The sequence below is a fragment of the Cucurbita pepo genome, chromosome 10 (assembly GCF_057944985.1).
Source record: "Cucurbita pepo subsp. pepo isolate OVF chromosome 10, ASM5794498v1, whole genome shotgun sequence".
NCBI lineage: Eukaryota > Viridiplantae > Streptophyta > Magnoliopsida > Cucurbitales > Cucurbitaceae > Cucurbita > Cucurbita pepo.
This window is the reverse complement of record NC_141807.1, coordinates 11,861,997-11,934,085: the sequence shown is the minus strand read 5'-3', so window position 1 is coordinate 11,934,085 and position 72,089 is coordinate 11,861,997. Positions and strand designations below refer to the sequence as shown.

General features: G+C 36.7%; 1 non-coding gene across 1 annotated transcript; it reads left to right on the top strand.

Annotated features, from left to right (window-relative positions):
- The first annotated feature begins 60,587 nt into the window (after nucleotides 1-60,587).
- Nucleotides 60,588-60,659, top strand: TRNAQ-UUG (transfer RNA glutamine (anticodon UUG)). The gene has a single exon. It is a non-coding gene; the product is annotated as a tRNA-Gln (tRNA).
- The last annotated feature ends 11,430 nt before the right edge of the window (nucleotides 60,660-72,089 follow it).

The following is a 72,089-nucleotide window of genomic DNA, read 5'->3' as shown; positions in this document are numbered from 1 at the left end:
AGATTTTAAGCCTTCTAAAGCTCCTTTCGCAGTGAGCATCTTCATTCCTTTGACGCTCATATGTCCAAGTCTATTGTGCCATAGACTTGAATTGGAAGCACTCTCAGCAGCAGCAGTCATGTTTATACACTCTGCAGTAGTGTATAAGGTTCCAGATTTTGTGCCACGCGCAACAACCATGGCGCCCTTCACAATCTTCCAGGAACTCTTTCCAAACTCTGCTGCATAGCCTGTGCTATCCAACTGACCAATAGAGATCAGGTTCTTCTTGAGACCAGGAATGTATCTGACATCTTGTAATGTCCATTGATTTCCTGCTGGAGCTTGTATGGAGACATCTCCCTTTCCTTCAATCTCCAAGGTTTTATTGTCAGCAAGATACACCTTCCCGAAATTTCCTGATTTGAAATTTCGAAACAATTCCTTACTTGGAGACGAATGGAACGATGCACCTGAATCCAAAATCCAGGATTCAGCTGGGCTATCCACACTAAGGATTAAAACGTCCTCAGCATCTTCTGTTGTGTATATAGAATCATCATCATCTTCAGATTTATGATTCTGCTTCTTCTTTAGCTTTGTACAATCTGTCCGAAAGTGTCCTTTTCCCCCACAGCTCCAACACGTTACGTTGGGTTTGTTTGGAGATTTTCCCCGGTTCTTTGATTTTGAACGCCCATGTTTGTTTGAGCTCTTTGATTTGCTTCTTCCCCTTCGATCAACACTGAGAGCATTGCCTGATGAATCTCCAGTTTCCCGTTTGCAAATACTTTCGCTGAGAACTACATCTCGAATTTCATCAAACTTCAGTTTATCAGATCCTCGGGAACTGCTGATTGCGGCAACAACAGTATCCCATGACTCGGGTAAGGATGACATCAAAATCAACGCTTTAATTTCATCTTCGAAATTAATTTCCACCGAACCCAGTTGACTTATGATCATATTGAATTCATTTATATGATCCGCAACACGTCCACCTTCAGACATCTGTAGATTGAACAATCTACGCATCAAATACACCTTGTTCATAGCCGACGGTTTTTCATACATATTTGACAGCGCCTTCATCAGATCTGACGTTGTCTTCTCCTTGATGATGTTAAACGCCACGTTTCTGGATAGCGTCAACCGGATCATCCCTAAGGCTTGTCGATCCTTGAGCTTCCACTGTTCCGTGGTCATGGTATCCGGCTTCACCCCCAACAGAGGTTCGTGAAGATCTTTCTGGTACAGATAATCTTCAATCTGCATCTTCCAGAAACCGAAATCGGATCCATCGAACTTCTCAATTCCAATCTTTGAACTTTCCATCTTCACAGATCGTGGTGAATTTTGCCTTGCTCTGATACCAGTTGTTAGGATCGATACCAGTTGTTAGGATCGCACAACAACGCACACGCTCGATCTAGATGAACACAAAGAGAAGGATAGAGAGAAGTTGCAAGGAGAACTCTGGCTAAAAGGATTTTTATTGATGACTTCAGGCATGTACAACAAGAGAGTACAGAGAATAGAAAAGTACATTTAAGAGCTTTACTGGACGGGATATATATATGGTTCAGTCTACTAAATATAGCTTTACCAGATTTAACCATCTACTATATATAGCTATGTACCATATATAGCTTTACCGGATATAGCCATTGACCAAGCTATAAATACAGGGAGCAGACTCCATAACTCAACATGACCTACATAGCCATTCTTGCAGATCCGGGCGTTGCTGTGGTTGTTTTGCAAGATCTCCCTTTCATTTCGTAGAGTGGATCAAAGATGTGTTCAGCTTGATTCGTTGGTTCACTTCGTCATCTTATGATTTGAAACTCGATTCCGTTTACACAAACAACTACGTTCTAGCTTGGTGAGTCCCTTCGCTTTGTGTGCTCCTTCGGTTTTCTAGTAGCAAGATCTGGCTGGTGAAGATTGATTGAATCAGTGGGCAGCCTGTGCTTGAACGACAGCATTCCAAGAAGCAACTTCCTATGGTATGGGATGGGCCCCTATTGATGAATCAAATCACTCGAAAGAAAGTAATTGAACCGTTAAAAGAAAAATTATTTGATTTAACTAACAAAGAAGGGCGGGGGGAATGGTTTAGCTCGGTTAACAATTGAGCAATCAGGGTCAGGCACCACCATAGCATCAACTCACTCTTTCGGATAGAATTGGTGGGATGCCGTAGCTTCAAGCAAACAAGAAATATGAAAAAGAAAGTCGTTAGCTTTTGCTCTGTCGTATTGCCTGCTGCTTCACTCAAATCCCTAAGTGTTACGCAGAGAGATTAAAGGGAAAAGAAAAGAAAAGAGAGCGGAGAGGAAGCAGGTGATCCTTCGAAAGAGTAAGTACAACGAGGATAATCCAAACAAATTGCAATTCGGAGAGAGGAAGATCCACTAGCCAATTAAAGTGGAGGACCTCCTTGAGATGGGGATCTCCTTTGACCACTTATATATAGGTATAGGAATCTTATTTCAATAGCGCACCAAATGCGTGCAATAAAGTCAAGCTGTGACCTAGGAAAGAAAGAAAGAGGAGCATGTTGGGTTTTATGTCCTAAAACTCATAGTTTGTAAACAAAGATATATTCTATTTTCAATAAAGTTATTATTGTTGTTTATTCAGAAAAAATTGTTATTGAATAAAGTGAACTTTACGATCATTAATCTAAATCCAATAAACTAAGAACACTCTGGCTATAGTATGACTACTTGAACTATATGTAGAGACATAAGAGTGGATCAAGTTCAAGTATATAGTCAAAATGATCTATAGTATAAGGATAAGGCTGAGTACCTTATTCTGGGGACACTATGGATGCGGCCCACTTTTGTATATGATATAAACAATGCGATCACTAAATTGTGCATGTGGAGACATGTGAGTGGGGGCGTCCTATGCAATGAGTATTGCATAAGATCGGACCATGAAGAAAACCACTCTCACTTTATAAAGTCGTTTACTGTTGAGACTGATTTTCTTTTCATTCGATAACCTAGGTAACTCGGTTTTAATCCTGAGCTAACCATGAACTCCTGTTTATTCGGAATTATCCTTAGATTTGCATGGGTGAGAGTGGCTCTAGTTCGCCGACTCAACAGGCCTCCCATTTCAGGGGTAAGACTGGGTGAATGGCTGGGGACGTGGGGTGCAAGACGGAATTCACTCCTACCCACTTTTAGGGATAGAAGAAAGGTAGTTCCCTTAAGCACTGACTCCAGGTCTTGAACAAGGGGCCCCACCCTCTCATTGGCCTGAGAGGGATTCGGTTTACTGGTTGGACCACAAACCAATTGTTTATTAGAGGATCAGTGAGACATAAGGAACAAGAAGTAACTCCAGGGGTAAAACGGTAAATTGACCCAGCTCTAGTTACGAACAACCTGTGAAGGATCGACTTACTAATCATGGTTATATCAGATGGACAGAAATATATCTATAGTGAGGGGAGTGCAACTACTAGGCTATAGTGGAGTGTCCTAGTAGTTAACGAATGTTGGTTAACCAGGTTAATGAGTTTAATCGGTTAATCTTGAATCGTTGGAGCCCATGATCTATAGGTCCATTAGGTCCCTCTGCTAGCTCATATCGGACTAAACCATAGAACAGTGTGACGAGTGAGTTCGAAGTGTTCGAATTCAAATTAGGGAATATGCGTTACATATATATGATATATTTAACCGCAATTTTATTTTATTTACGAAATAAACGAAAAGAGAGAATCTGAGATATTTAAATAAGATTTAAATATCTTAATCAATTATGTGTCGGAATTGACTGGGATTGGCATTTGAATTAATATTAAATATTAATTAAATAGTTTAATTAATTATTTAATGTTACTTTAATTTGAAATTCATTATTCAAATTAATTGTTGAATTAAAATGAAGAAAGTCAAAATGTTGACTTTCATCTAATTAAAATGAAGAAAGTCAAAATGTTGACTTTCATCTAATGGAAAAATCATGTTAGTGGAATTTTGAGGTCTCAAAATTTGGTTTAACCAAACTTGCATGTTTGCCAAATAAACCCCACAAGTTTGAGTGGAATTTTGAGTGTCAAAATTTGGTTAACTCAAACATGCATGCTTGCCACATAATCTCAAACATTTGAGTGGAATTTTAAGTGTCAAGATTTGGTGATCTCAAGTTTGCATGAACATGCAAACTTGACTCTTTAAATAGAGTGATCATGATACTTGGAAGGTTTTCTTCATCTTGATGAAAAACCTCTCACAAGCACTCTCTTTCACGTATACAAAATCCCTCCCAAGTTTAGTCACTCACCGGATTCCACAATCCCGTTCTAAGGCCGGAGAATAGTGGAGAAGACACTAGTGGTGGTTCGAAATCGGTTCGTGAGGCAAAAGGAGTTTGAACTACAAAAGGTTAGTATTTAAACTCATTAAGTTTTAATACTTATGAACATGCTAGTCATTTACAATAATTGATGTTCTAAAAGTGCCTAAGATCCAAATTGCTTCCGCATGTGTTATATTAACACCATCAATTGGTATCAGAGCAAGTTTTAGGCACTTTATTTACATTAATTTGATCATGGTGGGTACCATTTCATGCATGAAATTGTGGTTGCTAAAGTGGATGGTTTTGGTTTTGGCATTTTTTTTTATGCTTCCATTTGATACAATTATTGTAATAAGCCTAAGGTGTATGGGCTTTAATAAATGAAGAAAGGTCTGTAATTTTTATAAAGTCATTAGAGTCCACTTTAGGTTGTAATTGATCGAAAATGGAAGAGATAAGCAAGCTGAACCGAAGAGGATGGAAGAGGCGGTTCGGGTGTTTTTTCTGTCGTTGGGGACCGATTGAACGTTTTTAAGAGTTGGTTGGTCCAGTTCGTGATCGTCGGGAGCGGCTCAAGTTATTTTTAGTTATTAATGTAATAATTTAGTTAATTGCTTGCTTTAAAATGCCAAAACCAACCCACTTTAGTGTGTTTAATTAATTATGCATTATGAATGTATGTTTTAATTAAATAGAAAATGTATATGCATAAAGTATGTCATATAGATTTAAAATCCCACCATAGGCTAAGCATGTTCCATGCATTCCAAGTATGTTATAAGTGTTATAATGTATAGTATGCATGTCTTAGGGTTCCATGAGTGATAGATATAAATTGTTATATTATTGCATGGAATGGATGATTATATAAATTGTTATATAAAGCATGTTATAGGTTATTTTCAACGTCATAAAATGAGGTAGACGTTAAAATCTATAATAAAGATAAGTGCATGCTCACTAAGGGTTAAGAACCGAGCACGATCAATTTTAACAGTTAAAAGGGGTCGATGTCTTATAAAATTGCGGTTACGAGAAAGCTCACCTGGCACGATCTTGTCTAAGGCTGAAGGTACTTAAGTTGACGGTTTACGGAACACCTACTACCTGGAGATCGGACCAGTACTTGAGCTTAGTTAGCCGAGTTTTATGAGCATGCTTAAGTGATTTAAGATTTAGAAAAATCACCTAGACTTAAGTTATATTTAATTAGCCAGAATATACTTAAGTAATGAGTATACCCAACCATATAAAATACTTAGTGGGAGGAAAAAGGTGTATAAGATACATCGTTTTCTCTTCACGCTCTCTGTAAAATTCACACAGTGAGATTCATGCTCGGCCTCGTGTCGCCCTGGGAGCGTCCTCCATTCGGAAGGTATTTGCATGAGTCAATAACAAGGGGAATTGAGAAAGTATTTATAGTAAGTGGGAGAAGGAAGTCAACACGTCCTATGGTCTCCACCACTAGGTTGCACCGTGAGATTCCCATGTTCCGCCTGCATGTTGCCCTAGAGCAACTACCCATTCGGAGGGTCGTAACATGGGAGTCGGAACAACGCAAACTCCAGAAATGGATAGGATTTCTTAGGTCCATTCCCAACTTTGGCCTTTTCATTCGATAGCGTTGTTGGGGCCGATTTCTGAGGTCTGAAATTGGTGGGTCACACTTGCGAAGAATTACTAAGAGTTAGTATATTCTTGACCAAAATAGCGATAACTAAAACACTATAGGAACAAGAGTTATTCTGGGATTAGTGTTTAAGTCAAGAATGTCTTGGTTTAGTGAATGAGTGATTGACTGCCCCTCGGTAGCAGTTGCTCTAACTCACTAAAGTATCGTTGCAAATTAATAATGATTTGGGTACATTATTACATTTGCTAAAACTGATTGGATTAAACAGGATTAAGTCAAAATCACTAATAGAATTTTCTTTATATCACAGCATGACAAACTCAATAGTACAATTACTCGCTTCTGAGAAATTAAACGGCGACAACTACACAACTTGGAAATCAAACCTAAACACAATACTGGTCATTGATGATTTAAAGTTTGTTTTAACTGAGGAGTGTCCTCCAAACCCAAACTCAAATGCAAACCGAACAGCTCGGGATGCATATGACAGATGGATAAAGGCAAATGACAAAACCCGAGTGTACATTCTAGCCAGCATATCTGATGTCTTGGCTAAGAAACACGATGTTATGGGTACTGCTAAAGAGATTATGGAATCTCTAAAAGGGATGTTTGGACAACCGTCCTTCTCCCTTAGACATGAAGCCATAAAATACATTTACAACTGCCGTATGAAAGAAGGGACCTCAGTTAGAGAACATGTCCTGGACATGATGGTCCATTTCAATGTGGTAGAAGAAAATGAAGCTGTCATTGATGAGAAGAGTCAAGTCAGTTTTATCATGATGTCTCTTCCGAAGAGCTTCTTCCAGTTCCGCACCAATGTGGTTATGAACAAAATAGAATATAACTTGACTGCTCTTTTCAATGAGCTACAGACTTATCAGTCCCTCTTAACAAACAAGGGACAAACAGGAGAAGCAAATGTTGCTATCTCCAAGAAATTACTACGAGGATCGTCCTCCAAAAATAAGTCTGGACCTTCAACTTCTAAAAGTGTTTTGATGAAGAAGAAGGGAAAAGGGAAAAATAAGATTCCTACTAACCGCAAGAACAAGGTTCAAAAAGTAGATAAAGGAAAATGTTTCCACTGCAACGAAAACGGGCACTGGAAGAGAAACTGCCCAAAATACCTTGCAGAGAAGAAAGCCGAAAAGACACAACAAGGTAAATATGATTTACTCGTTGTAGAAATGTGTTTAGTAGAGTATGACAACTCAACTTGGATACTAGATTCAGGGACGACTAATCATATTTGTTCTTTTTACCAGGAAACTAGCTCCTGGAGAATGCTTGCGGATGGCGAGATAACACTCAGGGTTGGAACAGGAGAGGTTGTCTCAGCAAGATCAGTAGGAAATTTAAAGTTGTTTTTTGGAGATAGATTCATTATATTAGATAATGTACTTTTTGTTCCTGGAATGAAAAGAAATCTAATATCCATCTCTTGTTTATTAGAACAGTTGTATAAAGTATCTTTTGAAATCAATGAAGTGTTCATTTGCAAAAGAGGTATTCATATTTGTTCTGCAAAACTAGAAAACAACTTATATATGTTAAAACCGAGCAAAACAAAAGCTATTTTAAATATTGAGATGTTTAAAACAGCTGAAACTCAAAATAAGCGACAAAAGATTTCTCCTAATACCTATCTTTGGCACTTAAGACTAGGCCACATTAATCTCAATAGGATTGAGAGATTGGTTAAAAGAGGACTTCTAAATAAGTTAGAAGACAATTCTTTACCTCCATGTGAGTCTTGTCTTGAGGGTAAAATGACTAAACGATCATTTTGCGAAAAAGGCAATAGAGCCAAAGAAACCTTAGAACTCGTGCATACAGATCTCTGTGGTCCAATGAATGTCAAAGCACGAGGAGGGTATGAATATTTCATCAGTTTTATTGATGATTATTCAAGGTATGGCTATCTTTACCTAATGCATCACAAGTCGGAAGCTCTTGAAAAATTCAGAGAGTATAAGACTGAGGTTGAGAATCTATTAGGTAAAACTATTAAAACACTTCGATCAGATCGAGGAGGAGAGTACATGGATTTAAGATTTCAGGACTATATGATAGAACATGGAATAAGGTCTCAACTCTCAGCCCCTGGTGTGCCTCAACAAAATGGTGTATCAGAAAGGAGAAATAGAACTCTATTGGACATGGTTCGGTCCATGATGAGTTTCGCTCAATTACCCGATCCGTTTTGGGGATATGCAGTGGAGACTGCTACATACATTTTGAACATGGTTCCTACTAAGAGTGTTTCAGAAACACCTTATGAGTTATGGAAAGGGCGTAAAGGTAGTTTACGTCACTTCAGAATTTGGGGATGTCCAGCACATGTGTTGTTGCAAAATCCCAAGAAATTAGAACGTCGTTCAAAATTATGTCTATTCGTAGGATACCCCAAAGAGACGAAAGGTGGTTTGTTTTATGATCCTCAAGAAAATAGAGTGTTTGTATCAACGAACGCTACATTCTTAGAGGAAGATCACGTAAGAAATCATCAACCTCGTAGCAAACTAGTATTAAGTGAGATTTCTAAAGAAGTTACTGATAAAACAACAAGAGTTGTTGATCAAGCTGGTCGTTCAACCAGAGTTGTTGATGGAGCTGACACTTCTGGTCAATCACATCCTTCTCAAAAGTTGAGAATGCCTCGACGTAGTGGGAGGGTTATAACTCAACCCGATCGTTACTTGGGTTTGATAGAAACTCAAGTCATCATACCTGATGATGGCGTTGAGGATCCATTGTCCTATAAACAGGCAATGAATGATGTTGATAGAGATCAGTGGATTAAAGCCATGAATCTTGAAATGGAGTCAATGTACTTCAATTCAGTCTGGGAACTTGTAGATCAACCAGATGGGGTAAAACCTATTGGTTGCAAATGGATCTATAAGAGAAAACGAGACCAAACCGGTAAGGTACAGACCTTTAAAGCAAGACTAGTAGCAAAGGGTTATACCCAAAGAGAGGGGGTGGACTATGAAGAAACCTTCTCACCTGTTGCTATGCTTAAATCAATTAGAATACTCTTGTCTATTGCCACATTTTATGATTATGAAATTTGGCAAATGGATGTTAAGACAGCTTTTCTAAACGGCGATCTTGAAGAGAGTATCTATATGGCTCAACCAGAGGGGTTCATTGAACAGGATCACGAGCAAAGGGTTTGCAAGCTTAAAAGATCCATTTATGGGTTGAAGCAAGCATCTCGATCCTGGAACATAAAGTTTGATACTGCGATCAAATCTTATGGCTTTAAACAGAATGTTGACGAACCTTGTGTTTATAAAAGGATAGTCAACTCTACAGTAGCTTTCCTGGTGTTGTACGTTGACGATATCCTACTAATTGGAAATGATGTGGGAATTCTGACTGACATTAAGCATTGGCTGGCGACACAATTCCAAATGAAAGATTTGGGTGAGGCTCAGTTTGTTCTTGGAATCCAAATTGTTCGAAATCGCAAGAACAAAACACTAGCTTTGTCTCAAGCATCGTACATCGACAAAATGTTGATTCGATATAAGATGCAGGACTCCAAGAAAGGATTATTACCTTTCAGGCATGGAGTTCATTTGTCGAAGGAACAAAGTCCTAAGACACCTCAAGAAGTTGAGGATATGAAACACATTCCCTATGCATCAGCGGTCGGTAGTCTGATGTATGCTATGCTATGTACCCGACCCGACATATGCTATGCTGTGGGAATTGTCAGCAGATATCAGTCCAATCCGGGACGTACTCATTGGACTGCCGTTAAGAATATCCTCAAGTATCTTAGGAGAACGAGGGACTATATGCTAATGTACGGTGCTAAGGATCTGATCCTTACAGGGTACACTGACTCAGATTTTCAGACCGATGTAGATACAAGGAAATCGACATCAGGATCTGTCTTCACTCTGAACGGAGGAGCAGTAATATGGAGAAGCATAAAGCAAGGTTGCATTGCTGATTCCACCATGGAGGCTGAGTATGTTGCTGCTTGTGAAGCAGCGAAAGAAGCTGTATGGCTTAGGAAGTTCTTAACTGATTTGGAAGTCGTTCCAAATATGCATCTTCCCGTCACTCTTTATTGTGATAACAGTGGAGCAGTTGCAAATTCAAAAGAACCAAGAAGCCATAAGCGAGGAAAACATATTGAGCGCAAATATCATCTCATAAGGGAGATTGTGCAACGAGGAGATGTGATCGTCACACAGATAGCTTCAGAACACAACATTGCTGATCCATTTACAAAGCCCCTCACGGCTAAAGTGTTTGAAGGGCACCTAGTGAGTCTAGGACTACGAGTTATGTAATCTAGGGCAAATGAGGGAGAAAAGGCATGAGTATGTGATGCCCTAGTTTATTGTATTTCTCTCTACTCAACGTTATAAAACCCCACTAGAGTTTTAGTCCAAGTGGGAGTTTGTTGGGTTTTATGTCCTAAAACTCATAGTTTGTAAACAAAGATATATTCTATTTTCAATAAAGTTATTATTGTTGTTTATTCAGAAAAAATTGTTATTGAATAAAGTGAACTTTACGATCATTAATCTAAATCCAATAAACTAAGAACACTCTGGCTATAGTATGACTACTTGAACTATATGTAGAGACATAAGAGTGGATCAAGTTCAAGTATATAGTCAAAATGATCTATAATATAAGGATAAGGCTGAGTACCTTATTCTGGGGACACTATGGATGCGGCCCACTTTTGTATATGATATAAACAATGCGATCACTAAATTGTGCATGTGGAGACATGTGAGTGGGGGCGTCCTATGCAATGAGTATTGCATAAGATCGGACCATGAAGAAAACCACTCTCACTTTATAAAGTCGTTTACTGTTGAGACTGATTTTCTTTTCATTCGATAACCTAGGTAACTCGGTTTTAATCCTGAGCTAACCATGAACTCCTGTTTATTCGGAATTATCCTTAGATTTGCATGGGTGAGAGTGGCTCTAGTTCGCCGACTCAACAGGCCTCCCATTTCAGGGGTAAGACTGGGTGAATGGCTGGGGACGTGGGGTGCAAGACGGAATTCACTCCTACCCACTTTTAGGGATAGAAGAAAGGTAGTTCCCTTAAGCACTGACTCCAGGTCTTGAACAAGGGGCCCCACCCTCTCATTGGCCTGAGAGGGATTCGGTTTACTGGTTGGACCACAAACCAATTGTTTATTAGAGGATCAGTGAGACATAAGGAACAAGAAGTAACTCCAGGGGTAAAACGGTAAATTGACCCAGCTCTAGTTACGAACAACCTGTGAAGGATCGACTTACTAATCATGGTTATATCAGATGGACAGAAATATATCTATAGTGAGGGGAGTGCAACTACTAGGCTATAGTGGAGTGTCCTAGTAGTTAACGAATGTTGGTTAACCAGGTTAATGAGTTTAATCGGTTAATCTTGAATCGTTGGAGCCCATGATCTATAGGTCCATTAGGTCCCTCTGCTAGCTCATATCGGACTAAACCATAGAACAGTGTGACGAGTGAGTTCGAAGTGTTCGAATTCAAATTAGGGAATATGCGTTACATATATATGATATATTTAACCGCAATTTTATTTTATTTACGAAATAAACGAAAAGAGAGAATCTGAGATATTTAAATAAGATTTAAATATCTTAATCAATTATGTGTCGGAATTGACTGGGATTGGCATTTGAATTAATATTAAATATTAATTAAATAGTTTAATTAATTATTTAATGTTACTTTAATTTGAAATTCATTATTCAAATTAATTGTTGAATTAAAATGAAGAAAGTCAAAATGTTGACTTTCATCTAATTAAAATGAAGAAAGTCAAAATGTTGACTTTCATCTAATGGAAAAATCATGTTAGTGGAATTTTGAGGTCTCAAAATTTGGTTTAACCAAACTTGCATGTTTGCCAAATAAACCCCACAAGTTTGAGTGGAATTTTGAGTGTCAAAATTTGGTTAACTCAAACATGCATGCTTGCCACATAATCTCAAACATTTGAGTGGAATTTTAAGTGTCAAGATTTGGTGATCTCAAGTTTGCATGAACATGCAAACTTGACTCTTTAAATAGAGTGATCATGATACTTGGAAGGTTTTCTTCATCTTGATGAAAAACCTCTCACAAGCACTCTCTTTCACGTATACAAAATCCCTCCCAAGTTTAGTCACTCACCGGATTCCACAATCCCGTTCTAAGGCCGGAGAATAGTGGAGAAGACACTAGTGGTGGTTCGAAATCGGTTCGTGAGGCAAAAGGAGTTTGAACTACAAAAGGTTAGTATTTAAACTCATTAAGTTTTAATACTTATGAACATGCTAGTCATTTACAATAATTGATGTTCTAAAAGTGCCTAAGATCCAAATTGCTTCCGCATGTGTTATATTAACACCATCAGAGCAGAGGGGGTTGATTCCCAATTAAAAAGCGGAAAAACAAAGAAAGAAAAAGAAAGAGGGTCTTGTCTGAAAAGGGGACCAGGTCAGTCATAGCTTCTCTGATCATGCCGGAATGAGGAAGAAAAGAAGATCGTTAGCGAGAAGAAAAAACGAGAGCGGAGGCTCTCTCCACAATATCCTTAAGAACCTCTCTCGTCAGGTGGCTATCGGCCCTATCTATCAACAAATGATATAGGATTGTAATCAATAAACTCTTCCTTCTGAAGATTGTAATAAGATTCAAATAGGAAGAGGGGAGAAGGCTAAGTAAGCTCTGCCCCCTTTGATATGGAAATCAACCCAAGGGAAAGTATGGAACGGATTACCTTGATGATCAAGATCAAGAGTAAAGAAAACTCGTTTCTAAACTCGTGATTCGAATCACTCCACAAGAGGTTTGATCAATACCACTTGAATGACTCTACATGCAAGTTCTAAACACAAGAATTTGCAAAGAAAGTTTAGCTCTCAACAAAGCTAAAATAGAAATTTTATTCTCAATTCCAAAATCTGATGTCTAATCAAAGAAAAGAAGGCTTTATATAGCCTTTACAAACCGTAACCTATGTGATACATAACTCCAAAATTAAATGGGCTAGTAAATGAGAAATACCCATGACCTCCATATTAAAATGGCTGGTTAATGGTGGAATATAGTAACCTATGTGGGTTACAATATAACCTTAACTCCTATATTTAAAACTAGCTTAAATATAAAAACAAATAGTTAAACTATAATTAAATAATGCAAATAATAAAATGGGCTTATTAGTCATCCTTGGACTATTGATAAATTCAGCGGAGTTCATTAAATGCAACTTAAAGTGCATTTAATTCATCTCTGTCTTGAAGCTCAACTTTGCATAACATATAAGGGAGGTCACCAACGTCTTCTAGAATTTCCTTTGATGAGCTCACCATAGCTTGAATATAACTGTATAAGGTTTGTTGTAGCTTCTTGGCTCTCGTCCTTGTAATTGGACCTTGAGGTATGGAAATTCCTTGGTCGTTGTTCATATCATTCTCCCCCTCTTGAGAAGGATTCGTCCTCGAATCCAAGCCATCACCTACATCAAAAGGACTCAAATCAGCAACATTAAAAGTTGCACTAACACCGTACTTACGTGGTAAATCAATTTTATAAGCATTGTCATTGATGCGCTCAAGAACTTGAAAAGGTTCATCTCCTCGTGGTAAAAGCTTAGATTTTCTTTGAGTAGGAAATCTTTCTTTTCGAAAATGCACCCAAACCCAATCTCCTGGCTTGAAGATGACAATCTTACGTCCTTTATTAATTCGGGTGGCAACCTTGGAATTTTGTTTCTCAATTTGTTCTTTTACTTGCTTGTGCAATTTATGAACAAACTCAACCTTGGTATTTGCATCAAAATTCACAAATTCTTTTGACGGTATAGGTAACAAGTCAATGGGGGTTAAAGGATTAAAGCCATAAACAATTTCAAAAGGTGTGCATTTAGTAGTGCTATGAACAACCCTATTATATGCAAATTCTATAAATGGCAAACAATCCTCCCAAGTCTTAAGATTCTTATCAATAATAGCCCTAAGCATAGTAGTCATGGTTCTGTTAATAACTTCAGTTTGTCCATCCGTTTGAGGATGACAAGTAGTTGAATATACGAGCTTAATTCCTAACTTACCCCATAAAACACGCCAAAAGTGGCTTAAAAATTTGACATCACGATCACTAACGATGCTTTTAGGAATGCCATGCAATCGTACAACTTCCCTAAAGAACAGGTCTGCAATATGTTTTGCATCATCAGTTTTGTGACAAGGAATAAAATGAGCCATTTTACTAAATCGATCAACCACAACAAAGATGCTATCATAACCTTTCCTAGTCCTAGGTAAACCTAAAACAAAATCCATTGATATATCAATCCAAGGACCATTAGAAACTGGTAATGGGGAGTATAAACCATGTGGTTGAAGCCTAGACTTAGCTTGTTTACATGCTATGCAACGAGCACAAACTTTATGAACATCATGTCTCATTTTAGGCCAAAAAAAATTGTTCAGACAGCATATCATAAGTTTTAGAAACTCCATGGTGTGCCATTAAACCACCTCCATGAGCTTCCCTCACAAGTAGCTCACGTATGGAACAAGATGGTATGCAAAGTTTGCCTTTTCGGAACAAAAATCCATCTAACAACAAGTAAGAGTCCTTTTTCACAAGATTCAACAAAAGGAGCAAAGAACATGTCATGTTGATACAAATCCTTTATGTGTTCAAAACCCAACAACCTAGCATTCAAAGTATTGAGGAGGACATACCTTCGTGATAAAGCATCGGCAACAATGTTCTCCTTACCTTGTTTATATCTTATGACATAAGGGAATGTTTCAATAAATTCTAACCACTTAGCATGTCGTCTGTTGAGTTTATTTTGTACTCTCAAATGCTTTAAACTTTCATGATCCGTATGAATAATGAACTCCTTAGGCCAAAGATAATGTTGCCAGGTTTGCAATGCACGAACCAAAGCATAAAGCTCTTTGTCATAAGTTGGATACCTCAAAGATGCACCAGTCAACTTCTCACTAAAGAACATTAAAGGTCTTTGATTTTGCATTAATACAACACCTATCCCTACTCCACTTGCATCACATTCAATTTCAAAAGTAGACTCAAAATTAGGTAATGCAAGCAAAGGAGCAGAACTCAATTTTTCTTTCAAAGTATTAAAAGCAAGTTCTTGATCTTTTTCCCATATAAAGGATACATTTTTCTTAACAAGTTCATTCAAGGGTGAAGCAATTGTACTAAAATTCTTAATGAACCTACGGTAGAAACTTGCAAGACCATGAAAACTTCTTACCTCACTTACATTTTTAGGTGTAGGCCACTCTTTTATAGCCTTCACTTTCTCCTCATCAACCTCAACACCATTAGATGAAACTACAAACCCAAGAAAGTTAACTTTTTCCATGCAAAAGCTACATTTCTTTAAATTTACATACAAACATTCATTTCTTAAAGTAGTCAAAACATTGCGTACATGGGTAATATGATCATCTAAAGATTTAGAGTAAACAAGGATGTCATCAAAATAAACAACCACAAACTTACCTAAGTATTCTCGTAAGACATGGTTCATTAGTCTCATGAATGTACTAGGTGCATTAGTTAATCCAAAAGGCATAACCAACCATTCATAAAGACCATACTTGGTTTTAAAAGCTGTTTTCCACTCATCCCCAATATGCATGCGAATTTGATGATAACCCGATTTTAAATCAATCTTAGTAAAAAGACTACATCCATGCAATTCATCAAGCATATCATCTAATCTAGGAATTGGATGCCTATACTTTATAGTTATCTTGTTTATAGCCCTACAATCAACACACATACGCCAAGAACCATCTTTCTTAGGTACAAGAATAACTGGAACAGAACAAGGACTCAAACTTTCACGTACATACCCTTTAGCAAGGAGTTCACTTACTTGCCTTTGTATCTCTTCAGCCTCCTTTGGATTAGTCCTATATGCTGGTCGGTTTGGAATGGGCGCGCCAGGAATGAAGTCAATCTTGTGTTCAATCCCTCTAAGTGGTGGCAAACTACTAGGCATCTCCTCAGAAAATAAATCTTCAAACTCTTGCAAAAGCACAACAAAATCACTAGGCAAAGAAGGGTTAAGCATGTTAGTAAAGTAACAAGACCCCTTGCACATAAGTACAAGAATAGTCTGGTTAGAGAGCAAAACATTCCTAGCCTCACTTGATCTAACATACAAGCTTACTGATTTGGCTTTTCTCTTTTTTTTTTTTCTCTAGGCTGAGTGTTACTCTTTTGCTTTTCACTCAAGCTCATTTTTTCACTTGATTCTTTTTCAATCTCTGCTTTTGCATCAGCCTCTTGTCTTTTCTTTTCAAGTTTGCAATGATCAATAAATACATCTTTTGGAGACAATGGAACAAGAGTAGTTTTTCTACCATTGTGAGTAAAAGAGTATCGATTTGCATACCCATCATACATTACCCGACGATCAAATTGCCATGGCCTCCCCAGTAGTAAATCTCCAACATGCATGGATACAACATCACATAAAACATCATCAACATATTTTCCAATAGTAAATGAAACAAGAGTTTGTTGAGTTACCCATACTTCCCCACAATCATTCAACCATTGAAGCTTGTAGGGTCTTGGATGTGGTTGTGTCTTCAAATTAAGTCTTTTGACCAGAATGGAACTCACAACATTGGTGCAACTACCGCTATCAATGACAACACTACAAGGTACAGATTGAACAAGACAACGAGTTTGAAACAAGTTCTCTCTTTGGTCTAGGCCGTCCTCCTTAATGTGGGTGTTTAGAGCTCGTCGAGTAACCAAAGATATATGTGTAGGGTCCTCTTCGCTAAACTCCTCACTCTCATCAGTTTCCTCATTTATGTCGTCATGTGCCTCGTCATCCGTAACAATTTCTCCCTCCTTGATGGTCATAATTCTTGCATTTGGGCAATCTCTACTATAGTGTCCTACCCCTTGACATCTCCAACACTTTAAATCCCTATTTCGAACATTAGACTTTTCTACTTTTTCTTTCCCTGTTCTAGAACTCTCCCCTTTCTCAAATTTAGCTTGAGGCTTCTCATTAATCTCTGGATTTATATGCATATAATCAATGTTCTTACTATCCTTTTTCCATGTAGAAGTAGAATTGGGAAAAGTTTTAGAAGAATACCGTTGAGATCTTCTTTGGATTTGCCTCTCGATCTTAATTGCAATGTGCAACAACTCTTCAATATTAGAATAAGGCTGTAAATCAGTCTTGTCTGCAATCTCTGTGTTTAACCCATTAAGAAACCGCGCCATGAGAGCCTCCATGTCCTCATCGAGATCAAGTCGATCCATCAATGTATCCATCTCCTTGTAATAATCTTCCACAGACTTGCGTCCTTGTTTCAATGCTTGAAGCTTTTGCGCCATGTCCCGTTGAAAATATTGTGGAATAAAACGCTTCCTCATGGACTCTTTGAACTCGTACCGTGAATCAATTGGTGCTTCAAGGTTTCTTCTCCTACTTGACATCAATTTATCCCACCAAATTTGAGCATATTGTTTGAATTGAGCAATGCATAACAGTACCTTCTTTTTATCACTAAAATTATGACAGTTGAACACCGACTCCACCGTTTTCTCCCATTGAAGGTACTCCTCTGGATCGGTTTTGCCATAAAACTTGGGAAGTTTTAATTTGATGCTCCCCACGTTACGATCAATTCTATCATCATAAGGAACTCGTTGTTGTAAATTATGATACCTTCTTCCATGGTCTCGCCCTCGCATCAAGCCATGACCAACCGCATGTGGATTATCCTCGTGGTGATCAGAATTGTCGCCCTCATATGTATCAGTTGAGGGCGTAGGTTGTGGAATCCTCTGTCGTGCTTGATTTTGAATCTCCAATCTTCCTATTCGATCAGTCAACTCTTCTATTCCTCGAATTAGTCTTTCCATGGTTCGTTGTTGTGCTTCTCTCAATCGTGCATCAATAATGTTAGTATTGTCGTCTGGATTTTCCATGCTACAAAAGAAAGGTAAAAGAAAAAAAAAGGACCTCACAAGCGCTCCCTCACGTGTATTCACTCGTAAATGTAGTTCACTCGTGTTTAGCACTCAACACTCGAATCAATGTGTCACTCCCTTACAAACTCACCCTCACAATTGAGCACACACAAATCACACTCCAAAAAACAAATTGGGATATGAGACAAGCTATGTTGTAGAGCTAAGTGCAATTCAATGCGAATAGACAGCACACTCAATACATAAACAAGGGTATTGAAGGAGCAATCCGAATAACGACAAAGAAACGAATTACAGAAAGAAAATGATTAAGGACTAATTTAGACGTAGGAACATATGAGAGTTACATATAATAATCAAGAGGAAAAAAGAAAGACATTTAACATCAATATGCTTTCTTTCTTTCAATGGTTTTTTTTTTTCCTTCTTATTCGCAAAATCTAATCAATTTACCAACAAGAAAATTGATTTAGAAGATCTTAAAGAAGAATATAGTGTTGATAAGATCGAGATCTAACACTTTAAAGAACAGAAAAAAAAATGTATTTTTTTTTTTTGTTATATATTTTTGTGATAGAATATGAACATTCTACACAAACTGAGAAAAAAAAAAATAATAAGAGAATTAAAAGAGATAAGCGCAATGAAACATATATCCGATCTTGAGCCTAAAGCTCTGATACCAAAATGATATGGAAATCAACCCAAGGGAAAGTATGGAACGGATTACCTTGATGATCAAGATCAAGAGTAAAGAAAACTCGTTTCTAAACTCGTGATTCGAATCACTCCACAAGAGGTTTGATCAATATCACTTGAATGACTCTACATGCAAGTTCTAAACACAAGAATTTGCAAAGAAAGTTTAGCTCTCAACAAAGCTAAAATAGAAATTCTATTCTCAATTCCAAAATCTGATGTCTAATCAAAGAAAAGAAGGCTTTATATAGCCTTTACAAACCGTAACCTATGCGATACATAACTCCAAAATTAAATGGGCTAGTAAATGAGAAATACCCATAACCTCCATATTAAAATGGCTGGTTAATGGTGGAATATAGTAACCTATGTGGGTTACAATATAACCTTAACTCCTATATTTAAAACTAGCTTAAATATGAAAACAAATAGTTAAACTATAATTAAATAATGCAAATAATAAAATGGGCTTATTAGTCATCCTTGGACTATTGATAAATTCAGCGGAGTTCATTAAATGCAACTTAAAGTGCATTTAATTCATCTCTGTCTTGAAGCTCAACTTTGCATAACATATAAGGGAGGTCACCAACGTCTTCTAGAATTTCCTTTGATGAGCTCACCATAGCTTGAATATAACTGTATAAGGTTTGTTGTAGCTTCTTGGCTCTCGTCCTTGTAATTGGACCTTGAGGTATGGAAATTCCTTGGTCGTTGTTCATATCACCCTTACTCTTTACTCTCTCTCTATAAAAAAGCCTGCAAGCGAGGGAGAAAGGAATGCTTCTCGCTCCAGAGATACGAGGGTTGAACCTGCGGACGATGCCATTCTTCTGGGCGAAGTCTCCTCCAACCAAAAAAGCCAGATGCTGAAAGGTAATCCTTGATCATTTTAGCTGCAGGGGAGGCTAATATGAAAGAAAGAAAGAATCGGGTATGGTATTCTTTGTTCAATATGATTTTCCCGACGAAAGGGTTCAGTCAGTTAGCTCATCATAAATGGATTAACTGACGAGTGATCTAGGCAGAAAATTCTCCACGGAAGGAAGACATAGCAAATAAGATCCTAGCCTTAGAGCGGCCCCTTTCGAACCAGAGTGCCCTCACTGGGTGGGGGAATTTGTTTGCTTCTTCTATTCGGTATTTGGTTAGTCAAGCTTTGCTTACCTTGAAGAGCCCTCCAGTGAGAAGCCCTTCTTTCTTTCTTTCTTTCTTGGGAAAGGTTTCCGATCAGCGAGCACCCCGCACACAGGATCGTAGGCAGTAGTGGCCGACCAGTAGGTCTTTTCTTTTGGGCATTCGGATTCGGAAGTTATAGGTTCTTTGCCTGTGACTGGCTTATTGCTCTTATGGTAGGGCAGTAGCAATCAGCCTCCATAGGTGAATGCGGCTCCTATGACTACTCAATCGATTAGCATAAACTAAGGGAAGAGGATTTCTCCCGGTAACGTAGTTCGCTTTGTCGCATTCGGAAGGAGAAAGGTGTGTTCTTTAAATGTGATGAGTTATTCTTGCTTGAAACCGTCGTTATTACAGAGCGGTGGTTCTGGATGGAACATTTTACAAGGATAAGATAACAGTCTGAGTACTGCTTTAAGTGGTAGTATCCTATGCAACTCTCCCCATGCTTAATCTCTTCAATAATGACGGACACCCTATCCTGCTTGACTTTAGGTTTCAGTTTCATTAGAAGCTCTTGGCTTTTTCCTTGTTTTTTCCATCCGCTTCTGCTCAAAACCATTTGGTTGTTTGTCAAACCCATTAGATTCGGGCTGTTATTTCTCTTGGGAAGTAGATTTAGGTAGGTATGGGAATTGATCTAAGTTAGGGTCTTGATGTAAAGCTCATCCCTCCTAATTAAGACTTAGTCATTTTGCTACGCTACGAGACCTCTGTTCTGTAAAAGGTGATACCATCTGAGCCTGACTCCTTTCGGATCCTTGCCTATCGGTGAATATGTATACTTTATAAGGTTGAGATGATCTCTTGTATACAATTAGGGATGGAGAGTACAAAATGCCAGCTTGAATGAGCTGCTGATACCCTGACTCCACTTTGGTTTATGCCCCAGCTCTATAGAAATTGGTAACTCACTTCGTTCAGTCTTACTGTTGCTGTGATTCTGCGAGTTCGGAAAGTCTCTTCCCTGTTCGCCTATGGTCCCTTGACTTGATTTGCCGCTGGAATGGGATGGGGATGTTTCAAAGAAAGAAAGGAAGAAAAGAAGAAGAAACTGAAAACAACCTTTACAGGAAAGAAAAGAATAAGTCAGAGAGTCAGTCATCATGTATTTGTCTCGAGCTTCTTGAACAAGGTAAAGCATGAATTGACTCTCCCTGAACAGTAAAGACTATCGATGAATGAGAGTGAACTGGAAGGAAAGAAGAAAGATGCATTCCCCGGAACTGTCAGTCAATCCTCAACTCCTTATTCATGAGAGTGAACTGTCAGTAAATTCGAAAGAGAAAACCGTCACCTTTATTCCCTTCCCTTATTGAAGGAGGTAAACTCGGCGAGCAGCTTCGCACCTTTCCGATTCATTATCCTGTAAAGACCAACAAGAAATTCATTCTATCTCTCCCTGATTTTTTTGATTCAAAAGTGTATCTTTACCCTATTTTGAGGGATAAAAGTCTTCTGTCTATTTTTAGGGAGAAAAATGTATCTTTACCCTATTTCAACAATAAAGACTATTTATGACTGAGAGTGAACTGGAAGGAAAGACGAAAGCGAAAACAAGATGAATTGGACTCGAGAGTCAGTCAAGACGAAACGAAAGAAGAATTTAATTAGACTTTACAGTGAAAGAAAGAAGGGAAAGAGAAGGGAGACGACACTACCGATGAATGAGAGTGAACTGGAAGGAAAGACTCAACAGTCAGTCAAGACGAAGGACTCAAGATTCGTCATCGTTCACTGTCAGGAAAGACTATCGAAGAATCAATGAGAGAGAACTGTCAGTAAATCCTCAAGAGTCATTCTTTAATTGATCTTGATCCTGAACCTTAGCTGCTTTTCAAGACTCAACTCAAGATTAATTCTTTCTCTTCCCCTTCACCTCTCCAACTCGGTTTCACAATTCCATTTCCTTCGCCTGTCGGCCGCTGCTGCAGCTAATTCATTTACTGAGACTCTCCACTCCAGATGAATTGGAACCCCTGGCCCTGTACTATGACTGATGAACCTGAACCTTACTGTAAACAAAGACGAAGACAGAGTTGTAAGTTAAAGAAGGGAGAGGAAAGAGACGGAACAGGAAGAGAAGCGACTGAACCGGAAGTCAATCCTCAACTCCTTAATACGATAGATATTGCCTTTACAGTCTTTGAATCAATGAAGACGCTTACTTTCCCGTCGAGTAAATTCAATCGAAAACAAGTACAACTCCGGAACAACCATTGACGATATTCCCCGAACTTGATAGGATAGTAAAGAAAAGCTAATTGATTGAAGAATCCAATGAAAGATTCATTCTCCGGAACAGTAAGGAAAGAAGAAACATCAATTATCCTGAACCCTTACTGGTGGTAAAAGAAAAGAGAATTGAAAGACTCGACCTCAAGCTAGCTACTGAACCTGAACCTTCAAAGACAAGGTCAAGTCGAAAGGATGGAAGAGAATGCGGCTTCTTCCTTTTCCTATTTATGAATGAACTGTAAACACTATCGATGAATTCTCCTTCACTCCTCCGCTTTATTTTGTCTCACTGTTTCACTCCTCTCCCTCTCGGTCGAGCTGTTTCACTCCTCTTCTCGTCTTCGTTGCTTCGCTCCTACACCTGAACCGGAACCTTAGACGATATTACCTGATTGTGATTGAATAGGGTAAAGAGGACGACTATTTATTCTTCTTTTCCGATATTCCCTGACCTTCACTTTCCAGTCTCGTAAATTCATTCAATCCTGAACCTTCACCAACAATTCTGTTTCGATCGAACCCCATTTCACTAATAAGTAGGAGGTCTTTGTAAACATGTTAAAGGGCTAATCTTATCCCCGCAAGTGAGATGAGGGTACTCTACTCATTTGAACTCTACATGTGAGGCCTTCTCTCTTTCTTCTGACCGTCAGTCTTTTCTTCTTTGTCAGGAAGAGATTGCACCAAGATCAAATATGAAGGAATGCAGCTAAACCTCCCAATCCAAGAGCCATCTCTACCTACTGCCTTTTTTCTTCTTTCATGAGGATCAAAGGGAAAGGGCATTGATGCTTTCATCCTCGGAATAGCACAAAAAAGAGCCCCCTTCTTTCTTGGTATCCATAGGAATCACCGAGAGAAGAAACCCAAAGGTCTGGAATTGCCACCAATCAACAATGTGAACTGTTGAGCCCTGTCCGTTAGAGGCAGAGAAACCAACACGCATTCAATCTTTTAATTACTTGGAGAGGTAAATTGGGGAAGAAGAGGACTTGGAGGCCTAATCGGCGAGTACCCGATTCACACCCGGATCATTTTCATTGCATCTCTGTACTCAATCCAAACCGTTATCCGTCTACCACTGGTAAAATGAATCCCCCTTTCAACAAAGAACATTAACGGAAGCCAAAGATACTCGCTTATATACCTAGATCCCATTGATGTCAACAAGCGAAGGGTCAAACTGTTATCAAATTCCACAGCGATGAATGAATCGCATCTAAGGACAGTTTTGGTAGACCCATATACATACCCGGGAAAGAATCCGCATTAGAGGTGATCATCAAGGCAATCCCATCTAAGGAAGGACACAGTCAGTGGGGAAGATAGTTTTGAGAAGGAGAAAGGGCATGAGAAAGATGCGGTGGAGTTCGTCAAGAAACCGAATAGGGTAGACATAAAAAGCTCTGCCCACGCCTGAAGCAGAGGAAGAAGAAGAAGAGAGGGACTGATTGAGTGAGACTAATGGCTTTCTGAAGTAAGCATCACCAGGGTGACATTCTTTGCAGGCAAGAAAGGTGTACAAAGCGTGGGAATACTGAAGATGACAAAGAAAAGGAAATGGCTCCAGAGAAGAGTCAAACAGCAGGAGAATGCATTATAGAGTCACAAATGGGAAAGATCACTGGGTGGAGACTACGAATTAGACAAAGAGAGCTCCTTCGACTGAGAAATTTGTAGAAGATCAAGAGTCAAGAGATTTGATCTTTGATTGGGTCAATCTTCTTTCTCTTGGAAGTTTTACAGCTTGTTTCCATATGGCCTCCTCGTTTTGAGACATTATCACTTTGGAGTGGTTTATCCGTGGACACCCCTAGGCTCTACTCTCGCTTGCTTTCATGTACACGTCTTACCTCTTCCCTACAACCCATGACATACATACCCGGCTTTCTATGCCATGCTTCCTCCAATACTGGAACAGGGCCTTTCCTTGACTTTAAGCTTAGGCTGACCTGCTTCTGTAGCTATCCTTCCTTTCCTCATTGCCACTGGACTCGTGCACAAACCTAGATTTTCGAACCTTTTTTTCCTACCCCATTCAATGGAGGGTTGTAACTGAAGCAAGCACTTGGCTTTAGAGCCCTATCACGTCAGGGAGAAGAAAGACTGAATGTGTGAGTGGGTCAGAACTGTTGAGTTATGGAGTCTGCTCCCTGTATTTATAGCTTGGTCAATGGCTATATCCGGTAAAGCTATATATGGTACATAGCTATATATAGTAGATGGTTAAATCTGGTAAAGCTATATTTAGTAGACTGAACCATATATATATCCCGTCCAGTAAAGCTCTTAAATGTACTTTTCTATTCTCTGTACTCTCTTGTTGTACATGCCTGAAGTCATCAATAAAAAATCCTTTTAGCCAGAGTTCTCCTTGCAACTTCTCTCTATCCTTCTCTTTGTGTTCATCTAGATCGAGCGTGTGCGTTGTTGTGCGATCCTAACAACTGGTATCGATCCTAACAACTGGTATCAGAGCCAGGCAAAATTCACCACGATCTGTGAAGATGGAAAGTTCAAAGATTGGAATTGAGAAGTTCGATGGATCCGATTTCGGTTTCTGGAAGATGCAGATTGAAGATTATCTGTACCAGAAAGATCTTCACGAACCTCTGTTGGGGGTGAAGCCGGATACCATGACCACGGAACAGTGGAAGCTCAAGGATCGACAAGCCTTAGGGATGATCCGGTTGACGCTATCCAGAAACGTGGCGTTTAACATCATCAAGGAGAAGACAACGTCAGATCTGATGAAGGCGCTGTCAAATATGTATGAAAAACCGTCGGCTATGAACAAGGTGTATTTGATGCGTAGATTGTTCAATCTACAGATGTCTGAAGGTGGACGTGTTGCGGATCATATAAATGAATTCAATATGATCATAAGTCAACTGGGTTCGGTGGAAATTAATTTCGAAGATGAAATTAAAGCGTTGATTTTGATGTCATCCTTACCCGAGTCATGGGATACTGTTGTTGCCGCAATCAGCAGTTCCCGAGGATCTGATAAACTGAAGTTTGATGAAATTCGAGATGTAGTTCTCAGCGAAAGTATTCGCAAACGGGAAACTGGAGATTCATCAGGCAATGCTCTCAGTGTTGATCGAAGGGGAAGAAGCAAATCAAAGAGCTCAAACAAACATGGGCGTTCAAAATCAAAGAACCGGGGAAAATCTCCAAACAAACCCAACGTAACGTGTTGGAGCTGTGGGGGAAAAGGACACTTTCGGACAGATTGTACAAAGCTAAAGAAGAAGCAGAATCATAAATCTGAAGATGATGATGATTCTATATACACAACAGAAGATGCTGAGGACGTTTTAATCCTTAGTGTGGATAGCCCAGCTGAATCCTGGATTTTGGATTCAGGTGCATCGTTCCATTCGTCTCCAAGTAAGGAATTGTTTCGAAATTTCAAATCAGGAAATTTCGGGAAGGTGTATCTTGCCGACAATAAAACCTTGGAGATTGAAGGAAAGGGAGATGTCTCCATACAAACTCCAGCAGGAAATCAATGGACATTACAAGATGTCAGATACATTCCTGGTCTCAAGAAGAACCTGATCTCTATTGGTCAGTTGGATAGCACAGGCTATGCAGCAGAGTTTGGAAAGAGTTCCTGGAAGATTGTGAAGGGCGCCATGGTTGTTGCGCGTGGCACAAAATCTGGAACCTTATACACTACTGCAGAGTGTATAAACATGACTGCTGCTGCTGAGAGTGCTTCCAATTCAAGTCTATGGCACAATAGACTTGGACATATGAGCGTCAAAGGAATGAAGATGCTCACTGCGAAAGGAGCTTTAGAAGGCTTAAAATCTGTTGATATGGGTCTTTGTGAGAGCTGCGTTATGGGCAAACAGAAACGAGTTAGTTTCACAAAGGCTGCCAGAGAACCGAAGAAAGTGCGGTTGGAAATGGTCCATACAGACGTCTGGGGACCATCTCCAGTTTCATCACTTGGTGGATCAAGGTACTACGTCACCTTCATCGATGACTTCAGCAGGAAGGTATGGGTTTACTTTCTGAAACATAAGTCAGATGTGTTTACCACCTTCAAGAAGTGGAAAGCTGAAGTTGAAAATCAGACCGGCTTGAAGATCAAATGCCTGAGGTCTGACAATGGAGGAGAGTACAACAAATCAGAGTTTATAACATTTTGTGCAGCTGAGGGAATTAGATTAATAAGAACAATTCCCGGTAAGGCAAGACAAAATGGTATTGCAGAAAGGATGAACAGAACCTTGAATGAGCGAGCAAGAAGCATGAGGATTCATTCTGGATTGCCAAAGGCATTCTGGGCTGATGCTGTGAACACAGCAGCATATTTGATTAATAGAGGGCCGTCAGTACCCTTGAAGTTCAAATTGCCCGAAGAAGTATGGACAGGAAAAGAACTCAAGTACTCTCACTTGAGAACCTTTGGCTGTACTGCATATGTTCATGTTGATCCAGAGAAGAGAGATAAGCTTGATGCTAAGGCTGTGAAATGCTACTTCATAGGCTATGGCTCTGACATGTTCGGGTATAGGTTTTGGGATGAGAAAAATATGAAGATCCTAAGACACTGTGATGTGACCTTTGATGAAAATGTCATGTACAAGGACAGAGAGAAGATAAACTCTGAGACTACGAAGCAAGTGGGAGTTGAATTTGAGTGGCAAGAAAATTCACACAGTGATGGTACAACAGAAGCTCAAGAAACTCCTGATCCTATTGCTGAAGAACCAGACGTGGCTGATCCTATTGCTGAAGAACCAGACGTGGAGCAAGTTGCACCTGAACAGGTGTTGAGAAGATCATCCAGAACTACCAGAGCACCAGACAGATATTCAACCTCATTACACTATCTGTTGCTGACTGACGAAGGAGAACCAGAGTCCTTTGATGAGGCCCTACAAGTGGAAGATTCAACTAAGTGGGAGCAAGCCATGGATGATGAGATGAGCTCACTTGAAAGGAATAATATGTGGGTGCTGACTGAGTTGCCTACAGGAAAGAGAGCTCTGTTGAACAAATGGGTGTTCAAAATCAAGGTTGAACCAGATGGCAGAAGGAGGTTTAAGGCTCGGTTAGTAGTTAAAGGATATTCACAAAGAAAAGGCATTGATTATGCTGAGATCTTTTCTCCAGTTGTGAAATTAACTACTATCCGAATTCTACTGAGTATTGTTGCATCGGAGAATTTGCACCTTGAGCAAATGGATGTAAAAACGGCATTTTTACATGGAGATCTAGACGAGGAGATCTATATGCAACAACCCGAAGGATTTGCAGCTCCAAGCAAGGAGCACATGGTGTGTAAGCTCAATAAGAGCTTGTATGGACTGAAACAAGCACCGAGACAATGGTACAAGAAGTTTGACTCCTTCATGAGCAAGAGTGGTTTCCACAGAAGTGAAAAGGATCAGTGTTGCTACCTCAAGAAATACACTGATTCTTATGTGTTTCTACTCCTGTATGTGGATGATATACTAATTGCTGGATCAAGTATGAGGGAGATAAACCACCTGAAGGCAAGCTTGTCTTCAGTATTTGAGATGAAAGATTTAGGTGCAGCGAAGCAGATCCTTGGGATGAGGATTTCTCGAGATAGATCTGCTGGCACATTAAATCTATCCCAAGAGCAGTACATTGAGAAGGTGTTGTCCAAATTCAAGATGAATAACGCTAAACCCAGGACTACCCCCTTGGCAAATCATATTAAATTGTCAAAGGGGCAATCTCCCAAGACAGTTGAGGAACGTGAGCACATGGCATCAGTTCCGTACGCTTCTGCAGTTGGGAGTTTGATGTATGCTATGGTCTGCACTAGACCTGACATAACACATGCAGTGGGAGTTGTTAGCAAGTACATGGCAAATCCAGGGAAGGAACATTGGGAAGCTGTGAAGTGGCTTCTAAGATATCTGAGAGGTACATCCAATACTACACTTTGTTATGGCAATGGCAAAGTAGTATGCAAGGTTTTGTGGATGCTGATCTGAGTGGAGATGTAGACTCCAGCAAGAGCACATCTGGGTATATCTACACTATAGATGGAACAGCAGTGAGTTGGATGTCTAAGCTTCAGAAATGCGTTGCTCTTTCATCTACTGAAGCTGAGTACGTGGCCATAGCTGAAGCTGGAAAGGAGATGATATGGATGACAGACTATCTAGAAGAATTAGGCCGGAAGCAGTGCAAGAAGATCCTTTATACAGATAGTCAGAGTGCCATACAGTTGGTGAAAAACCCAGTCTATCATTCAAGAACAAAACACATTAGAAGACGGTACCATTTCACTCGCAGGTTAGTGGAAGAAGGCGATATGTGTTTGGAGAAGATAGAGGGTGCAAAGAATCCAGCAGACATGTTGACAAAATGTGTTGATGTTGGAAAATTAAAGCTATGCAAAGCCCTAATTGGTATGGTGTAGGATCAGTCTCCAAGTGGGAGAATTGTTGAGTTATGGAGTCTGCTCCCTGTATTTATAGCTTGGTCAATGGCTATATCCGGTAAAGCTATATATGGTACATAGCTATATATAGTAGATGGTTAAATCTGGTAAAGCTATATTTAGTAGACTGAACCATATATATATCCCGTCCAGTAAAGCTCTTAAATGTACTTTTCTATTCTCTGTACTCTCTTGTTGTACATGCCTGAAGTCATCAATAAAAAATCCTTTTAGCCAGAGTTCTCCTTGCAACTTCTCTCTATCCTTCTCTTTGTGTTCATCTAGATCGAGCGTGTGCGTTGTTGTGCGATCCTAACAACTGGTATCGATCCTAACAAGAACTCCCTGTCTGTCATCTGCGATCAATGCACTCAATTTATCTTGATTTGGGCAGTCACGGGCTCTTCTCTTTGAGGTCCTCCACAAATGAAACAACCGCAACCCCCTCCCTCTTCTTTGTTAGGTTTACCAGGCTTGTTCCCAGCTCTTTGGTATGGTAGCATGTTCTTCCCCTTTCTTTTCTTTTGCTCTCTACTCCCCCCGTCTTGTTGCCTCGAAGAGGTTTCCCCTTTGTTTGTGCGAGTAGGTTTTTCCATGTCATCTACCATTCTTTCTGCAGCAATGATCGCTTCAGCCAAATCCGGTCCATTTTGCCAACGAAGTTCTTGTCTAGCCCAAAAGGATGAAGACCGTTCGGTAAGAAAGCCTTCCTTCCCCCTGATTTAAGGCTTTAAGGCTGCAAACACTGAACTCTCTTTTCCTTCTTCTTCAGGCACTAGTCTCCGCCTCAACGGATCTCCGACAACTCAACCTCTACTCCTGAATGGTGGCTTAAGGAAGCCAGGAGCCTCGCAGAACACAGTAAGATAGATAATGCGACAGATAACTAGACATACAAGAGGAAAACTAAACTAAGAATAAGAAGATGGATAGACAGTTGGTGAGAAGAGATCACTACTACTCTACGCTGCTATACAGACCACAAGAACAACAGTTACTGCGCTACGCTCATTCCTAATCGATTTGTACCATACCAAGATGCAAGGAAGATGTATAGCTGATTGACTTAGAATACCAAAAGAGAGAAGAAGGAACTGAAAAGCTTTTAGTTGAGTAGGTAAGACGAAACCGAAAACCTGAACCTGAACCGGAACCTCTTTATAGTTCAAGAATAAATGAATTAGGAAGGAAAGAAGAAAGAGAAAACCTTAAACCTTTGACTGATGGAACAAGGGAAAGACTATTCTTGATATGATCCTTCCCCTTAACCTATTTATGAATGAACTGTAAACTCATGAACCTGATTTCACTCCTCTCCTTTCCTTTACAGTCTCACGGCTTCGCTCATTCTTAGGTCTCACAATTCCATTGCCTTAGCTGCTTTGAAAGACGAAAGCAAGACAAGAAAGAGTTGTAAGTGTGTGTTTGAAGGGAGACTCCTTATTCATTCCCCCTCTACTGAGCTACTGAACTTATTTCTTCTTGATCCTGAAACTGAAAGTCAAGACTCTTCAAATGAAAGAGAAGCTCATTCACCTGTCCGAGCATATTCAATCCTGTCCCTTCTTTCACAAGATAAAAGCAAAAGAGTAAGGTAAGACTCCTTATTCATTCTCGCATATTCTCTCCTTCTTTCCCTGGGTAAATAGGTGAAAGGTTCTTGCCTATTCTTACTCACTCTACCTATCGACAACTTCTCTTTCTTTTCTCTTTCTCCTTATGCTTTTAAGAAAGGGCTAAAGAAGACTCAACATTAAGACTGAACTCAATCACTTGAAGAACTGTAAACAAGGTAAAGGTAAAGCAGTTTCAATTCTATTGCCCGGACTATTACTTCTTGAACTCGGTAACATGGAATAGGTGTTTGGTTTGGTTCTTGATCCTGAAACTGAAAGGAAAGACGAAAGAAGAATAAGCCAGATTGAACTCGTCTAAAGACCTTTGATTCTTTTTTTGATGCTTACCCTATTTTGAGGGCTATTTTTGGCTATTTTAGAGGTAAGTAAGTAGAGCGGCTTGATGAGAAGAAGGTCAAGCTCATTCACTCAATCACCTATTTCTTCTTTCAGGAGGTAAATAGGCTATAGGCTAATGGACTCTCCTGGAAACAAAGAGAAAGGATGTTCGCTTCTGAAGATGAGGACGTCCTTGATGAAGATGATGTCGCCTACTTCACATGTAAGTATAAAAATTTTATTAAAAGGAAGAAACAATTCAAGAAACATTTCACAAATCAAAAAGAGTCAAAAGGTGAAAAGAGCAAAAACGATGAGGTAATATGTTATGAATGTAAAAAGTCGGGTCATATAAGAACGGATTGTCCTCTCCTCAAATCATCTAAGAAATCCAAGAAGAAAGCAATGAAGGCTACTTGGGATGATAGTGATGAAAGTGCAAGTGGAAGTGATGAAGAAGTAGCAAATTTTTGCTTCATGGCTCATAGTGACAAAGAGGATGAACAAGAAGATGAACAAGAAGATGAGGTAACTCTGGAATCTCTTTCTTATCATGAATTATTTAAACTTGTTGATGAGATGACAATTGATTTAGAAAAACTTAGTTCAAAGTATGTTGTGCTTAAAAAGAAATATAAGACTTCAATTATTGAAAATAAGTCTTTACTAAATGAAATTCCTTGCTTAAAAGAGAAGGATCATAATATTGTTAAAATTAATGTACCATGTGAAAAGCATGTATTTGATTGTGATGAGAAAAATGCATTAATTGATAAAGTCAAGTCTCTTGAGCATGATTGTTGTGAAAAAGATAAATTAATTAAATTGCTCAAAGAAAATGAATCAAATAATTTGCAAGAACTTGGTAGGGCTAAGGAGTCTATTAAAATGTTAACAATAGGTGCTCAAAAATTAGATAAAATACTTGAAGGAGGTAAGTCATATGGTGATAAAAGAGGATTAGGCTATATTGATGAATGTTCTACACCTTCAAGTTCTAAAACAATATTTGTTAAAGCATCTCCTATCTTGTCTAAATCTAACAGTAAATTTGTATCTAAGTATGATAAATCTAGATTTGTGCCTATATGTCATTATTGTGGTGTTGAAGGTCATATTAGACCTAAGTGCTTTAAATTGAAAAATTCTAACATTCATTTAGGAAGAAAAGTTTCTCAAAATACAAAATTTAACAATGTTTTAGAAAATAATTTTTCGAATAAAAATAGAATACACAAATTTAGTCCAAGAAATAAATTATTGCATAATGTTGTTTGTTTTTCATGTGGTAAGTTTGGATATAAAGATTATTCTTGTTACTTATCCAAATACAATGTCTTTAATATGAATGCAAATATGAAATGGATTCCTAAATTTGTGAATACTAACTTTCTAGGACCCAAACAAGTATGGGTACCAAAATGTCAATTTTGAATATCTTTGTTTTTAGGTTTGTTTGAAAGCCTTCAAGAAAAATAAGCGGTACTTGGATAGTGGTTGCTCAAGACACATGACGGGTAACCCATCCAAGTTTGTGAATCTTTCCAAGAAGGATGGTGGCTTAGTAACCTTTGGTGATAACAAGAAGGGTAAAATAATTGGTAAGGGTACTATAGGTAATGACTCTTGTACTCTCATTGAAAATGTATTGTTAGTTGATGGTTTAAAGCATGACTTACTTAGCATTAGTCAATTATGTGATAAAGGTTTTAGAGTTGTATTTGATAAGAATAATTGCATAATTGAAAATGCTAGTGATAGAAAAGTTTTGTTTGTAGGAAATAAAGATGATAATGTGTATACTATTGATTTGAATGATTGTCCTACAAATGATAAATGTCTTTCGGTTTTGCTTGATAACTCTTGGCTATGGCATAGAAGACTAGGACATGCTAGTATGTACTTGATTTCAAATATTTCAAAAAATTCATTAGTTAGAGGTCTTTCTCAACTTAAATTTGAAAAAGATAAAATTTGTGACGCTTGTCAAATGGGTAAGGAAACTAAGTCTTCTTTCAAATCTAAAAATATGATTTCTACTATTAGACCTCTTCAACTACTCCATATGGACTTATTTGGCCCTTCTAAAATAGCTAGTTATGGAGGAAATTATTATGGTGATAGTGGATGATTTTTCAAGATTTACTTGGGTTTTGATGATAAAACATAAGAATGATGCTTTGAAAAGATTTGGTAGTTTTGTAAAAAGAGTTCAAAATGAAAAAGGATTTTTAATTACTAAAATTAGGAGTGACCATGGAGGAGAATTTGATAGTGTTGCCTTTGAAAAATTTTGTGAAGATAATGGTCTTTCTCATGACTTCTCCTCTCCAAGGACTCCTCAACAAAACGGTGTGGTTGAAACGAAAAATCGTACTTTACAAGAATTTGCTAGATCAATGTTAAATGAGTATGATTTACCTAAATATTTTTGGGCGGAAGCAGTTAAACCGCTTGTTATATTTTAAATAGAGTTTTAATTAGACCTTCATTAAATAAAACTCCTTATGAACTTTGGCATAACAAAATTCCAAATGTTGGGTATTTCAAAGTTTTTGGTTGTAAATGTTTTATTTTGAACAACAAAGAAAAGCTTGAAAAGTTTGATTCAAAAACGGATATTGGTATTTTTCTTGGCTATTCATCTACTAGTAAAGCTTATAGAATTTTCAATAAGAGAACTCTAGTTATTGAAGAATCTATGCATGTGGTATTTGATGAATCTTGCAATAATATTTCTAATGAGTCTATTTGTAGTGATGATTTAGAAAGAAATTTTGGAGATTTACTCGTTAGTGACAATGGCAAAGAAATGGTTACGAGTAAAGAAGAGGTGAGCTTAAAGGAAGAAGGTTCTTCATCAATGCCAAAAGAATGGAGGTATGCCTTGTCTCATCCCAAGGACTTGATTCTTGGTGATCTCGAACAAGGTGTGAAAACTCGCTCTTCTATTAATTTATTTAATAATCTTGCTTTTGTTTCTCAAATTGAACCAAAAAGTCTTAAGGATGCCGAAAATGATGAGTTTTGGATTTTAGCCATGCAAGAAGAGCTAAATCAATTTGAAAGGAACAAAGTTTGGGAATTAGTCCCTAGGCCATCTAATACTTCTATTATTGGAACCAAATGGGTTTTTAGAAATAAAATGGATGAAAATGGGAATATCATTAGAAATAAAGCTAGGCTTGTAGCTCAAGGTTATTGTCAAGAGGAAGGCATAGATTATGAAGAAACTTTTGCACCCGTTGCTAGATTAGAAGCTATTAGAATGTTACTTGCTTTTGCTTCTTACAAAAATTTTGTATTATATCAAATGGATGTGAAAAGTGCATTTTTGAATGGTTATATTATGAAGTTTATGTAGAACAACCTCCCAGATTTGAAAATATAGAATTTCCTCATCATGTCTATAAGTTGAAAAAGGCTCTTTATGGCTTAAAACAAGCTCCAAGAGCTTGGTATGATAGACTTAGTAATTTTCTTATCGGGAATGATTTTAAAATGGGCAAACTCGACACTACACTCTTTATTAAGATTAAAGAAAACGATATGCTATTAGTGCAAATATATGTGGATGATATCATATTTGGTTCTACAAATCCTTCTTTATGTGAAGAATTTTCTAGATGTATGCATAGTGAGTTTGAGATAAGTATGATGGGAGAACTTAGTTTCTTTCTTGGACTTCAAATCAAACAACTCAAGAATGGTATCTTCATCAATCAAGAGAAATACACTAAAGATTTGCTCAAAAGATTCAAGTTCAATGGAGGTAAGATTGCAAGAACTCCCATGAGCACATCCACTAAGCTTGACAAGGATGAAAAAGGTAAAAGTGTGGATATTAAAGCTTATCGAGGTATGATTGGATCTTTACTTTACTTGACCGCTAGTAGACCCGATATTATGTTTAGTGTGTGTCTTTGTGCTAGATTTCAATCTTGTCCTAAGGAATCTCATTTACATGCGGTTAAGAGAATATTTAAATATTTGCTTGGAACTATTGATTTAGGATTGTAGTATCCTAGAAATGTTGAATTTAAATTGGTAGGATATTCTGATGCGGATTTTGCTGGAAGCTTACTTGATCGTAAAAGTACTAGTGGAACTTGTCAATTTCTTGGTAGTTCCTTAGTTTCTTGGTTTAGTAAAAAGCAAAATTCGGTTGCCTTATCTACTACCGAAGCGGAATATATTGCGGTTGCTAGTTGTTGTGCTCAAATTCTTTGGATGAAACAAACTCTTTGTGATTTTGGATTAAAGTTTCATAGTGTGTCTATATTTTGTGATAATACAAGTGCTATTAATTTAACTAAAAATCCTGTTCATCATTCTAAAACTAAACATATTGACATTAGACATCATTTTATTAGAGAGCATGTGCAAAATGGACATATTATTCTTGATTTTGTAAACTCTAATAATCCACTAGTCGATATTTTCACCAAGCCATTGAATGAAGAAAATTTCTGCAAAAATAGGCTTGAGCTTGGTATTATTCGTTGTGATATATCTTGAATTTTATAATTTTTTAATGCATGTTTTTAGGAGAGCCATTATGTCATTCTTAAATGTATTCTCTTTCAATTGTTCTTTCTGATGATTACAAAGGGGGAGAAAATTAAGAAAAATATGCTCTAAGTTTGTTGTTTTATTATTTATGAATCATTTACTTGTTTGATGTTTTCATAATTTCTTGAGGCATTAATATAGGGGGAGAATATGCTTGAGTAAAATTTATGATAATATATTAGCATGTATTGGTATTATTACATGGATGGTGTATTACCTTGGTTTTTATGAATTTTTCTTCAAATGGTTTGTCATCATAAAAAAGGGGGAGATTGTTGGCTTTTTGGCCTTCATCTCACTTTAATTAATTTCAATCAATTAATTGATGTTTTGATGATAACAAAACTACTTTTTAATTATTAATTATTTTCAGTATTTTGAATTGTCCACAGTATAAGGTCGGGAATAACAATTTCAACGACTTTTCAATTACTCAAATCAGAGCTAAAACGAAGAAATTACAGTCGAGACAACATACCCGATGTGATGATGTGGCAGCAAAATCAAAATGATGGACAAATCAAAATATATCAAAGTATGACATTTATGATTTTGGGAGAGTAACAAATGGTGGAGTTTTTCTTATTACCATATTTTTAAATAAAGTTATTTTTACAAAATATAAATTTGAATCTAACCGTTACTCACATCGATTTTTATTATTACTATATTATATTATTATATTTTAAAATTTTGGTGGTTACTCACATCGTTTTTATTATTATTATATTATTATATTTATAATAAATTTTGAATTTCATTTGACCGTTACTCACATAACTTTTTATTATTATTATATTATATTACTATTATATTAAAATTTTGAAATAAATGAATTTAGAAAATTTTCTTAGTTATTTACTTTTAATCTCCACCTTCCATTATTCCTAACACAATCCAATGGTCAATATTCAATCCTACATTTTGCCACTTTTCTCCTCTATATAAACTCATCTTCCCCACATTTTAAAATACAACTTACATACGTTCTCCAATCCTCATTTGTTCAAAGTCTCCATTGTTTGTTGCTCTCTCAAAGCTTACAAGTTTATTTCTTTTCATCTTATTCTTGAGAGGGATTATTTTTGTATTGTGAGGAAATAGTTGTGAGTATCCCAAATTGTAAATCTACTCTTTGAGAGAGTTGTGGTGTGTTATTATCAAACTCAAATACTTGTATCGGTTTGATCCTGCGCCGTGGAAAGGATTGAGTTTGCTCTTGAACTCGTAAAAAGAGCGGTGTAGCGGTTTGGCTCAGATCCGTGGAAAGAGTCGAGAAAGTTCTTTATTCAAATTCCCAAGAGGCGCTTGGGGAGTGGAGTAGATCGAGTTTGACCGAACCACTATAAAACTACGGTGTCATTTTCTCTAACTCTTTTCTATTTAATTTCAAAATTATTATTGTGATTTATTGCATGTTCTACTTGATTATTGTTTTGACTTGAATTACTTTGTTATAGTAATTATCATCTTCTACTTGTTTGTAAAAAGTTTCATCATTAGAAAAATTAATCACGTTTAAACACTTTTATCGTTAAAACCCTATTCACCCCCCCTCTAGGGTTGCCATACCGATCCAACATTATTAAATATTCTTAATTGTGTGCCTCTTACAGTACTCTCAACAAATGGATCGCTTGATCTATTCTACTCTACTTTACTTTCTCTTGATAACGGTGTGGTATTGACACAACTCATATTGCTGATAATCATCACTTACAGCCAAAGCAAGAGTATAGCGGTCGACTATCGTCAAGGACTCATTCACCATTTCCATTCCTACCGACGGAAAAGTTTTATTACATTCATTTCTTTCTCCTTTCTAACTTCTTCATTCTCACATTAAACTTTTTTTTATTTAAAAAAATAAATAAACGTGAAAAGGGAGAAAGAAGGAAGAAGAAAAAAGAAAACCCTTCATTTTGAAAGCTTATCAAATACTCTTTGACCGATGTAAAGAAAGCTCGAGAATAATTTATTCTCATGTCCCTCTTAGACACTTGTTGGATATATATCCATCCTTCACATGTCATATCATAATCATATCATGTCATAAAAACTTCGTGATTATATCCTTCCCTAATTTATCATAGCCTTAACGTCCTTAGACATATCATAGTTGTGTCGTTACCTGAACGTACCTTAGTCTTAACGTTACAGGAACGTATCCTAACGCTATTATTCTATCAATCTATCATAATCCTATCCCTTTCTACCCATAACCTAATCGTATTGTTTAATGCATCCATCGTGACCATATCGGTGTTATCAATCTGTCATACCCATAGCACTTCGATACGTAACCAAACCATAACGTTTCATGAACATGTCTTACTCCTATCGTTACATAACGTTTAGTGCATCCTTCTCGTATCCTATCTCAAATATACCATTGAACACATGGTACCGTAAGTATTATCATACAATTCACATATTATAACATATCATAAGCATATCGATTCACAAACATTTCACACATATCAATATATATGACACTTGCAGAACCACGAGCACAGTCAACATCAAATATAACCATACAGATGGTAAGGCCACCTACCTGATTTAGCTTAGGCTGGTGTCCCCAATTTATCCTTAAGAAAGTTCGATTTGTCTTTTTGTATTAAAGTCAACCTATATGAACATGACATCAATTTCAATCATTTCTCTAAATTTCATCTGCCGCTTCTATATCCTTATTTTCATCTGCCGTTTCTATATCATAGAGTCTGTAAGCTTTTGACTCTTCACTAACTCCCAGCAAAACATAACTCAAACTCTTATCATCTAGCTTAGTTCTCTAAGTTGTCTCCTCTTTTTGTCTCTGAATCAACTCGAGCTCACAATATTGTTCTTCTTCCTAACGCTGCAGCTCCAGAACTAATTGTCGCTGTGCTTTTTCTACCCTTCTTCTATTCTCTTCCAGCATTTTATCTAGCTCTTCTCTCTCTTTTCGTGCTTGTTCTTCTTTTTGTCTTGTAGCAGTAAGAGCGGCTTCTTTCTCTTTCTCAAGCTGCACATCAACATCATCAAACAACTTCGTGTGACCTTCCTCTATTCGCCTCTGTATTTCTAATTTAGTCTCTTCAGAGTTTAGCCTTTCTTCAACATTCTTCTGAATTAGTTCTTCCATCCTCCTAGCTGCATCTTCTTCTAACTTCTTCAACTCTGTTTCACGCCTTTTCTTCTCTTCTTCCTCTTTCTTAAGCTTCTCTATGGAATGATTCCAATCAGTGGATGCACGACTAGGACTGGAACTGGACGATTTGGGAAAAGGAGATAACGAGGAAGACCTACTTCTGCGTTGGCGGCTGAGGGAACTTGAACGGCTGCTTCTCCTGGAATTGGTAGTGGAATGATAGGGGGAAGAACTTGGGTCCCTTCTGCTTCTCCGACTATGGCGATAGGAATTGGAGCGGTGAGTGTACAACAGAGACCTTGAACCACTTTTTCCCATAAGTTTCAATTGAGTTTGAACGGCTGCTACAGGCTGAGATATAGCATGCAATACGAACATTCGATTCAAAGACATCTTGCATGTTCCATTTTGAAACAAAAAGGTAACACCTTTGCTTGCAATTTACCAATACTCAACAAATTGTTCCTCAGGTCTGGCACATAGAACACTTCTGTGATTATCATTATGATTCCATTCACTTCCAGCAGTACATTACCCTTTCCAGTTACAACCATGCTTGAGTTGTTGCCCAACTTTATTGAATCTCTGAAACTTCCATCAAAATCTGAAAAATATTCCTTCTTCCCACACATATGATTGCTACATCCCGAGTCAAGGAACCACATATCTTCTCTATTGGCCTTATTCATATTCACGTAAGCCTCAGCGACATCTCTTCTTGACTCTCTGCATAGTTTGTCTCCTTCTCCTTGCTTTGACATTCCTATTGAAAATGTCCTAGCTTGTGACAGTTATAGCACTCCACTGTGGCCTTGTTGAAGGTTTGTCTGCCTCGTCTGGTATTGCTTTGACATTCCCATTGAAAATGTCCTAGCTTGTGACAGTTATAGCACTCCACTATGGCCTTGTGAAGGTTTGTCTGCCTTGTCCCCTTCCTCTGCCTCTAAAGCTTCCACGACCTTAACTTCTTCCTCCAGCAGACTGCACAAGTGGACTCTCCATCGACATACTTTTATTATGACACATGTAGAAGACTGCTGCTTCTAGTTTTAACTAGTTTAGGGCATGACTCTGATACCAAAATGTTAGGAACAGAAAAAGAAAACTGGAAAGATCGGAAGAATCGGGAGAAATCTCTCATCAAATTGAAGAATGACTAAATCAAATCTAATTCAAATAACTAGATAAAATCTAATCCAAATAACTCAATCAAATCTAATCCTTACAGTTATCATATCTATTCGGTATCATATTTATGTCTCGTATCTATATCTCATTTTTATTTTTGTGACGCTAAGATATTTTGCTTTTATAAATAGATATCTTCATCTTGCAACTAAGATATTTTGCTTTTAACTAGTTTAATTTATGTTGAGATGGAGAATAAAAATTGACACTTAAGGACGTTGATACTTGGGACTTTGATTCCTCTTGGTGTGAAGCTTGCATCTTGCAATTACTTGGGTAGAGAATGTGTTTCACTTAAAATTCACTCAAAGAGAAAATAATCAAATAACTGCTCAGTGGGTGCCAATTCTACCAATTTATGACCTACCAGACGATCCGTTATATAAATAGGCAAATGGGCCGTTATGAATAGTATGCCCCATGTGGGGATAATGGTAGATGCTCCGTCCGGACTAAGTTACTATTCTTTCTTTTTCGACCAATTGGGGCCCTCCCTTCACCACCGCCATAGGGTTCTCGTCTACAGGGTTCATAACTACTCCTCTTACTACAGGACGCTTACCTAGCCAACATTTAGATCAGGCTCTACCCAACTCACACTTTTCTGGGTTACCCCAACATTCTCCACTTGTCCGACTATTGCTAAGCCAGCCATTTTCGGATATCAAACGTACCTCCCCAGAAGAGAAGGTGTAATTTGAATGTGGCCGATTTCCCCTCTTTTGCAATCCGCCATATTTGAGAGAGGAAAACTTTTTTTTTTTTTCTAATCTTCGAGAAATAAGAAAGAATAAAAATTAAACATGGCAGGAATGACAACTTCTTGAATCTTTGTTTTGTTCTCCTAAATGTATATAAAAAAAATAAAAAATAAAAATCTTATATATTTTTAGATATAATTTAAGTATCTATTTAATAAAACTCCATCCAAACTTCTACTCATAAATTTAATTTTTATTTGTATACAATTGTTAATATGTAAGAAAATACACGTACAAAATGTTTATACTATTGGTAATACACTAGTCTCGGTTGTTTGACTAAAACAATGCGACCATTGTCCAAACTAAAGAATTTGATTCGAGGCTATCTCCTAATAGAGTGAGGCTCAATTAGACTTTGTTGTAAGATTCGACCATATCAATTTGAATAGCGTTCTCCAACTATAAATATTGAACTCCAAAGTATTCACGAGCAAAGTAAGTTTGTTGAAACTATCTATAAAAGTGTTCCAAAGTGAGTCGTGGAGAAGATTTGCCTTAAAATCTAGTTCCAATTAAGGATGTCAATGATGAAGAAGTGCAAGCGAACAACATACCCAAAACAGATGCGCTGACCAGACTGCGCTACACCTCGTCTCACCCCCCCCCCCCCCCCGGAGCAAATGGATCCACCCAATCGATGAACACTCAAACCAAACTCGCACATCCTTTTTGGCACAGGGACGCGAGAACCAATCCGAGTAATCTACAGTGGGGAGACCCCTTAAAGCAACAAGCGAGAATGGCTAGGTTGATAGCAGGGTTAAAGAAAAGGCGAGTATGAAAAGACGTATCGCATAACCGTCCCTGTAAGCAGCTTCATTCTATCTTGATCTATGAACCAACTTTATGAAAAAAATCAGTCTTTCGGCTGAAAGTGTGACTGTTGGGTATAGATAAGCAGGACCTCTTGGTTCGAGGGAAACCAGAGATGTTGGTTAAGAAAGCTAAGCAAGCAAGTACAAGACGGACAAAATGCACATACAAATTGATTGACATGATCCCTCTCCCTCTCTCTTTGGCTAGTTGGCTAGTTGCACGATAAGCGAAAAAGCATACCAGGTAGGGAAAGAAAGGCTGCTCGATCTCCTGTAAGGCACACTCTCAACGGCGAGCTCACCAGGCAATGCTATAAGTCTGATAGAAGTCCAAGATTTCGTCTACTACGGACCAGGAAGCTCTTGGAGGAGCTAACGTGAAATGAGAAATACATTCGATTACGACAATTAATAGATAGCGAACTTTTTGGTAGAAACTGAATGATCCCTTGGCTCGGGCAAGAAAAGGAAAAGGTAGTCGTACTCCTACCTTTTCCGTCGGATGATAGGAAAGTTTGAGCTGAAAGATTGAATCACACTTGGTAAGAAAGGCGGGCTTATCAGGTTTCTCCAAACGTATAAACAAAAAGAGGAAGCAACCGGTCCTAAAGAGGTCAACACATACGTGCTTTTTCCTTTCGTTTAGCGAGATAGCTTACCAGCTCTTTCAGCTCATAGCAGCAGTATGAAAAACGAAATTCTCATCCTGAGTCGAGTCCGCATTGCCATACGAATCAACATCGGCCAAACCAAGAGCTACTATTTTTTCTTTAACGAAAGCGGATCTAACAGTTTCGATAAAACCAACCTCTTTTAAAGAAGGAGTCGCTCTGCCTTGATCACCGTGGATATATGCAGCTCCTGCTTTACCTTTGCCTACCGTGAAAAGGAAAGTTCCCTCACAATAGGCCCTCCCAGCTCCCGAACGCCTTTCTATAAATTGAGAGAGGTATATATTAGTACAACAAACAAACAAGACAAGAATGGACTCATAAGATGGGCGGTCAGGGAAACGATTTCATTTGTTTTATCCGCCAAGGAAATGGTCAAGGAATTCTCTATACACGGCTGAGAGATGACCGTATTGTTGCACATCCTGAATAAAGTACCGTAGGCAAGCGAAGCTTTTGAAAATGAAAGCATGTAGAACTCAGATCCACTTTCTCTACGATTCGTAAACTTCAGATCTGATCATTCTTTCGTCTCCGGGTGACTGAGAGAGAATTTAGGCTTGGCGTGCATCCGATTTGGTCAAAAATAAGGTACAAAGCGGATTGATAAAATGGGCTTGAAGTTCCATTGTCGTTAGGTCGAAGATCTCTACTAGGTTTAGTGCACTTTGGTAGTTGCGAATGTTGTCGTAATCGAATGTCTTTCTCATTCGACATTCTCTCTTACCAAGCACTCATACTCGTCAGGGTTGAGGAGACAGTCCGTGAGCTAATTGGGTTTCGAGATTGCATATACGCGAAAAGAGCTCGCTTTCGACTTTCTCCTCGGCGTTTTATGCCCGGTTTTGGTTCAGGAAAGGGTCTCATCTCCTTCATTGGAGCACATTGATGCCGAAGGAGTCTTCGAAACGGTGGAGAGGCTATGAATGACTTCAGGCTATTCAAATAGCATGGCTGATACCACAAAGAAAGGGTATATAAGTCACACAAGTGGAATAGATTTTTCATAATAATTATCTCGATATATGATACCAAAAACCTGCCTGATGACTTATAAGGTAAGGGGTTTCAAAAGACAAAAGAATGACATTTCTACGTGTGATAGAAAAGGAGATATATTTTTTTTTTAGTGTGCGTGGTTCGCCTGCCTTCCTGACCTCGGATAGGCTTTGAGGATTTGCACTTCGGCCCCTTAGAATACCACATCAAGGTGACAGGATTCGAACCTATGGCTCTCTGAAACTTCTTCATTGGTTATTTGGGCGCATCTTTCTTAAATAGATTGTGACGACAGATGACCTATGTGACAACAGCGGACAACATGCCTGCCTTCCTGACCACGGATAGACTATGGGGCTTTGCACTTCGGCCCCTGAGAATACCACATCAAGGTGACAGGATTCAAACCTATGGCTCTCTGAAATTTCTTCATCGGTTATTTGGGCGCATCTTCCTTAAAAGGATTGTGACAACAGATGATCTATTCGAATCTCTGAAATTTCTTCATCGGTTATTTGGGCGCATCTTCCTTAAAAGGATTGTGACAACAGATGATCTATTCGAACCTATGTCTCTCTGAAACTTCTTCATCGGTTATTTGGGCGCATCTTCCTTAAAAGGATTGTGACAACAGATGATCTATTCGAACCTATGACTCTCTGAAACTTCTTCATCGGTTATTTGGGTGCATCTTCCTTAAAAGGATTGTGACAATGATGATCTATTCGAACCTATGGCTCTGTGACAACAGATGATCTATTCGCAACAGATGATCTATTCGAACCTATGGCTCAAACTTTCTTCATTGGGTGCATATTGATGATCTATTCGAACCTATGGCTCAAACTTTCTTCATTGGGTGCATATTTCTTAAAAGGATTGTGACAATTGGTCTTTTTGAAGATTTCTAAAAAGGATTGTGACAATTGGTCTTTTTGAAGATTTCTAAAAAGGATTGTGACAATTGGTCTTTTTGAAGTCGCCCTTCCAAGAATATGTTTCATTCTCTATTCTCATCTTCTTGGTTCAATGTTTAAAAAATCCACATTTTAAATCATATTATATTGTTGGGGACATTTTGAGAATCGAACTTAAGACCTCTCACACCGAAAGGGATAATCCTAACACTTAGACCAAATGTCTTTGTTGTAGATTTATAATTCTTAGTTGCTAGTCTATATATTTTCCGTGCCTCAATATATGAAAAATTTATATAAGTTGAAGGTGCATTTCCACCGCATTCCTTTGGGTTAGGCCCCATTGTGATAACTATTTTATTTTTTTTTGTTTTTTATTCTTTTGGAGGGGCATTCCAAGAATCAAACTCGAGACCTCTTGCACCCAAAGCAAGAATCATACCACTAGACCAAATGCCCTTATTAACAACTATATTAAGTTGTTTATGGAATGTATCATCATTATTTCATTTATTTATTTTCTTTGTTAATGAAATCCACGAGTGGCATTCCAAGAATTGAACTCGAGACCTCTCGCACCCTAAGCGAGAATCATACAACTAGACCAAATGCCCTTTCTAAAAAAAAATCCAACATTTTTAACTCCTACTCAATATATTTTTTTCTCTCAAGTTTGAAATCTATTTTCTGGAGCGGTTGTTGGACTATAAAACAAAAAGTTGATGGTCTAGTATTTTACTTGTAAGTAAGGCTTGTAATATTGAATTGTTCTAATATGCAAGTGTTATCAAATAAACTACAACCCAACAAATGAATCAAACTAATCAGTTTGGGTTGGGTTGGATTTATTCGGCTCAGTTCATCAGTTTGTTTGATTTAATTCTTCTATTTTGCTTCGTATGAAGTTGTATTGAATGTACCATAGTTTGATTTATGACAAATTCATATGAAATATAATTGCATTAATAGTACTGAGAGTTGGAGTCTATAAACATTTCATGAACTTAAGTGCAACTCATGCTTCATTAAAGACGAGATAAACTTTAGTTAAGTAACTAGAACTTTAAATTACTTCATGTGGAGCTTCAATTACTCTATGTTAGCTACTATCTTTAGGATTTACTAATTGGACAGGGTTCTTGGATTTAGGGAATTGTTTTATGTAATTTTCAACTACAACTTATGTTTTCAAATTTTTAGGTCATAATTTAGGTAGTGGTTGTATATTATGGATGAACACTAGAGTTTCTATCTCGTTCACCACAACTATTGTAGTTTTTGTTTGAAGGCTATAAGTGTCATCTATGTTGTATGGCAATAAAATTTGTTTAGATGAAATTTTAGTTAAAGTTGCATATTTTACTTCTTGCGAGTAAAAATTTGTTTCTTCGCATAATATGAATTTAGTTGCAAAGATTTTAGGAATAAGATGGAGAAAGAAATTTTCTTTAAAATAATAAATAGACCCAAGTTCATCTTTGTTGTTGTCTAATTGTGATTTTGCAAAAAGCTTAACTAATATGAAATATCAAGGTAAATCAAGAATATATCCTACAAGTCATTCAAGATGACAATAAAATTGAGTTAAATTGAACGTAGTTTTAGTTTCATGTTTACTAGGTTCAAGATGAAGCATAATTGTATTAATGATATTAAAGAGAAATTCGTGTTTTATTAGAAGAGACCAACTTCATTTAAGGTACTAGGAGTTTAAACTACTTCTGATATGAACCAAGAGACATCAATCATACAATATACTTCAATGAAGATGTGAAGAAAAAGTTGTCAAAATTATCAAAAGATGTTTCAACTCATGCTACATTGAAGAAGAATGAAGTTTGATTGTTGTAAATTTTGGGTGGGTTATAATTTAGAGTAATTTAGAGTTATTGTATTTTTAGGTTACATTTACATAATGGCTCATTATGGCCATTAAGTATAAATGTTACAACTCTTCGAATGCCTTTAGTAGTTTCATTTTGAGGCTATATAAAGCCATGTATGTTGTATTTGTAAGAATACTTGGAAAATATAGAAAGAAGCATTTGTGCTTTTCTTTAGCCAATGGCTAAGTTTCTTTGCAATTCTACGTAGTTTAGATTGCATATAGAATCATTCAAGCTCGACATGATCAATCTTGCTTGTGGAGTGATTCGAATCTCAAACAAGTGTTTGAGATATTTGATCAACAAGAGTCATTCAAGCTAGACATGATCGATCTTGCTTGTGGAGTGATTCGAATCTCAATCAAGTGTTCTTGCCTTGAGATATTCGATCGACAAGGTAATCCGAATCTTACTCTCCTTGTAGTGATTCCTTATCTTATCAACTTCCATTGTAATTTCAATCACTACACAATGATTACAAATTTAGGGTTAGCTAATTGGACATCAATTATCAACTTTAGGTTATAATTTAGGTAGTAGCCATTATAATATTGATAACTCTCTAAAAGTAGAGTTATATCAAGTCTTTTTATAGTTAATATTGCACCCTTATTCACAATTTTCTCATTTATTACCCATTTATTCTACTTAGTGAGCATGAAATCGTTTATTGCGGTCTAACATGAAAAAAAAAATTGATTTGGCATAAATCGATCTTAATTGTATATTTAGTTGAGTTATATGGTAAAATTTCAGACATTTATGCTAAACCATGTGGGAGTAGCAAATTTGGAAACAAATGGGAGATGGCATGAAAATTTTAAATCCACATCATCCGTCCAAGTGGTCATTGACTACCCAATGAGGAACATCCTATGTGGACTACTTATTCCTTTTCAGCCCTCAAGGGGAACCCATGCTCAATATAAAAGGAAAAAGAAGACCAAGAGGAGAGGAGCCACATTTTGGGGAGAAAATCGAATTACCCAACAGCAGCCTCTGCTGTGAAACCAGAGAAGAAGAAGAAAACACTAATCCAGCAGCTGTTGACAGCAGAAAGAAAAGGAGACCAACAAGAATTGATTAGGGCAAAGAGGTGGACGTGAGAGCTCAAGAGAAGGGAACTTCCATTGACGAACGGCAACAAACCGAGATAACTCTCTATTTCCTTATTCTCTTTCCTTATTCCATCAATCTTACACGATGAAGATGCGGATTCCTCTGTTTAATTCAGTTTGTATGGAGAGCTAAACTTAATAGGTGAGGCGAGAGAGTTTTATATAGTTTAAGTATGTTGACGGTATGATTTTAGTTTATTAAAGAGTTGTTGTTAATAGCCCTAAGCAATGCTCCTAACGTTCTATTAACCACCTTAGTTTGCTCGTTAATCTGAAGATGACATGTAGTTGAAAACAATAATTTGTTACCCAATTTATGACTTAATATTCTTATAAATAATAGCCCTAACCAATGCTCCTAATATTTTGTTACCCAATTTATGACTTAATATTCCAAAAGTGACTTAAAAATTTAACATCCCTATCTTTTTTTGTGTGCAGCAAACATTGGCATCATTGACTATAAAACTTATAAACATCGTGCTTCATGGCAAAGGTCATATGGATCGTGATGAGCATTTTATCCCATATCTTGGTTTCGCTAACTAAAGTTTTCCAATAACTCCCAAACTTCATTACGTTATATAACCTCTTGGAATAAGGATTCATATAACATTTCATAAAATAAGATCTACCGATGAATTTCATAGCATTTGAAGGTCATCTAGGTCATGAACCGAAGGTAAATTACCTTAGGGGCACTATGGTCATTTTACACCGTTTCTTCGTTTACTTACTTATCCTTATCCAATGACCACCAAATTTCACTTCTGACCTCAACATACTATAATATGCTTAGTATTAAAATTTGATAGGTAGCGGAGCTCATATAGTGGGTTATTTTAACATTACTTAAATCTCGAGCTATTTGATCGGTTCAGGGTCTTAACTCACGGTTCTTTGGGTTTTTCTTTCATATATCCTTAATTCATACTTGGTTTAGGGTTCATATGAAAATCAAAGCGATTTCTACAAGTGTTTCTTAACAAAAAGTCCAAGGTGGCTACTTGCCTCGTCATCGACGTTTGGGATGTCCATTCTTGAGCTTCCAATATCTAAATTACTTCAAAATTTCCTTCCACGTACTCCTTATTGTGTCTAGTTTCTGAAACCATAAGATTTTCTATTAGAATCGGTCTGGAATGGGGTTAAAATTGAGAAAACCCGAGAAAAGGTCAAATTTTGAGTTGACTTGGACAGTTCAGTTGAACTGGCCATATAATCGTTTTCTTCCTCTGAACAGGAAGAAGATGCGCATTTTTCGTGTTGCCGCCATCTGAAACTTAAAGATGGGTATTACAAGGAAGGGCTAGGGATTGATTTGATACCTTCTCGTGGATCGTAGCCTAAGATATTCGCTTCCAAAGTTCATCCAAAATCTGATTTATCGCTGGAGATAAAACAAAGGATTTCTTATTGGGTAGCCGATTCTAGGGGTTTCAAGGCCCTATTTCTTCATCGAACCTCTTCCATATCCTTTCTTCAGGCTGAAGGAATTGGTTTGGAGGAACGTCTTTGAATGTAAGACCTTAATTTTCAAAAATCGTTCTCGGTATGCAACTCACTCGAAACGCCAGAATTTTCGATCTCTTGGGTAGCTTGTTTTACGATATTTCCTCTCTCGATTCCTTCATCAAGTTTACTCAACTTCTTCCTCTGAAGCTAGAGGATCCTTAATTTGAAGGAAAAGAGATCGTAGATAGGAATTCGATTCTTATCCCCAATTTAATTTTGAAACCTATTTCTTTCAATTCGACACGCTCTCGAGGTTACTTTTCTTTGTGGTCTTCTATGGAAGCAATCCTTGGAGGTGTAGAAACTGATTGGAATCATTCTTGCTCGACGAATCATCATGTATCCTCGGATTGGATTTTCAAGTTTTTCTTGAAGTTCTTCAATGGTTGATTAAATTGGGGGAATGGTTTCTAGGCTCTTTCAGCACTATATTCCTTCATAGAACTTGTGGGTAATCTTGTTGAGAAACGGTAGGAATAAGTTTGAAGAGAAATGGTGGAGGATTGCTCTCAAATTTGGAAGAAATTTGAGAGTAGGAGACCCATAATCTAAATGCTTATTGCCCTCGATTGGGGGATCGACCTTTCTTGATTCTTATTCCGTATTGTTGCTCATACTTCAGACTTTATAGGAGGAGCTTAAACCGACATTGAGAGCTCCAGATTCTTCGTTATTTCTTTCTAACATTTCAATTAATTAGTGGAAATACCTTTACTTAAAACTTAAAAACTTTCATTTTTAATGTTAGCGGAGATAGCTCAGTTTGAAGGTCACGTGTTCGATCTCCACGTTCACCGCACCTGTTTCTTTTTGCATAACCTGACTATCCAATAAAAAAATAGTCATTATTTCTTTTTAAAATCTCAATGAATCAGCGGAAATACCTTTACACATGAATTTAAATTTTTAATGTTAGCGGGGATAGCTTAGTTCGAACTTAATATCTGAAGGTTACATGTGTAATCCACGTTCACCGCACTTGGTTTACGTTGCATAAAAAATAAACTAGTTATTATTTATTTTTAAAATTTCAATGAATAATGAATTAGGGGAAATATCTTTACACATGAATTTTGATTTTTAATGTTAGCGGGGATAGCTTAGTTCGGACTAAATATCTGAAGGTTACATGTTTAATCTACGTTCACCGCACTTGGTTTACATTGCATAAAAAATAAACTAGTTATTATTTATTTTTAAAATTTCAATGAATAATGAATTAGCGGAAATACCTTTACACATGAATTTTGATTTTTAATGTTAGCGGGGATAGCTTAGTTCGGACTGAATATCTGAAGGTTACATGTTAGCGGGGATAGCTTAGTTCGGACTGAATATCTGAAGGTTACATGTTTAATCCACGTTCACCGCACTTTGTTTACGTTGCATAAAAAATAAACTAGTTATTATTTATTTTTAAAATTTCTACGAATAATGAATTAGCAGAAATACCTTTACACATGAATTTTGATTTTTAGTGTTAGCGGGGATAGCTTAGTTCGGACTTAATATCTGAAGGTTACATGTTTAATCCACATTCACCGCAGTTTGTTTACGTTGCATAACTTTATTCAATCTAAAATTAGTGATTATTTCTTTTTAAAATATAATGAATTTGCGGAAATACCTTTACTTATGATTTTTTTTTCAAATATTAGCGAAGATAACTTAGTTTTGAGAGCGTCAGACTAAAAATGTGAAGGTCACGTGTTCGATCCACGCTCACCGCACCTGAGTCAAGTCACATAACTTCACTTGTGACTATTCAATTTAAAATTAGTGATTATTTCCTTTTAAAATATCAGTGAATTAGCTAAATACTTTACTAATGAGTTTTCATTTTTAATGTTAGCCGGGATAGCTTCATTGGGAGAGCGTCACTAAAGATCTCAAGGTCATGTGTTTGATCCACGTTCACCGCACCTGATTCAAGTTGACTAAGTTGCATAACCTGGCTATTCAATCTAAAATTAGTGATTATTTCTTTTTAAAATCTCAATGAAGTAGTGAAAATATCTTATTAACCGATGAATTTTTATTTTTAAGGTTAGCGGGGATAGCTCAGTTAAAGATCTCAAGGTCACGTGTTTGATCCACGTTCACCGCACCTGATTCAAGTTGACTAAGTTGCATAACCTGGCTATTCAATCTAAAATTAGTGATTATTTCTTTTTAAAATCTCAATGAAGTAGTGAAAATATCTTATTAACCGATGAATTTTTATTTTTAAGGTTAGCGGGGATAGCTCATTTTGGAGAGCGTTCAAGTTGACGAAGTTGCATAACCTGGCTATAAAATCTAAAATTAGTAATTATTTCTTTTTAAAATCTCAATGAAGTAGTGAAAATATCTTAACCGATGAATTTTTATTTTTAATGTTAGCGGGGATAGCTCAGTTTGGAGAGCATCACTGAAGATCTGAAAGTCACGTGTGAGCATCACTAAAGATCTGAAAGTCACGTGGTTGATCCACGTTCACTACACCTAATTCAAGTTGACTAACTTGCATAACCTAAATATTCAATCTAAAATTAGTGATTAGGTCACGTGTTTGATCCACGTTCAATACACCAGATTCAAGTTGACTAAGTTGTATAACCTCGCTATTCAATCTAAAATTAGTGATTATTTCTTTTTAAAATCTCAATGAAGTAGTGAAAATATCTTATTAACCGATGAATTTTTATTTTTAATGTTAGCAGGCATAGCTCAGTTTGGAGAGGGTTCAAGTTGACTAAGTTGCATAACCTCGCTATTCAATCTAAAATTAGTGATTATTTTTTTTTAAAATCTCAATGAAGTAGTGAAAACATCTTAACCGATGAATTTTTATTTTTAATGTTAGCGGGGATAGCTCAGTTTGGAGAGCGTCACTGAAGATCTGAAAGTCACGTGAGAGCATCACTAAAGATCTGAAAGTCACGTGTTTGATCCACGTTCACCGCACCTAATTCAAGTTGACTAACTTGCATAACCTAAATATTCAATCTAAAATTAGTGATTAGGTCACGTGTTTGATCCACGTTCACAGCACCTGATTCAAGTTGACTAAGTTGCATAACCTCGCTATTCAATCTAAAATTAGTGATTAGGTCACGTGTTTGATCCACGTTCACTGCACCTGATTCAAGTTGACTAAGTTGCATAACCTCGCTATTCAATCTAAAATTAGTGATTATTTCTTTTTAAAATCTCAATGAAGTAGTGAAAATATCTTATTAACGGATGAATTTTTATTTTTAATGTTAGCGGGGATAGCTCGTTTGGAGAGCGTTCAAGTTGACTAAGTTGCATAACTTGGCTATTCAATCTAAAATTAGTGATTATTTCTTTTTAAAATCTCAATGAAGTAGTGAAAATATCTTAACCGATGAATTTTTATTTTTAATGTTAGCGGGGATAGCTCAGTTTGGAGAGCGTCACTGAAGATCTGAAAGTCACGTTAGAGCATCACTGAAGATCTGAAAGTCACATGTTTGATCCACGTTCACCGCACCTAATTCAAGTTGACTAACTTGCATAACCTAAATATTCAATCTAAAATTAGTGATTATTTCTTTTTAAAATTACTTGACTATTTAATCTAAATTTAGTGATTATTTCTTTTTAAAATTTCAGAATTTTCATTTTCAATGTTATAGGGGATAGCTTAGTTGGGAGAGCTTAATATTGAAGATTTGAAGGTCACGTGTTGTTCGACCTTCACCACACCTGATTCAAGTAATATAACTTACTATCTTATCTAAATTTAGAGATGATTTCTTTTTAAAATTTCAATGAGTTAGCGTAAATAATTTTACTGATGAATTTTCATTTTAAAGTTAGCGTGGATAGCTCAATTGGGAGTGCGTTTGTAGATAGCGTGGATTCCTAATTCTTTATTTGACTATAAATTCTCTATGAGACATTTAGTAAAATGGCTCATTTTATTGCATGGAACAATAAAATTGATCTTCCCTTGGAATTGTCAATACATTCTACTTTCAATGTTGCTCAGTTGAGTCCTTCTGATGTAGTTGATGATTTTTCTTATTTGAGGACCAATCCTAGAGAGGGGGATGATGATAAGAATCATAGTGTACATTCTACTTTCAATGTTGCTGAGTTGAGTCCTTTTGATGTAGGTGATGATTTTTGTGATTTGAGGACGAATCCTTTTGAAGAGGGGGATGATGATAAGAATCACGGTGTTCCAACTGGACCTATTACACAACCCAAGGCCAAGAAGATTCAACAAGCATTCATACTTCATCTACAAAATTGGATAGGCTAGGTTCAACCATCATTTCATGTGTGACAAGCTGAGTCGTTTGAGTCAAGACCATTTGGAGATTCAAAAGTAAATATTTGCATGGTTGAAGTAGCGGATGAAGTTGCAAGCATCATTTCATGAGTGGTTAGAAAACTTTATTTCTTATTTTAATTTCATAAAGTTTGTAATGCTCAAATTGACTTCGTCTTCTGTGGAGATCTAAAGGGATCGAGATTAAATCACGGCCACTAACTTCTTTTGTGGGGAGACTATAAATAACCACACATTATTATGTAAAAGCATATTTGTGATCAATGAAATTGATCTCTTAAGTTGAGATGATCCCCCGTGTAGAAATTCGAGCATATCTTTGTCATTTCTAAGTTTTATGCAATTCTTGTGGTACATTGAATCTGAGTCATTCAATCAAGCCTTGATCAAGTTCGATTGTGGAATGACTCAATTTAGAAAAAGGTTCCATAATCTAATTCTAGCTTTATCTCTTGGTTGATCCAAATTTTGTATAAGAACGAGCGTCGATTGCATCGATTCCATCAACAGTCTTCCCATGAGTTTATGGTGCATGACCCATTTTTTATACCATTCACCTTCGAGCGCCACCATAGTTTTGCATCGTCCATGAGATGCATTGCGACCAACATAACTCTTAGGTCCTATGAGCAATTTCAAGTAACCTTCAAGTATTGTTCTACGTCAAAAATAAAGCTTTTTAATTCCTTAGCATCCCGGTTTTCATTTATAATTCCTTAGCATCCCGGTTTTCATTTAAGGGGTTGTGTTCTTGGATTTTAAGTTTGTTAAGCCCACATGAACTTGGCTTGAGGTGTGGTTCTCTACAGCCCAACTTGTCAAACTCACTCGGGTGCTCATCAACCATGATGTCGTTCAACAAGAGAGACCTCGAAAACGACTGGATTATCGCATTAACCATTTGAATCACCTGCTCATCTCAACCATGACGTCGTTCAACAAGAGAGACCTCGAAAATGACTGGATTATCGCATTAACCATTTGAATTACCTACTCATCTCAACCATGATGTCGTTCAAAACAAGAGAGACCTCGAAAATGACTGGATTATCGCATTAACCATTTGAAATTGAACAAAATATGTATAACATAACTCTAACAAAGGTACGAAGTTCATAAAAGTCTTTTTAGTCTAAGATAGAAACTGTAAAATAAAATGAAATAAGAAAATAATATTCCATTGTCAAGAATTGAACCCGAGTCTCCTGGGTGAAAGCCAAATATCCTTACCGCTAGACAACAATGGATTTTTAGTGTAGATGTCCTGAAGTCTTTTGTCAGATCGCTGAAGAGTTTTAGCATGATCTTTTGCTTAATGTCTAACTCTTCGACACGTCTTTCCCTGTGTGTGTTAGAGTTCTCAGGGCTACCGCGACGTTTCAAGCTGTTCGATTGTGTGGCTCTTTCTTCAAAAGAGTCAATAAAAAAATGTTAGGTCTTTGATTGGCAACACATCCAGGGGAGTGTCGATTGCATCGATTCCATCAACGATCTTCCCATGAGTTTATGGTTCATGACCCATTTTTTATACCATTCACCTTCGAGAACTACCATAGTTTTGCATCGTCCATGAGATGCATTGCGGCTAACGTAACTCTCAGGTCGTATGAGAAAGTTCCTGTAGCCCTCAACTCTCAGGTCGTATGATAGAGTTCTTAGAGCTACCGCGACATTTCGAGGTGTTCGATCGTGTGGCTTTTTCTTCAAAAGAGTCAACATCAAACGTCAAGTCTTTAATTGGCAACCCATCAAGGGGAGCGTCGATTGCATCGATTCCATCAATGGTCTTCCCATGAGTTTATGGTGCATGACCCATTTTTTATATCATCCACCTTCGAGCGCCACCGTCCATGAGATGCATTGTGGCCAACGTAACTCTTAGGTTCTATGAGCAAGTTCCTGTAACCTTCAAGTATTGTTCTACGTCAAAAATAAAGCTTTTTAATAACTTAGCATCCTTGTTCCCATTTAAGGGTTTGTGTTTTTGGATTTTCAGTTTGTTAAGCACAACATGAGCTTGGCTTGGGGTGTGGTTCTCTACGACCCTCCTTGTCAAACTCACCCTAGTGCTCATCTCAGTCATCTCAGCCATGATGGTGTTCAACAAAAGAGACCTTGAAAATGACCGGATTATCACATTAACCATTTGAATAACCTCAACCTCACTTGTTGAAATTGAACCAAATATCTATGACATAACACTATTAAAGGTTCAAAGTTCATAAAAGTCTTTTTAATCTAAGATACTATTGAACTTGACTATAACCAAGTGCATAAAAGTCTTTTGAATTTAAGATACTATTGAACTCATCCATTATAGTGCTTCTCAAACCTAGGTAAAGTTTAAATATAATTGGTGACAAAAGATGAAACTATAAAATAAACGAAATAAAAAAATAAAATTTCATTTTCAAGAATCGAACTCGGGTCTCCTCGATGAAAGCCAGATCTTTTGTGTAATGTCTAACTCTTCAACACGTTTTTTTTTATGTGTGTGATAGAGTTCTCAGAGATACCGTCACGTTTCTTGTTGTTTGATCATGTGGCTCTTTGTTCAAAAGAGTCAACATCAAACATTAGGTTTTTTATTGGAAACCCATACAGGGGAGCGTCGATTGCTTCAATTCCATTTTTTATACAATTCACCTTCAAGCGCCACCATAATTTTACATCGTCCATGAGATGCATTGTAGGCCAATGTAACTCTCAGGTCCTCTGAGCAAGTTCCTATAGTCTTGAAGTATAATATCAAAACATATTAACGTATTTGATATGTTAAATATTAAAATAATTGATGTGTATCATAAACATTAAATAAGAATATATATTTGAAATTTGAATGAGATTCATATTAATTAAACATATATTATGATATTCTACGACATTTTAATATTATTGAAATAAGATATTATATCTTAATGTATTAGGTATTCAAATATATAATTTGACAAAAAATTATCACAAGTTCACTTTAAATAGAACCCTAGGGTTAAGTCAAAAAGCATCGAACACTAAATATTGTGACATTTTAGGTGATATTTTGCAGAGGAAGCTGATAAGGTCTTCAAAGAGCATGTGGTCATGTCTGGCATTTTAGGTTAACAACATGGTGAAAAGAAACTAGAATTCTGATACTGGTAATTAATTACAAACCTTTGAATAAGGTTTTAGAATAAGTAAGATATCCCATCCAAAACAAAAATGATTTGATAAAAAGAATTTAGAGTCAAATGTTTTTATAAAATTGGACATGAAATTGGGATTTTGGAAAATTCTAGTTTCCTAAGAGGACAAATATAAAATAGTATTTAATGTCCAATTTAGAAAATATGAGAGGAACGTCATGCCATTTAAGCTAAATAATGCTCCATCCGAATTTCAGAAGATTATGAATGATATTTTCACTCCTTTCAAAAAATATCGATAGTTTATATCGATGATGTGTTGATATTTTCTAAAACCATTAAGATCAACACTTTAAACATCTACATACATTCATTAATGTAATCAAAAGAAATCAGCTAGTTGTGTCCATACCCAAAATCAAATAATATCAAACTCAGATACGTTTTCTTGGATTTTAAAAAAAAATTTTGGTGATGACGTATCCTAGAAAAGCAAACTTCAAAAAAATTTTAGGTTCTCTCAATTACGTGTCTTATATCCTTCAAGATATCAGGCACATTTACAAATGTCTTGATGAGTATCTTCAAAATAATACAAAGTCTTGATTTGTAAGGGATATCTCTACAACCCAAAAAAATCAATTCATTAGTCAAATAAACTCTCTGCTTGAGTCTTATTGACCCAAGAGCAGATCTCATAATGAAACGTGACGCATCAAATATCGGATATGGAGGTATCTATAATTGTCAAAGAGGACAGAGAATCAATTATCATATTTCATTCAAAAGCCTCCAATAATACCATACAAATTACAAAATAGTAAAAATAATAATAATAATAATAAAAAGTATTATTTCCATTGTACTCCGTGTACAAAAATTTTAAAGAAAATTTAATTAACAAAAGTATTAAAATCTACTCGAGATTCAAATTTAGTTTTAGAAAAAGAAGGGAATAATCTTGTTTCAAACAAAAAAATAATTTTGCTAGATAGAAGTAAATTTTGTTGTGGTTTGATTTTAAAATTCTACCTATAAAAGAAGTTGAAAACACCTGGGGGATTACCTATGGGAGAATTTCTAACAAAGTCTCTCTTCTCTCCTCTGTCTTCTTAAACGGATACTAATCCTACCAATCATTTACATGGACTCAAAAGTTCAATTACCTATAAAAGAAGTTGAAAACACCTTGTGAAAGTATCTAAGGATACTACGACCTCTGGCTTTGCAAAATCCAGCGTTGTTGGCGCTTATCAAAATCGCTGCCAAAATAAAGTTTAACAAGTAGTACTATGGTGTAGTGGTTAGCACTTTCGACTTAAAAACTCCGGCAGGAAATGAGTGGACATTAAAGGATGTCAAATATATTCCTGGTCTCTAAGGAACATGATCTCTATTGGTCAGTTGGACAGCACAGGTTATGCAATAAAGTTAGGGAAGAGTTCGTGGAAGATTATGAAGGGTGCTACAGTGGTAGCACGTGGCTCATAATCTAGAACCTTATACACCACTGTAGGGTGTATGAACACAGCTGCTGTTGCTGAGAGTGCTTCAAATTCAAGTCTACAGCATAATAGACTTGAACCTATGAGCGCGAAAGGAATGAAGAGGCTGGCTGCGAAAGAAGTTTTAGAAGGTCTGAAATCTGTTGATGTGGGTCGTTGTGAGAACTACGTTATGAGCAAGCAGAAACGAGTTAGCTTTACAAGGACCGCCAGAGAATTGAAGAAAGTGCGATTGGAAATGGAACCAGATGTGGAGCAAGGTTCCAAGACCACGAAGCAAGTGAGAGTTGAGCTTGAGTTGCAGGGAAACTCACCTAGTGATGTTGTAGCAGATACTCAAGAAACTCCTGAGACTACTGCTGAGGAATCAGATGTGGAGCAAGGTTCCAAGACAACAAAGCAAGTGGGAGTTGAGGTTGAGTTGCGGAGAAAATCACCAAGTGATCTTGTAGCAGATACTCAACAAACTCCTGAGGTTGTTGCAGAGGAATCAGCAGTGGAGCAACTGACACCTGAACTAGTGTTGAGAATATCATCCTGTACTATCAGAGTACCAGATATGTATGTACCTTCATTACACTATCTGTTGCTGATGAAAGGGAACCACAACCCTTTGATGAGACCCTACAGTTGGAGGATACAACCAAGTAGAAGCAAGCCATGGATGATGGGACGTCTAGGCTTCAAAAATGCGTTGTACTGAGATTGAGTACGTGGCAATAGTTGAAGCTGGAAAGAAGACGATATGGATGACTGACTATCTGGAAGAATGGGCAAGAAGCAGCACGAAGATTCTTAACAGAAATAGTTAGAGTGTCATACAGTTGGCGAAGGAACCCGGTCTATCATTTAAAGAGAAAACACATAAGACGATACTATTTCACTTGCAGGTTAGTGAAAGATGGTGATGTGTTTGGAGAAGATAGAGGGTGCAAAGAATCCAGCAAACATGTTGACAAAATGTGTTGATGTTGGAATATTGAGATTGTGCAAAGCCTCAATTGATATGGCGCCATGAAGACCATGAAGATGCCCATGGTCGTTTGAGAATGAAATTCTTGGTTGACTAGATCAGTCTACAACTGGGAGAATTGTTAAGTTATGGAGCCTGCGACTTATTTATAGCTTGGTCAACGGTTATATCCGGTAAAGCTATATTTGGTAAAGCTATATCTGGTACAGCTATATATTTGGTAAAACTATATCCGGTAAACCTATATATGGTAAATAGCTATATATAGTAGATGGTTAAATCAGGTAAAGCTATATATAGTAAATGGCTATATATAGTAGATGGTTATATCTGGTAAACCTATATATAGTAAACTGAACTATATATATATATCCCGTCCGCTAGAGCTTTGAAGAGTACTTTCTATTCTATGTAATTCTCTCTTACTGTACATACGTGAAGTCATCAATAGAAAAATCCTTTTAGCCAGAGTTCTCCTTGCACTTTTCTCTATCCTGTTCTTTGTGTTCATCTAGATCGAGCGTGTGCGTTGTTGTGCGATCCTAACAGGCCCTTCTATCTTGGATAGAAATTTGTTACACTTTTTGGACCGACACTATGTCTAAGGGGTCACTAAAGTTAAAATCCTACAAAATGGATCCATGGCTCAGTGGTAGAGAATTTGACCGGTCACCCGTTTAACTTGGTTGGGCCCTTTTATTTTGGAGAGACACTTTTTACACTTTTAGACTGACACTCTGTAGAAAGGGTCACTCAGGTTGAAATCATGCAAAATGGGTCCATAGCTCAGTGGTAAAGCATTTGACTGCAGATCAAGAGGTCACCCGTTTGAACTTGGTTGGGCCCTTTCATTTTGGAGAGACACTTTTTACACTTTTAGACTGACACTCTGTAGAAGGGGTCACTCAGGTTGAAATCATGCAAAATGGGTGCATAGCTCAGTGGTAAAGCATTTGACTGCAGATCAAGAGGTTACCTGTTCGAATTTGGTTGGGCCCTTTCATTTTACTTTGTTTTCAACCTCTTTTAACTTGTCATCCGTTAGGGTTCTTGGAATGATTCTCTAGATTATCCCTTCCATGTTGGGAGTCGGGCCATGGGTCTTGGGTGAAGGAACCAACTGGTTTTCTCATTCTTTGAGATAACAATTCTTTTCTATTTTATATAAATTTTTTAAATATGGGTTCATTTCCAAATGCATGCTAACACCCTTAGTGTTGAATAAATGACATGAAACTAGTTTCACATAGTAACGTTGCCTTTTGCTCTTATTGGTGGAAGGATAATAGGTCGATTATACCTATAGAGTAGTTTTAAGCGTGACAACGAGACTATTTTTTTTTTTAGTTAAAAATTAGAATTATAACAATCTGCCTAAAACCCTCAGACTAATTTTGCTTCATTTCTAAATGCAAGCAGACAAAGTAGAAAAAATGAAAGCATGTAAATTGTAAACTCAAACATTTCAAAGAAATAAATAAGTTTTGATGGTACCAATGCTAACCTGAAAACAATCAACCAAATTTATTTCGAACATAGAAAACTTCAGGTCTCCATCTTGTAAAGCCAATAAACCAAAGGGCCTAATATAGTAGAGAAATAAAAAAATGTTACCCTCATCTCTGTTGTGCTGTGCCATAAGTGATCAATGGATGTTGACTTTGACCAATTCCTACTATTTTTTTTCTATATTTTGAAGCTATTTTAAACACTTTTTTCTTGTACTCCTTATAATTTTACCTTTTAAGGTTGTAAATATTTGTGCGACTATTATGATTATTAGTCAACTGAGTTAAGTGGAAATAAATTTTGAAGATGAAATTAAAGTATTAATTTTGATGTCATCTTTACCTTACCATTAGTAATTCACAATGATAATATTCAAAATACTTGACAAAAAAGAATGGTCAACGTAAGATATTTGAAACAAATAAATACTTTATCCTCTGTGATATATCAAATCACTCATTTGAAATTCCTTAATAATAAACATGAAGTCTTACATCTTTTATAGTGAAAAGTTCCTTAAATAGAAGTCTTATTAGATACTTCTAAGCATTTAGAGATCAACTAGACACAAAGCTAAACATTCTAAAAAAGATTAGGGGTTAAACTTTTAAGTTAACTTAATTTAAGAAACTTATGATTTTTATATTATCAAGAGTTTAATTGAGCTACGTCAATTCAATCTAGTGGACTCAAGAATTGAACCAAACCAAACCAACTAGTTAGTAACATGATTTAGTGGAAGCATTTTCACACAAAGTAGAAGCAATAATGGAGGGTTTGAAATAATATAGTTTTTACCCCTTGTTTCTCGAGTGAATATTGAAATAATATAGTTTTCATGTAAAGTTTTGAACGGAAGAAAGAAAGACGGGGATGTAAAGTATTATTTCAATTTGTTTGTAATATACAACAATAAGAAATATATAAAATTACATGTTCTCCAAGAGCTTCAATCAGCACCGGAGGGTTACTTCTGGAACCACTCTAAAGGTGCTCAAGATCACAACGAGTTAGATAAAACAGCTCTAGAACTTTGAATCCAATAACTTGAGTTTGACTCATGATAGGATCTCCCTTCTTGTGGAATCGGCATAAAAAAGGAAAACCATTCCAAAATAAATTTTTACAAGGGGTTCTATGGTGTAGTGGTTAGCACTTTGGACTTTGAATCCAACGACCTGGGTTCAACTCCCGGTAGGACCTTTATGAAATGACCTTGATGTGAAAACACAGAATAAGGAACGACAACACAAGACATTTTAAAACAAAACGTTGTTACCACTTCCCATTTTAAAACAAAACGTTGTTACCACTTCCCATTTTAAAACAAAACGTTGTTACCACTTCCCATTTTAAAACAAAACGTTGTTACCACTTCCCATGAGTGCATAGGTGGCGTTGTCATAATCGTAGTGCAGCTCATTGGTACATATACCCTCTATGCATAACGTCACGTAGTATCTATTAGAGACCAAGGGTACATCTGGAGAATCTATTATTTTAGGGAAGTCATATGGATCGCTCACTAAAGTTTTCCAATAACTCCCAAACTTCATTACCTTATATAACCTTCTCGCTCACTAAAGTTTTCCAATAACTCCCAAACTTCATTACCTTAGCCCAACACGTAGTATCTATTAGAGACCAAGGGTACATCTGGAGAATCTATTATTTTAGGGAAGTCATATGGATCGCTCACCAAAGTTTTCCAATAACTCCCAAACTTCATTACCTTATATAACCTTCTCGCTCACTAAAGTTTTCCAATAACTCCCAAACTTCATTACCTTATATAACCTTCTCAGGAAAAGGAGACCAAGGGTACATCTGGGGAATCTATTATTTTAGGGAAGTCATATGGATCGCTCACTAAAGTTTTCCAATAACTCCCAAACTTCATTACCTTATATAACCTTCTCAGGAAAAGGATTCATACAACATTTCATAAAATAAGATCTACTGAAAAAACTCGAGAAAAGGTCAACTTTTGAGTTGACTTGGACAGTTCAGTTGAACTGGCCGTATCATCGTTTTCTTCCTCTGAACAGGAAGAAGATGCACATTTTTGGCATCGCCGCCATCTGAAACTCGGCGTGTACAGCCACATTTACAGTGTTTCATTCCTCGATTTCTTCGTGAAACTTAAAGATGGATGTTACAAGAAAGGGCTTGGGATTTATTTGATAACTTCTAGGGCTGTCAAGGCCCTATTTCTTCATTGAACCTCTTCCATATCCTATCTTCAGGCTAAAGTAATTGGTTTGGAGGAACGTCTTTGAGTGTAGGGCCTTAATTTCCAGAAATTGTTCTCGGTATGCAACTCACTCGAAACGCCAGATTTTTGATCTCGTGGGTAGCTTATTCTACGACGTTTCAGCTCTGGATTCATTCATCAAGTTTACTCAACTTTTTCCTCTGAAGCTAGAGGAATCCTTAATTTGAAGGAAAAGAGATCGTAGATAGGAATTTTGACTCTTATCCCCAATTTAATTTTGAAACCTATTTCCTTCAATTTGGCACGCTCTCGAGGTTATTTTTCTTCGTGGTCTTCTATGGAAGCATTCCTTGGAGGTACAGAAACTGATTGGAATCATTCTTGCTCGACGAATCATCATTTATCCTCAGGTTGGATTTTCAAGTTTTTCTTGAAGTTCTTCAATGGCGGATTGAATTGGGGGAATTGTTTCTAGGCACTTTCAGCACTCTATTCTTTCATAGAACTTGTGGGTAATCTTGTTGAGAAACAGTAGGAATAAGTTTGAAGAGAAATGGTGGAGGATTGCTCTCGAATTTAGAAGAAATCTGAAAGTAGGAGACCCATAATTTAAACGCTTATTGCCTTCGATTGGGGGATCGACCTTTCTCGATTCTTATTCCATATTGTTGCTCCTACTTTAGACTTTATAGGAGGAGCTTAAACCGACATTGAGAGCTCCAAATTCTTCGTTATTTAGAAGTTTGAAGAGAAATGGTGGAGGATTTCTCTCGAATTTGGAAGAAATCTGAGAGTAGGAGAAACACAATCTAAACGTTTATTGCCTTCAATTGGGGGATCGACCTTTCTTGATTCTTATTCCGTATTGTTGCTCCTACTTCTGACTTTATAGGAGGAGCTTAAACCGACATTGAGAGCTCCAGAATCTTCGTTATTTAGAGATCGATCTTTCTGGATAATATTTTGGTGATATCAACTCCGATCATGGCCTTATCGACCTTGGCTTTGCATACTAGTCGTTGGATGTGATGATCCGTGCGTGTTCGTTCTAGATCATATCAAATTTTGGAGGAGATCCGACGGTTGAGATTTGAGTTCGAAAGATTTTGTTCAGATGGTCATGGTAGATGCTCTGATTCTAATTAGAGTGGCATTTCTGTAATTATCCATTCTTCTAGGGGTATTTTGGTAATTTGCCAATTTCCGAATATTTTATTATTATTTTTCTTGAAAAATCCAAAATTTTTCTACAAAATTCTCATCGCTTTTTTTTTTTATCATTTTTCCCTTTTTTTTTTCTTAATCTTGAGATTCCTTCTAGATAAGGAATTACAAATCCGGAAAGATTTTTTATAATTGATAAAATGACTTTTTTGCCCTTTTGATTTACTTTTTCCTTTCCAATCCTTTTCAAAAGGCCTTTTAACTCCTTGAAATCACTTGTTAGGGTACACGAGTGACTTGACTAAGTCCTTTGTTCTTGCTTAATCCTTTTAATTTTTTTCCTTTTTATCCTTTCGGTCTTTCATGAGTGGCTTATTCTTATGGGAGCTAATTTCCTTCATTTTTGGGGTGTTACATATACATACTCGTTACAAACACAAAATAAGAAGTAGACTCAAAAGAAGAACAAAAAATACTAGATTAAAAAGAGAGGTTAGTCCAAGGCCCACACTCCAAAGTCCACTCTCATCCACGACCAACTCTTAGTTACTTGAAAAAAAATGATAAACATTGGAGTGAGTAAAACTTAGTAAGTAGCCTACTAGTAGGTTCGACCTTAAGCTAGGATATTACTTATTGTTATGTTTTCAGGATCTTATACTGATCTTGAAAACCTTCTCCTAAAATAACCTTCAATTTTCTCCCCATGAACACAATTTTCTCCCCATCTATCTTTTTTTTAAACACTTTTGAAATTTAACGATTAGTTTTGAAGCTTTTTTTTTTTTTTTTTTTTTTGAAAATTCAACTGTATTTTTTTTTAAAAAACAAATTAATAGTTTCTATAGATTTTTTTTTTTAAAGATTAAGTGTATTATTGAAACTTCTAAAAAAATTTTGAGTATTTTTTTAAGATAAAGTGCAAAGTTCAATGGTATTTTTATTAATTTAGCTTATAATTTAAAAAAAAATACAAATTTTTGTTGATTAAGTTAATATTAATTTTATTAAAATACATAACCCCACATCAAAATTTATTTATTAGGAATAAAATTAAAACTAAAAAATCAATTTATTTTAAACTAAAAAATTAATTTATTTTAAAACTAAAAAGTATACTTAATTTGACTAAAACATCCCTTATCCCAACTATAAAGAATTTAATTCCAAGCTCTCTTCTAATAGACAAACGATTTATTAACATCTGTTGTAAAATTTCACTTCATCAATTTAAGTAGCGTTCAACTATAAATATCGAATTTTAAAGTATTCCTCGGCAAAGTAAATCTGTTGAAACTATCTATCAAAAGTGTTCCAGAATGAGTTGTGGAGAAGCGTTTCCTTCAATTCTAATTTCAATTAAGGATGTCAATGACAAAAAAGTGCAAGAGGCTAGAAGGTTTGTAGTGGAAGAAAATAACAAGAGTCATGGACATCATTTTGTTTACAAGCTGTATCATGTGTCTTATTCATGGTTACTTAAATCTCGTTGAATTGGTGCGCCCTTCACATCAGAGACATTTGTGCCTTAAGTTTTAGTTTGATAGTTCCATTTGAGACATATATTACACAAGTAAATGATATTAAGAGCATTATCATTACATGATAATATACTAGTTTGAGACATATATCGTGGAGTACACAAGTAAATGATATTAAAAGAGCATTATCATTAAATGATAATACACTAGGTTGAGACATATATCGTGGAGTACACAAGTAAATGATATTAAAAGAGCATTATCATTAAATGATAATACACTAGGTTGAGACATATATCGTGGAGTACACAAGTAAATGATATAAAAAAGAGAATTATCATTAAATAATGAGAATTGTACTCAAGACCTCTCGCACCCTAAGCAAGAATCATACCACTAGACCAAATGCCCTTTCTAAAATAAATGCAACATTTTTAACTCCTATTCAATATATTTTTTTCTCTCAAGTTTGAAATCTATTTTCTTGAGGGGTTGTTGGACTATAAAACAGAAAGTTATGGTCTAGTATTTTACTTGTAAGTAAGGCTTGTAATATTGAATTGTTCTAATATGCAAGTGTTATCAAATAAACTACAACCCAACAAATGAATCAAACTAATCAGTTTGGGTTGGGTTGGATTTATTCGACTTAGTTCATCAGTTTGTTTGATTTAATTCTTCTATTTTGTTTCGTATGACAAGAAAATGAAGTTGTATTGAATGTACCATAGTTTGATTTATGACAAACTCATATGAAATATAATTGCATTAATAGTACTAAGAGTTGGAGTCTATAAACATTTCATGAACTTAAGTACAACTCATGCTTCATTAAAGACGAGATAAACTTTAGTTAAGTAACGGGAACTTTAAATTACTTCATGTGGAGCTTCAATTACTCTATGTTAGCTACTATCTTTAGGATTTACTAATTGGATAGAGTTCTTTGATTTAGGGGATTGTTTTATGTAATTTTCAACTACAACTTATGTTTTCAAATTTTTAGGTCATAATTTAGGTAGTGGTTGTATATTATGGATGACCACTAGAGTTTCTATCCCGTTCACCACAACTATTCTAGTTTTTGTTTGAAGGCTATAACTGTCATCTATGTTGTATGACAATAAAATTTGTTTAGATGAAATTTTAGTTAAAGTTGTATATTTTACTTCTTGGGAGTAAAAAATTTGTTTCTTCGCATAATATGAATTTAGTTGCAAAGTTACTAGGAATAAGATGGAGAAAGAAATTTTCTTTAAAATAATAAATAGACCCAAGTTCATCTTTGTTGTTGTCTAATTGTGATTTTGCAAAAAGCTTAACTAATATGAAATATCGAGGTAAATCACGAATATATCCTACACGTCATTCAAGATGACAATAAAATTGAGTTAAATTGAACGCAGTTTTAGTTTCATGTTTAGTAGGTTGAAGATGAAGCATAATTGTATTAATGATATTAAAGAGAAATTCGTGTTTTATTAGAAGAGACCAACTTCATTTACTAGGAGTTTAAACTACTTCCATTGTAATTTCAATCACTCCACAATGATTACAAATTTAGGGTTGGCTAATTGGACATCAATTATCAACTATAGGTTATAATTTAGGTAGTAGCCATTATAATATTGATAACTCTCTAAAGTAGAGTTATATCAAGTCTTTTTATAGTTAATATTGCACCCTTATTCACAATTTTCTCATTTATTACCCATTTATTCTACTACTTAGTGAGCATGAAATCGTTTATTGCGGTCTAACATGAAAAAAAAATATGATTTGGCATAAATCGATCTTAATTGTATATTTAGTTGAGTTATATGGTAAAATTTCAGACATTTATGCTAAACCATGTGGGAGTAGCAAATTTGGAAACAAATGGGGATGACATGAAAAGTTTAAATCCACATCACCAGTCCAAGTGGGTCATTGACTACCCAATGAGAAACATCCTATGTGGACTATTTATTCCTTTTCAGCCCTAAAGGGGAATCCATGCTCAATATAAAAGGAAAAGGAAGACCAAGAGGAGAGGAGCCACATTTTGGGGAGAAAATCGAATTACACAGCAGCAGCCTCTGCTGTGAAACCAGAGAAGAAGAATAAAACATTAATCGAGCAGCTGTTGACAACAGAAAGAAAAGGAGACCAACAAGGATTGATTAGGTCAAAGAGGTGGACGTGAGAGCTCAAGAGAAGGGAACTTCCATTGACGAACGGCAACAAACCGGGATAACTCTCTATTTCCTTATTCTCTTTCCTTATTCCATCAATTTTACATGATGAAGATGCGGATTCCTCTGTTTAATTCAGTTTGTATGGAGAGCTAAACTTAATAGGGGAGGCGAGAGAGTTTTATATAGTTTAAGTATGTTGACGGTATGATTTTAGTTTATTAAAGAGTTGTTGTTAATAGCCCTAAGCAATGCTCCTAACGTTCTATTAACCACCTTAGTTTGCTCGTTAATCTTAAGATGACATGTAGTTAAAAACAATAATTTGTTACCCAATTTATGACTTAATATTCTTATAAATAATAGCCCTAGGCAATGCTCCTAATATTTTGTTACCCAATGTATGACTTAATATTCCAAAAGTGACTTAAAAATTTAACATCCCTATCTTTTTTTGTGTGCAGCAAACATTGGCAACATTGACTACAAAACTTATAAACATCGTGCTTCATGGCAAAGGTCATATGGATCGTACTTATCCTTATCCAATGACCACCAGAATTTCATATTTGACCTCAACATACTATAATATGCTCAGTATTAAAATTTGATAGGCAGCGGAGCTCATATAGTGGGTTATTTTAACGTTACTTAAATCTCGAGCTATTTGATCGGTTCAGGGTCTTAACTCACGGTTCTTTGGGTTTTTCTTTCATATATCCTTAATTCATACTTGGTTTAGGGTTCATATGAAAATCCAAGCGATTTCTACAAGTATTTCTTAACAAAAAGTTCAAGGTGGCTACTTGCCTCGTCGTCGACGTTTGGGACGTCCATTCTTGAGATTCCAGTATCTAAATTACTTCAAAATTTCCTTCCACGTACTCCTTATTGTGTATAGTTTCTGAAACCATGAGATTTTCTATTAGAATCGGTCTGGAATGGGGTTAAAATTGAGAAAACCCGAGAAAAGGTCAAATTTTGAGTTGACTTGGACAGTTCAGTTGAACTGGCCATATCATCGTTTTCTTCCTCTGAACAGGAAGAAGATGAGCATTTTTCGCGTCGCCGCCATCTGAAACTCGGCCTGTAAAGCCACATTTACAGCGTTTCTCTCCTCGATTTCTTCGTGAAACTTAAAATGGGTATTACAAGGAAGGGCTAGTGATTGATTTGATACCTTCTCGTGGATCGTAGCCTAAGATATTCGCTTCCAAAGTTCATCCAAAATCTGATTTATCGCTTGAGATAAACCAAAGGATTTCTTATTGGGTAGCCGATTCTAGGGGTTTCAAGGCCCTATTTCTTCATCGAACCTCTTCCATATCCTTTCTTCAGGCTAAAGGAATTGGTTTGGAGGAACGTCTTTGAATTTGAGACGTTAATTTTCAAAAATCGTTCTCGGTAGATGATTTGGGTAGCTTGTTTTACGATGTTTCCTTTCTCGATTTCTTCATCAAGTTTACTCAACTTCTTCCTCTGAAGCTAGAGGATCCTTAATTTGAAGGAAAAGAGATCGTAGATAGGAATTCGACTCTTATCCCCAATTTAATTTCGAAACCTATTTCCTTCAATTCGACACGCTCTCGAGGTTACTTTTCTTTGTGGTCTTCTATGGAAGCATTCCTTGGAGGTGTAGAAATTGATTGGAATCATTCTTGCTCGACGAATCATCATGTATCCTCGAATTGGATTTTCAAGTTTTTCTTGAAGTTCTTCAATGGTTGATTGAATTGGGGGAATGGTTTCTAGGCTCTTTGAGCACTATATTCCTTAATACAACTTGTGGGTAATCTTGTTGAGAAACGGTAGGAATAAGTTTGAAGAGAAATGGTGGAGGATTGCTCTCAAATTTGGAAGAAATCTGAAAGTAGGAGACCCATAATCTAAACGCTTATTGCCCTCGATTGGGGGATCGACCTTTCTCGATTCTTATTCCATATTGTTTCTCCTACTTCAGACTTTATAGGAGGAGCTTAAACCGACATTGAGAGCTCCAGATTCTTCGTTATTTAGAAGTTTGAAGAGAAATGGTGGAGGATTGCTCTCGAATTTGGAAGAAATCTGAGAGTAGGAACCCACAATCTAAACGCTTATTGCCTTCGATTGGGGGATCGACCTTTCTCGATTCTTATTCCGTATTGTTGCTCCTATTTCAGACTTTATAGGAGGAGCTTAAACCGACATTGAGAGCTCCAGATTCTTTGTTATTTAGAAGTTTGAAGAGAAATGGTGGAGGATTTCTCTCGAATTTGGAAGAAATCTGAGAGTAGGAGACCCACAATCTAAACGCTTATTGCCTTCGATTGGGGGATCGACCTTTCTCGATTCTTATTCCGTATTGTTGCTCCTACTTCAGACTTTATAGGAGGAGTTTAAACAGACATTGAGAGCTCCAAAATCTTCGTTATTTAGAGATCAAACTTTCTGGATAATTTTTTGGAGATATCAACTCCGATCATAGCCTTACCGACCTTGGCTTTGAATACTAATCGTTGGATGTGATGATCCGTGCATGTTCGTTGTAGATCATATCAAATTTTGGAGGAGATCCGATGGTTGAAATTTGTGTTCGAAGGATTTTGCTCGGATGGTCACGGTAGATGCTCTGATTCTAATTAGAGTGGCATTTCTGTAATTATCCATTCTTCTAGGGGTATTTTGGTAATTTGCCACTTTTCAAATATTTTATTATTATTTTTCTCGAAAAATCCATAATTTTTCTACAAATTCCTCATCGCTTTTTTATCATTTTTTTTGCTTATTTTGAATCTAGAGAAGAACAAAAAATACTAGATTAAAAATAGAGGTTAGTCCATGGCCGACACTCCAAAGTCCACTCTCATCCATGACCAACTCTTAGTTACATGAAAAAAAATGATAAACATGGAGTGAGTAAAACTTAGTAAATAGCTTACTCGTAGGTTCTTAATCGCGACCTTAAGCTAGGATATTACTTCTTGTTATGTTTTCAGGATCTTAGAACTTAGAGGTCATCGTGTCATGTATCATATACTGATCCTGAAAACCTTCCGCTATAATAATCTTCAATTTTCTCCCCATGAGCACATGAGTGGTGTCGTCATAATCATGTAATCCTACTGGTAAATCGTGGTGCAGGACATCTCGTTTAGCTGATGGGAAAGGTAGGCCTATCATAACATCCAGCTCATGATACATATTGCAGGACATCCTACCTAAAGAGGAATAGGGGCCTTTTAGTACACATCGTAATGCAGATAATGGTTACTTATGGGTATGGATCCTAGCAACTTATTTAGCATGTTATTCACATAGTTCTAGGTACTTGGTACATGGATTATTGATAAACCTAGGTTTATACATAATGTCATGGGTTAGGCTTTAGGAGTTGAGGTTTTAGATTAGGAAAACATTAGAGGGTAACCTAATGTGGACTAATTCGTGTGAAAATCTACTAGCACTTTGAGGACCTCTTTCCTTCACCAAACCTATGGGTAAACTTATTTAGAAGGTGCAGGAACAAGTTTGGCAATGAATAGTGGACTATAGTTCTCAAATTCTAGGTAAACCCATGAACACGATACCCCAAAACAAAAAACTCGTATCTCTCGATTGGGTACTCGATTAAGCTTGTTTCTTGCCCCTAATAGTCTACCCTTATTCATAATTTATAGACGGATTTTCCACTACCATTGAAACGTCTAGAATTTCTATAATTTCATTCTTGATTTTTCTGAATCTTCTGCCAGAAAAGTCTTCTCCGATCGAAGCCTTCCTTTTTTAAGAAACTTGTAATTCTTATTCTATAAAAAATTTAATGATTCGGGAAGTTTATACAAATTAGAAAAAGTACCATTTTCTCAATGTTTTTTCAATTTTACTTGTTCTTTACTTCTAGATACAACCTAGTAGGGATTATACACTGTCTCTTATTGGAGATCTTGAGTGTTGCAAATTCTTCTGTCTTTTGAAAACTTTCAGTCATCGAAAGTGTTTATTCTAAAATAGGTCAAGGTACAAGGTTCTTATTTGCCTTCTGTTTCCCAAGTGGCTTCTTTTACTCTATGATTCTTCCATAGAACCTTAACAAGAGAGATTTCCTTGTTTCTCAATCATTTGACTTTCTTGTCTATTATTTGAATCGGGTCTTTTTTATACGTTAGGTAATCTCACAAGAAGAGAGTTTCATGAGCCAGTACGTGTGAACGATCTAAGGTATACTTCCGTAGTATGGATACATGAAAGATATTATGTATTGCAGACAAGTTTGGGCATTGCCCGATTCTATAGGCCACAGATCCAATCCTTTCTAATATCTCAAAGGGATGGATAAACCTAGGGCTTAGCTTCCCCTTTTTACCCTACCTGAGCACCCCTCTCATGGGGTGCTACCTTTAGGAATATATGATCCCCTACCTACAATTCCATGTCCTTGCGCCTTAGGTCTGCATAGCTTTTCTCTCGGCTTTGTGCGGTTTGTATCCTAGCTTTAATCTTCTGGACTGCGGCGTTGGTACTTTGCACCAACTCTGGCCCAATAGTTGTCGTTTGCCTCCCTTCTTCCCAAAAGATAAGGGATCGAAATCTTCGTCCATAGAGAACCTCGTATGTGGCCATTTGTATGGTGGCTTGGCAAGTATTATTATAAGTGAATTTCATAAGGGGTAGGTACTTATCCGAGCTTCCTGCAAAATCCATCACATATACCCTCAACATGTCTTCCAATATTTGCTTGAGCATTTCTGTTTGACTATCTGTTTATGGGTGGAATGTCGTACTATAACTGCGTACCCAATGCCTTAGTTGAATTTTTCGGTCTAATACTATTGCCTTTTATTGAATTTCCAGAAGCATACCCAATACCTTTACTGATAAATATTCATTTTTTATGTTAGCAAGAGTAGCTCAGTTGGGAGATTGTTAGACTGAAGATTTGAAGGTCACACGTGTTTTATCCACGTTCAACGCACCTAATACAAGTTTATTACCTGACTATACAATCTAAAAACATAACTTGCTTATTCAATCTAAAATTAGTGATTATTTCTTTTTTAAATATAACGAATTAGCGGAAATACCTTTACTTATGAATTTTCATTTTTAATATTAGCAGGGATAACTCTGTTGGGAGAGTGTCAGACTGAAGATTTGAAGGTCACGTGTTTGATCTCCCCGTTCCCCGCACCTGATTCTAGTTGCATAACCTGACTATTCAATCTAAAATTAGTCATTATTCCTTTCTGAAATCTCAATGAATTATCGGAAATACCTAATGTGTTCTAGTTCACCGCACCTTATACAAGTTGGATAACTTGAATATCTTATTAAAAATTAGTGATTATTTCTATTTAAAATTTCAATGAATTGAGCGAACCTTTACTGATGAATTTTCATTTTTAATGTTAGTGTGGATAGCTCATTTGAGATAGCGTTAGATTGAAAATCTAAAGGTCTCGTGTTCGATCCATGGTGATAAATTGACTATTCAACAAAAATTAGTGATTATTTCTTTCTAACATTTCAATTAATTAGTGGAAATACCTTTACTTAAAACTTAAAAACTTTTATTTTTAATGTTAGCAGGGATAGCTCAGTTTGGAGAGCGTCAGATTTAAGA